At 54.4% G+C, this 69762-nt stretch overlaps 1 protein-coding gene across 4 annotated transcripts; it reads left to right on the top strand.

Moving 5' to 3' along the window:
• The first annotated feature begins 25224 nt into the window (after positions 1–25224).
• LOC141974693 (peptide methionine sulfoxide reductase MsrA-like) lies at positions 25225–68027 on the top strand. 4 transcript variants are annotated; one of them, XM_074934624.1, is made up of 6 exons: positions 25225–25383; positions 43091–43159; positions 43899–44018; positions 53671–53775; positions 58707–58813; positions 66165–68025. In XM_074934624.1, exons 1-6 carry the CDS (start codon positions 25311–25313, stop codon positions 66339–66341), a joined length of 651 nt encoding a protein of 216 aa, XP_074790725.1. In that variant the 5' UTR covers positions 25225–25310; the 3' UTR covers positions 66342–68025. The 4 variants fall into 4 exon arrangements, with proteins under 4 accessions (XP_074790725.1, XP_074790726.1, XP_074790724.1 ...); XM_074934625.1 differs by lacking the exon at positions 25225–25383 and adding an exon at positions 35872–35890; XM_074934623.1 differs by lacking the exon at positions 25225–25383 and adding an exon at positions 36107–36362 and having other exon boundaries at positions 66165–68027.
• The last annotated feature ends 1735 nt before the right edge of the window (positions 68028–69762 follow it).

Here is a 69762-nt window from a genome sequence, read left to right as displayed (position 1 = left end):
GAGCAAATGAGACCTGGGGCCAGATCCTCTGTTGTGTCATCCTTTATCCCAGTGCAAACTCGGCCTGCTCCTCTTCTGAATTGGCAGCATTGCACGCCCACTTGGCACTGGTGAAAGGGACTGGCCCAGGGGGCAAGGCAATGGGGAATCGGGGCCCTGCGTCTTACTCAGGTTGGTGTGAATCCCTTTGAACATGTACCCCTGGGCTAGTGGGGGGAGGTAGTCAGGCGGTTTCCTGGGCAGGAGAGAGACTGTGTGTGAGATGGCAGCTGTGACTGTCACGCCCGCCCGGGGGAAAAGGAGGGGGACGTCTGTGGCAGCTGGGATCAGCCAGACGTTCCGTGGCCACTTCTGTGGCTGCGGCGGAGCTGGGTGCACGGGGTGCCCGTCGCTGGGGCTGACTCTGCAGGGCAGTGCTTGGAAGGTGCTGCCCTTCAGAGGAGACCTTAAAGCCAAGGGCCCTTCCCCTTGCTTCTGCCACCAGGCCCTTAGATGAGCTCACAAAGCGTCAAGGATATTGCCTGGCATGCAGCGCTATGGGGTCCAACAGTGTCATTGTCCTAGCCAAGGTTCAACATCCCCTTGCTCAGCAAAAGTGATTCTAATGACCAAAGCTGCAGGGCCAGCTATTGGCCAGTGCCTTGGCTTTCCCAGTAACTCCCTCCCAGCCTCTGGCCCCTCCTGGCCTTCATATGGGGGAGGTTAGGCTCTCTCAAGCACTTACAGAGCCCAGGATCTTCCTCAGTCAATGGGGCGGGGAGTCTGAGCATGATGCGGTGAGATTGGTTTGCTGCCAGTGTCAGGGAGCCTCATTAAAATGGAAGGGGCTATAAATAAGAGATTAGTCATATTCGCTAGATTGCATCATTTAAAGGGCCAGCACCGGTTCTGACTCCACCATCCTGGCATTACACTCCACAGGCCTGATCCTGCCTGTGTAAATCAGGAATAACGCCCGTGGGGCTCCAGCCAGATTGGAACCGGGGCCCTGAGTCTCTCCCCCAGGTCATTTTTTTTCTCTCTCTCTCTCCTTGCCCCATCCCCCCATCAATGATTACCATTGTGTCTTTCTGCCCTTCAGCGATCTATTTCCAATCCCAGGAGGGGGCCGGGAAAGGGAAGGGACGCGGCTGTTTGTGTTGTGCCGATATTGTCTAATGTGTATTTTTAGCTGGAAGTGATGAGAGGCTGCAGGAGGTCGGCAAAGGCTACATCGCCACCCCCACCCCGCCTGGCAGAGCCTCCCCTTCTAGTCAATTCGCCTGTCCGTGGGCCCAGGCTCAGCAGGGCCCATGGCTATCGACGGGGAATCGCAGCGCCCTGACCTTGATTGATTGGGATCCAAATCCGCTTGGCAGCAATTCATTTTTTGAATTAACTGTCCCCCTCCTCCTGGTTCCCTCTCTCCCCCCCCCATGCCCGCCATCCCCCCTCCCAGCCTGTCCCCCACCCGGGCCTGGCCCAGACGGATGAGAATCTAATCAATATTTGTAATTCATTTCTTTTGGATGAGCCTTCTGAGAGCAGGCTGCATCACCAGCTCAGGACCCTGCCCTCCTTAAGCCTTGGGTCCACTGCATGTGAGCTGATGGGCTGGACCAGGGTGAATCCAGGTGTGTTTTTAGTGCTGGGTGGAGGTGGGACTTGGAACCAGAACCCAGCCAGCTGTGAAGGGCCCCAGGACATAACAGTAGGGATGGAGGATAGGATAGGCTGGATGTAGGAGTGGGGTGGGGGTGAAATCTATGGCCTGTCACTGTTAAACAGCAGATCAGACAAGATGATCTGCATCCCATCTGTCCATAAAGCCTACAAATCTCTATCTTGTACTGTACTGCAGGTTCTTGGGTTTGATACAGGGGGGAACAGGGTGAAACTTCCTGGCCTATGTTATACATATATATATGGTCCCTTCTGGCCCTAAAATCCATGGATCTAGGTTGTCCTCACTTACAGGCAAGGGAGCTGACAAATTAGCTCTGCAGGCCTGCCGTGATCCAGAGAGCCTGCAAGCAGGCCCAGCCTTGCCAGCGGATTTTTCCGCACGAGTCAATAGAGGGCATCCAGGCTTCTGCAGGGATGAGGCTGAGTGGATGGTTGACCTCCTCCTTGTAGCTCGGGTAAATACATTTGGCGTTCCCCGCTGAGTCTTTTACTCCTAGAAGTTGAATCCTGGCTACTTCTGCTTAAATATAGTTAAAGGGAAGGCAGTGCGTTTAAGTCGTGGTTACAGCAAGAGAGGCGTGGGAGTCAGGACGCCTGGGTTTTCTTCCCAGACCTGGGAGGGAAGGTAAAGAGCAATTTTTAGCAGGGGGCAGGGAGTCTGGATTTCTGTTCCCAGATTTGAGGGGGAAGGGGGATGGTTCTGGGACTGGGAATCGGGTCTCTTCATTTTATTCCTGTTTGTGGGTAGGAAGAATATCGAGTGGCTGGAGAACTATTCTTGAAGTCTTCCTTTGGCTCTGCCACTGACTTATTGGATGACCTTGAGCAAGTCACTTCCCCTCTCTGTCTGTCTGAGTTTCCCCAGCTGTAAAAGGGTCACGAGTCAGCGTTATTATCTATACCAGGCCAATTGGGAGGCTTACTGGGTGTTTTTTAAGCTCTTTGCAGTCCTTGGAGAAAAGGGTGCCAGAGATGAGCGACGTGCTGGGATTAAAACGATCATTTAAATGATATTGATGATTGTACCAGCAAGGAGAAAATGAGACCCAGTGAGAGGGACCGAACAGGGATATTAGCATCCTCCGCTAATGCTGCTCCATGCTGTGAGGGCCACTCATCTTTGGTTATCTCTGATCATTCGAAGCAACCCATATATTGCTTAGACCCTGGTGTGCAAAGAAATCTGTCGGGTTTGGCTCTGCTATGGAGCTCTCCTGGCTTGGGAACATCGTTCCGCTGGGCTCTGACACAGCCACCAGCCAGTGTATCTGCAACAGACCTGGCCGAATTTGGAGAGCCAGGACGGTGAGATGGGGAAGGAGCAGGAGTCACTTCATGCCACGCCACTGAGTTCAGTCGAGTGACAAAGAGGCAGAGCTGTCAGGGTGATTTGGAAGCTGATCCAAAACCCACTGACATCAATAGGAGCTCTGCCACTTGCAGGTCCCTTAGCAAACCCTGGAAGGGTAGTTTTCTGAGCCACCATTGAGGTAACAGCAGTGACCATCAGTGCCAAGGTCTTGGATAGGATTTTTCTGCCTTCCTTAGTGTTAGGATTCCTCCTGATGCTGTGGGATGAGTAGGGGGGCAAGCAGGGGACTCCCTTTTTTATTTTCACGGTTTTGGGGGTCATCCCATGACCCACAGGGAGGCTGGAGACCCAGATACCAATGTGATATGCTTAGTCATGCCTAATGAATAGAAATGAAAGCATGTTATCGGACAGCCTGCTGTCATGTGGCCCATTTGCACCCGACACCCCTCTGTTTTTGTGCCTTGTCTTTGGTCTGATTTTGGTAGGGTCTGCGTATGAGTCTTACTCATACAATAATGAGTCATTATTAGCTAGGTTCATTTCCCCTGAGTGGAATACAAAGTTGGTGCTGGACCGGGCCAGGGTGCTCAGCACCTGGCAGGATTGAACTCATCAGTTACAACCCTTGAAGACCTGTGAATACACACAGATGGTTTCATATGGCCCTGCACGTGGGGGGCCAGATTCTGATCTCCATTACACCACAGTAAATTCTGAGCGGCTCCAGTTCCACTGACTTCAATGGGGTTGCTATGGACTGACGTCTGCGTAGCCGAGAGTAGGTTTGTAGAAGCCCACGCCCCGTGGGCTTGATGCGGCAGCCATTAAACCAGCTAGCAATCCCGTCGACTCCAGTGCGTCTGCATTGTGAATATTGGAAGAGCCAGAGCCAGGAATGAGATTGGAATAATTTCTCTGTGAAATTCTCCTTCCTGTGAATCTCCGTCTTTCTATAGCAAGCGGGGGGAGTCACCATGCATGCACAGAAATCTCCAAACCAGCGGATTCCTCCTGTGAACTGGCCATCAACATATTCACATTCTAGTTGCAATAAAACCTCAGGAGATTTTTCTTTTTCATCAGTCGTACGCTAAACCCCTCCAAAATATTTTGCCTGGCTGCCTTCCAAACAATCACATGATGCTTTCATTAATATCTCTAACCAGACTGGTTTCCATTCTATTCTGATTTATCAGTTGTTACTGATGCTCTCTATTTTATCCCATCAGATCTACATTATATGCGGCCCAGATCTCATGATGATGAGCACTTTCGAAATACCTAGCAGAGCTAGATAATTATTTTGATTTTAGTTCAGATGAAGGGACCTGCAGCGTAAACAATTTTGGGCAGTGACACGTGCCTAGCAAAAACGGGCCCTGTTTTGATTAGCAGCTTGAAGCTAATGCGACCTAGATGTTCAATAATAATATGGGTGGTATTCAATTATTCGTAAAGATCCTTGTTCTGCAAAGCTCGACCTGTCTGAGCAGTGCTAACCTGCCTCAAATTACTCAGCTGAGGCCTGATTCAAAACCTATTTAAAGGCAATTGAAAGGCTCCGATTGACTTTGGTGGGTTTTGGATCAGGCCCTTCCCTTAAGGGTTTTCAGAACTGGGGCCTTTGATTGTTTGCTCTTTGAGGCTGGGACTGTGAGCTCATGTGTTTGGGAAACGCTTAGCACATTTTGGGTCTGGTAATTTAAATATAATAATGTTGATATGCATATGATATTAATGACAATCCCTCCCAGCAATTTGACTTTTATAACTACCTAAGATAGGGCCCAATCCTGCAAACATTGCTCTACAGAAGTGTCTGCAGGGCTGCGCTCACAGATGGGTAGTTTTGTTAAATGGCCATATGTATTTGCTGCAGGGATGCTTTGGTCTGCTGCTCTGTACTGACTTTTACTGGAGAGAGCAGTCCCACTGGATTGTGTGGTGGTTGTGAAATTCAGTTACGCTGGGGAACTCCAGAGCTCGGGATGGGCATCTTTTGTGAATAATAATTAGTAATACACCCCTGTTTTGCCATTGAAGGCTTGGAGGGTGCTGCAGAGACAAATCAAATGCCAGAATAATTGAAACATAAACTCCTAACATAGAAAACCCAAATAAGGGCAATTCTGGTGCCTCCCCGCTATCACAATATCAATATTTAATTTATTTAGTAATAATATAGCAAGGAAGGTCTTCCCCCCCCCCCTTTTTTTTTTTTTTTGCGTGACTGCTAAATCTACAGTCCCCTTTCATTTCTTTTGTGCTAATAGCCCAAAAGAAGCTCACTTCTCTCCCAAACCCTGACATGGTGGCAGTCTTGAAAACCAGCATTTTCCCCAGAGATCTGACCCAGGCAGTAAACCCGTGTCAGTACAAACAAGTCTCCATGGAAGAGAATGTTGCTTTGCTTCATTTTTCATAAGGGACGTTGAGTTTGGAGGTGTAAGAAATGAGCTTGCTCTAGGCAGACTGGGGGTTGTGCTGTGCATGAATAAAAGCGGTTCTTCTATCTAATAACCCTGGGAAGGCGATGGAGGGATCTCTTCTGTTGGGAGTGTCTCTGCTTTCTGGGGGATGTCCTTTTGCACTGGTGAGCTCTGTCGATGCTTCAGCATGACAGGAGAAAACGAGACGAGATTTTCAGAGCAGGCAAACGGAAATAAGCGAGCTGTGGCCCTTCTAAACAAAGGCTTCATGCAGGCCCAGTCTCTGTCACGGCTGCCTTGCTCGTTTCCCATCAATCTGCCTTCCCCGAGAGTTCGCAGCATTGCGGCGGGGCTACGGGTTATCGAGTATGGCACAAAACAAGCGTGAAGCTGAGCTGGCTTGGCAGGAGGGATGGGCTCCTTCTTCCAGTGCCTCATGCAAGAGATGGCATTAGATGGAAGCTGCCATTCTGCGGGACTAGAGCAGAAGGTGCTTCAATACCTAATAATGACCCCATCTGCATTGCACCATTTCTGAGAGTTCAACCTCCAGGCAGACGGAGACAGGGCTACCGGCCTGATCCTGCCAGGTGATGAGCATCCTCCATTCCTGTGGGATTTGTAGGTGCTCAGCCCCTGTGAGGATCCAGGCCCTAATATTTTCTGATGGAAAGGAAAATCCCCCCTCTCTGACTGAGATGTTGATCAATGATGAGTCTGAAATCTAATGAGTGCTGGCACTGAGTTTACACCCTTGCCTTTCGCCACAGGGGACCCAGAGTCCAAATCCCAGCTAATGGAACTGGCCAAATTAGTGCCTGGTGCAACTCCACTGACTTCAAGGGAGGATCCAGTGGTTTTATCCTAAGCTGTAGCAAAGGGTTACCCGTTACGTGACGCCACTACACCAGAGGGGCTGGAATCTGTTCTTAGTTGTGCTGGTGTGAAGCTGGAGTAACTCCACTGAAGTTGGAAATGACACTGATGTAACTGAGCTCAGAATCTGGCCCTTTGCCTCTGGTGGGGTGTGGGACTGGAACAAGAGGGGAATGGTATGGTAGGACTGTGCTGCCTTGGCTAAGCTGTGTGGGGAGCCCAGAACTGGAGGAGCAGAGGGGTGACTGAGGTGCTGGAGCTGTGTGGGGCACAGGACTGGTCTGTTGGCAGAGCTATGTAGGAGCCCAGAGCAGGACTATGAGTGGATGCTGAAGATCAGGAGTGAGGGGCATTGGCAGAGCTGGAATAGCCGGGGGGCTGCAGGTCATCAGTGTGGGGTGTTGGCAGAGGAAGAGGGGGCTGCAAGTCAGGGGAGAGGGGCCGTATTGTAATAACTGGCACGCTGGAGGCCAGGTTTGAGGTGCTTTGGCAGAGAATGTTGCCCGCCTTTCGTGAGCACTAAACACATCCACAATATTTCTTTTTAACTCCCTCAAAAGCAGGGTCAGGCTGGCTCTGTTTGTCCACCAGCTGCACTCAACACTCTGAACTGCAATTGTGAAAACCTTAGTGGGCCTTGCCTTAAAAATAATAACCCTGTTAACGGAAGGACTTGATTACAGTTTCAGTGACGTGCATTCACTCGGTGGCCCTCCAGTTCAGTGATTCATCTCAAAAGCTGGGGAAAGGGGCTGGAATTTATATTTTATCCCCATGATTCAGTCTATTTTTTAAATTATTCCTTTTAAAGAAAAGGGAAGGTAAAAGGGGCTGGTTTAGGGATCTGAGCAGCATGGAACCTATTTGCTTTGGGGAATGAAACATGTTTTTTCTTAAGTGGAGAAAATGTCCCTTTTGGCTTAATAAACGCTATCTCCAGTAAAACCACTTAGGAGCCTTCTAAGCAAAAGCCGTAGCGATTCTGCTCCTCTGAAGCAGGATGTTCTAAAGGATGTGGGGGTGCTGGCCTGGGGCTCAAGAGGTCTGGATTCTATTCCTGGCTTTGCTACCGGCCTGCCGGCTGACCTTGGGTGAGTCGCTGCCCTGCTCTCTGCCTCAGTTTCCCCTCTCACCATTGGCCTGTCTTGTGTATTTAGTGTGTTAGCTCTTTGGGGTGGGGGAGGCACACAACAGAGGGCCAGCGCATCACAGAACCTGCTTCAGCCCCAGGATTTCTGTCTCTCTTCTTCAGGGACTGAGTTTTATTGCTCCAAAATAAGACAGTTCAAGGTAGGGCCAGGCTCTAGACGGTGCCTTTCCCCTGCCTTTCTCCTGCAGGAGCCTATCCATGCGCTGCTGGTCTCACGCTTCAGGCCCTCTGCCTGGGAACCCAGGGCATACTCACTGCTCCCTTCTCCTTCCTAGCCCGCTCCTTGTAGGATCACACTCCATCTAGCCATGACTCACGTACAAACTGGGTTCTTACTCTGGCACCTCTACTCACCCGCCTCCCTGCCGGTCTCTCCCTGAAGGGAGCTGCTTTTTGGCTTTAATCACCCCAATCTGGGAGGCAGCTGATTAGACCTGGCTCCCTTAAAGGGACCCCCCCCCCGGACAGATTCTTCCTCTGGGAAAGAACAGCACTTAGCACTGTGGGGTCCTGATCTCAACTGGGGCCTCTGGATGCTGCAGTGATGCAGATTCTTCATCGTCATCCTCCTCCTACATTGGCTGACTGTACATGGCTGTGACGCCAGGGACGTGGGCAATGCTATTCCTGATTTACACCAGTGTAAGTGAGAGAAGAGGCAGGCCTGGGAGCTGTAAATTGCCTTTTCTGACTCAACGAGAAAACTGATGATAAAGGGATGTGCGCGTGTGGGAAGGAACCGGTGCTGAGCTGGTATAAACAAGCATGCCCAGAGGAGACTGTAGGACAGCTTGAGTGGAGGATTTCAAAGTTATTGTGACTAATCTCATGACGGCTCAATTGTTGTTGTTGTCTGTGGGCCCAATCCTCTCTCTGACACCGATAGGAAGAGGTGTTGGGACTCAAGCCATTATTTTACTTCCATAACTGACTTGGCCAGGTCTAGCGGGGCCGGGGCTACAAACTGCCAGGCCTAGTGGGGCCGGGGCTCAGCCTCAACATGGATTAAGCCCTGTTGGGCCCTGTGTTCCAAAGAATCATATAAATTAGAGGTGGAAAAAGACTTGGTGGGTCACCCGTCCCTTCCCCGGGGTCTAGGTGAAGGGTTGTTCCTTAGTCTGCTCTCCAGGGCTTTGCTAATGAGCCAGATACACTAGAGTAAGAGGAGAAAAGCCTTGATCCAAAGCTCACTGAAGTCAATGGGAGTCCATCCATGGCCTTTAGGCTGGGTGGGCCCTGACTCAGGAGTAACTGCAGTGAAGCCCAGGGAGTTACTCCGGTGGGAGGGGAGAACCAGGCCCCTTTTATCTGATGGTCCCCCACATGTTCCCTTGGAGAAAATCTTGTGATCAGCAGGGTGAAGGCTTGGGTAACAGGTCACCATATCAATGGTCAGGATAATGCAATGGATCAGGATGATTCAAAATGCTAAAACCCAAAACACAAGGCACCATGACCAGGCTGCTGTCACATTCACGTGGATCTAATGTAGATCAAAGGCTGAGGACCCAGTGATTAATGTAAATTCTGTGGGCAGGTAACCGGGGACCCAAGACTTTTCTGCTGAGCTGGCCGCAATTAAATTCTGCTGTCTGTGTGGTAGGTGCAGCTTGCTCTCTCCACCAGGCTGAGAGAGGTGGGCATGGCCCTCTGGTTGCGAGGAAACAGGGAAGAGACAGGGAGGGCCTGCAAGGAGCAGCTGGCTAGATCTCATACAGTGTGTGTAGACTAGATCTGGGGCAGGGTGGGGATGCAGAGAACAAATCATCCTCTCTCGGGTGCTCCAGCAAAACCCAGGAGTCAATGGGAGTCTTACTTTGCTCTCAAAGCCCCTTACAAAGGCAGATGAGTCTTGTTCTCCCCAAGGCAGAGCTGGGGGAATTGAGGCACAGAGTACTGGCTTCTCGAGATCACCCAGGGAATCGGTGGCAAAGCCAGAAACAGAAACTAGGTCCCTCAACTCCTGCTCTCTCCACGGAGCCCTGCTCCCTCCCCAGAGTTCAGGATTAAAGTGAACATAACTGAACGGGCCAGATGAGACATTTATGGTGACATGAATGAATTTGGGGCGGGGAGTGCTGTCCCCTGGGCTGCAGCAGCCAGGCAGCCCCGGTTATTTGTCTGCATGAGGGAGGATGGGTTTTGCAGAGACAGCGATGGGAAAAGGAGACATTCTGCACAGGGCAAATAAATAAATAAATAATATGCCCTTTTATTTTTTTTTAAAGGACGCTGTCTCCTTAAGCCCACCCCTGCTGCTCCCAGATTTAGGTCAGGTTCACAGATCTGATGGTGAGAGCAAATCCTACACTAAACCCTGTTCAATTAAAAACCCAGCTGAGCGGGGATAATTGTTTGCTGCCCCATCCCCTTGCATAGACCCCATCCATGTCGCTCTCTTTCCCCTGTCACCCCTCATCTGGGTCCAAGAGATGCTTCCCTGGGTACAAAGGAAGGGGATAAAGTAACTGAAGGGCTCTTGAAAACCTTTCCCAGAAAACCCTTGTCATACATCAGCCTTTGGGATGATGTCTATCTCATCTTCTCTGTCCACCCAGCTCCCATCCATCTCTGCTGGCAAGCTATTGATTTCAGTGGAGTTTACATTAGGAGATTAACTTGGCCCAGCCCCCACTAAAATTTTGGGCTAAATATGCTTGGGTTACTTTTATTCTGAAACAGCTTTTGGGACTCTGGGATGGAATGGAGCTTCCTGATTGGCTACTGGTGATGTCATAGCCCTGCCCATGCTCTCTAGGATGGGATGGCTTTTATTTTTTGTGTGTGCCCTTCATTTCCACATCTGTCTAATTCTCTCCTCAGGACAGTTCCTGGCATCGAAGCACTGGGCGATCTCTCCCCCTCTTGCGGGGCTGTCATGGCCACAGTGCCTTCGGCCGCGTTCCTTCTTCCTGCAATGACCCGTCTGCAACGCACCCTAGTCCTTGCCCAGCAGGGGGTGCTGTCAGCTGCCCCCTCCCGCTGCTCTGCCAAGGCGCTCACTGGTCATGCTTCCTCGCCCGTATTGCTGTGAAGATCCTCTGCCGGTGGTGGAGCTCTGTTGACTTCGGTGGAGCTATGCCCATTGCACCAGCGGAGAGTCTGGCCCAACGAATTTGCCCCAGGTGGCCCAAGCAGTGCCCAGACTGGCCGTCAGGTGCAGAGAGGCGTGATGCTCTCCTTTTCCTTTCTTAGTACAAAACCTGGGGGGATGGCGTGCCAGCCCACACCGGCTGCTACCCACACAGTCATATAGGGTGGGGGGCAGTTGGGCTAGTTTTCTATTCAACTCCTAGCTAAGCGCATAGCTCCCCTCTTCCACCTCCATCAGGGGATCTTGCAGGAATTAATAGTCTCACAATCCCCACCCCCAACAAACACCCTGACCTTTATTTTACAGAGGGGGAAACTGAGGCACAGAGTGGGGAAATGGACCCTCCCAAGGTCCTACCATGACAGCTGGGACAATCCTTGCTTATGTACGAGCAAAATCTCCAGCATGAGCTAAACGTGATCCTGCCTTTCTATGCATGCAGGCTCTGCTGCTCTGAGGGCCGGCCTGCCTGTCTGATCTGTCTGCACTTCTAACGCCTGTCCCCGTGAGCTCTAGGGAACTGATGGTTCCCTCAGCAGAGTGCTTGGGAGGCAGGGCAGTTTGGTGGTTGAGAGATCAGACTAAGGCTTATGCAATCTGGGTTATTATTTATTTGTATGGACCAGGATCCCACTGTGTCAGGAGCTGTCCAAACCCAGAACAAAAAGGCAGTCCCACAGTCTAAGGGTTCAGATCCTGGTTCTCCCACTGGCCCCCAGCATGATCTCAGCAGGGCACTCGATCTCTGTGCCTCGGTTCCCAGTCCATGAAAGGGGATCACGAGAGCTGCTTTCTGTCCCGCTGGGGCTGCCTTGTCTCTTTGCGGGAGGGGCTGTCTCTTGCTCTTTGCGGGAGGGGCTGTCTCTTGCTCTGTCTGTGCAGTGCCTGGTGCAATGGGGCTTGGGTGGGGTCTCTAGGCTCTACTGGAAAATAACAATAATAAAGGGTCAGGCCCAAAGCAGGGGACACAGGCAAAGAGCAGCTGGTCTCTGCTGGGGTTTCTCAACCAGGGATGGCTGAGCCAATTTGGATCAAGAAAGGAGAATCCCCTGATGCCCAACCTCCTCCATTGTGCCAAACTCAGTCCCACCCTGGACCACACCTTCCCCCAGGGCTGAGAAGGTTTCCTATTAGTGTCCATTTCTGGAGCTGGTCCTGGCTGGGGGCAGGCTGGGCCAGGCAGTTCTAGCAGGGCGCAGGGCTGAGCAGGAGGTTGGGAAAACCTCCCAGGACTCCATCCTGTGCGGTGCCCTCTGTTCCTATGGACTCCACTGCGCGCTGGGCTTTGCATTTGCTTGGCACTCGGTTTTAACCCTCGAGCCAGCCCTGCCATTGAAGGGTTGCCAGGTGACCTGTCACCCCAGCCCAGCCCCTGTGCCCCTCTGAACTGGAGTCAGGCTTTTCCCTCTGCGTCAGTTCAGGCTTTCGCTCCTCCCCTGCTCCAAAGGCATGAGGGAGGGCTGAAGGAGGAGGGTAGTCCCAGAGGCAGGGTGCATTATGGGGGTGGAGGGCAGTTCTGCTTGCTTGGATCTTGCTGGCTTGGTGAGGCCAGACCCGTTGGCTAAGGGCTTGTCTATGTGGGAGATTTTTTCCAGCTGGTCTCCCATATCACTGTCCACGTGGACACTCTCATTCCACTAGAAGAGTGGCTTTTTCTTCAGTTTAGTTGAAACCACTTCCAAAGCAACATACACTAAACCAGAGCATGGCCCTTTTGTTCCAGAAGGCGTGTCCACATGGGGAGTCATGCTGGTATAACAATTGCGGTGTAAATTCAGATCCTGCTTTCCTGTGTAGACAAACTCTTGGGGGCATGTGGCTTAGTGTTTGTTCGCATGGGCGTCTCTGCTCTCTGGATCATTCGCTAAACAGCAATAATGGCTCTGCAAAGACTAATCTGGCTCTCTCCAAGCCAGTACCGCCCAGCCTCATCTCTCTCAGCCATGCTGGCTTTAATTACACCTCACAGAAGGAGTAGGCGCACACGTCCCCCATGGCACGTTAATGTGCGGCAGTGGAATGGAAGCTGTGTCACAGGGAATGTTAGGGGGATGGATTCACCTACCAAGCAGTGAGGCTGCCCTTCCTCCTCCTGTCCTCTTCCCCTGATCCTCTCCCTCAGACCCACCTACTCCCCTTTTTCTCCCAGCACCGAATTCCCTATCCCCTGCCACACCATCTCCGGTTACCCTGTTTCCTTCTCTCTGGCTTTAGGGTTTTAGACATTGGAATTTCTGCAGCAAACAACTGGCCAAGTTAATTACATTTCACAGAGAAGTCAAAGCTGGGGCAGGAAATGGTAGAAAATCAGGGTGCAAGATTTTTTTCTGGGAAAAATAATTATTCCCCACATCAGCAAAACTCTAGGAACAAATAGATTTTTCTAAATTTGCCAACTCTTTTTTCATCGTTGGCCATCTAATTTGCCAGCCCTGTTTTCAGTGGGTTTTCAGTTAGTTGTGTGGTGGTGTTGGGTTGTTTGTTTGTTTGTTTAACTGTTCCCTGAGGACAGTGAATGTGACATGTGCTGACTGTGTGCAAATCAAACCCTCTTGGGTTGGAGAAGCCTCTAGGTGAATTTCAAGGTCAGAGCTAAGAATAGACTAAAATAAATGAAAATCCTCTTTGCTGTGAACAGAGGAAGGAATAAGGCTGAGGGCTGGCAGAGGGGGCTTTTCATCCATGGATCTCAAAGCTGGGGAGATGGCATTATTGCTGTTGTACAGAGGGGGACACAAAGAGTGGGGAAAAACTTGCTAATGGTCATGCAGAGCCAGGAATAGAACCCAGCTGTTCTCAGTCCCAGTTCGTGACCTGAGCTACTGGACCATGAAAGGAGCTTGGGAAAGGGGAGGTAGAGATGCTGGATCTGGGTTCGCTGTTGCTTGCACCAAATATGATGTGAGTTTGGTGGTCTCAGCCTAGTTCTTAGTGGGAGTTTGTCCACGTCCCTGAAACACCCCTGTAGAACTTGGGACAAGTTGGGGTGCGCAGCAGTCTCTGTTCTAGAGGGACCCAGGGTGGGAGCAGCAGGATTGCTGCAGGTCAGGACCGAGGGACATCAGTGAAGTGGATGTGAGAAGCCCAGGGGCTGGAGATCAGGAATGTTGATAGAGAAAGGGGTCTGGGGGCAGGGCTTTCACAAGGCCTCTGTCCACCTTGCTTGCCTCTACCCAGTGCTACTAGCAGGGGGCCTGAGGGGGAGGAGGTGGGGGTGGAGGGAGAGGGGCTGGAGAAAGGGTTGTTCCCAGGGTTCTGACTGCACAACAATGAATTGCTGCTTAAATGTAATCTCGGCGGTACCTGCCAGGCCAGGAGCTCTCCATGGTGCTGGCCTGGCTGGGCCCTTCCTGAAGCAGATGCGGTCACTAAAGAGCCAGCAGTGGTAATGAATGCTGGGCTCAGCAGATCAGGGTCCATAACCTCCATCTTTCTCTGATGGAGAGGGGTGAGGCTATGGGGCAACTGGGAGACCAGTGTAAAGGGGGGGAAAGGAGAGGGGGTGGGGGGCAGAGCCATAGGGTGCAGGAAAGTGCACAGGGCCGGTTAATAGGCAGGCAGCAAAGGGGGAAGCAGGAGGTTCCTGGCCAATTCTACTGGCATTTTGTTTTGTCCCTTTCAGTCTCATGGGCCCATTTTGCCGCGTGGGGATCCAGGCCCTCCCCCACCTCCCGCTCTCTGCAGCGAGGGAAGCTTCCTTTCTAGGCCCTGCTGCTCCCAGGGCCCGATGAAAGAATTTTGGGGCACTATGGAAATGGAGGCCCCCACCTTCCCTGGTCCCAGGGGGGTTGGGAGGCCCAAGGACGGGGTTGGGTGTGACATACAGCACCTAGCATAGTGGGGCCCCAATCTCAGCTGTGGCCTCTAGGTGCTACTGGATTATTATTAATAATAATAATCAGACCTAACCTAGGCACTCATGCCTCGGTCACAGAGTACCCTTCTGTTCTAGATTTGGTGCTTTCTTTGCACAGCTTTTCCTCTTCATTCACAGATCTGTTTCTTTATGTTGACCTGCCACTGCCTGAACAAAATATACCTAATGACATGGCAGAGGAGAGGAATTGATTCTCATCTGCAAAGCCAGATCTTCATGACTCGTTCCCTGCCACGGCCCCTTTCATGCATGTCTGAAGCAGGATAAAATCCCGCTGACACAAATTCACAACCAGCTTCACCTTAGAGGGAGCTTACGAGGCAGGGGCATTTTCTTAAGGGGGTCTTTGTCTCTCCTTCAAATTGCTGAAGAAGAAACCCTGAGAACGGGAGTATTTCCCCTGAGTTCCCAGCCCCTCCATGCCACTCCCAATGTCGCTGAAAGAATAGGATACAGTGGTGCTGGATGTACAGGTGTGGGTACATAGAACAAGAGCATTTCTAGTAATACCAGTGGATAGGCAGAATGGGATGTGTAGGATGCATCCAGAGAATTAGCGGTGTAGTATGAATATGGAGAGAGGGATGGGTATTGTTCAGCTGAACAATAGGATCAGCAAGCCATTGCGGGGGGGGGAGGTGGTTTCAATAGGTTTCTTCCTTCTCCTACGTGCAAGATCCTGGATGGATAGAAGGCTGGGGGTAGAGCATGCAGGTAGATTAGGCTGCACCGCATGGATAGGTCTCTGGAAGGGCTGTATAGCGGCAAGGCAGAGAAGAACAATGGAGGGGTAGGAGAAGAGGGGCAGAATGTCTAAGGGTGCAAAGAGGTTGGGGAGGCATCAGGGCAGAATGAACAAGGGGACATAAAGTGAATATATAGAAATAGGCTGTGAATAGCAGGGATATGGACAAGGCACCCATAAATTACAGAGCACAAGGTGGTATAACATCCAACGACAATAAGACGCACATATGGAGAGAACTGGTTCCCTTTGGCTACCAAACCCATTCCTGACGGGTCCGTGAGTACAGGTGGCTATAGGTATGTCTATAGGTATGCAGCTGCCCCTACCCGTATGAAGAGCTCCATAACCACCAGGTACCCATTTGCCACTTGAAGCCAGATGAGAGCCCCTCCTGCATCAGCCCCTTCCCAGAAAAATCCCATTAGATTTCCCCCTCCCTTCCCACCCTGCTTTCCAAATTTTCCATCTAGTCATTGAAACAATAGGGCATTGCAGGACAGTGTATAGCCATTTCCCAACCCCCCCCCCGCAACCTCCCCACCCACTCCCCCTCCCCAACGCCCACTGCATCATAATTACCTTAATGTTTGAACGGCAGAACTCGCCAAGCTGCTGCTTTCCGGCAGAGAGAGAGGGGGAGAGAGGGAGAGCAGGAGAGAGGGAGGAGGAGGCTGGCATGCAGACAAATGAAGCCCAAGTGAGACAGCGAGCTTAGCGGTGAGCTGATGGGTGACATACGGGGGTGTCAATGTTGCCTTTCTAGCCAGAATGAGGCCACCGCCGTTGCTGGGTCCCACCCCACCGCACACCCGCTTGATGTGTGTGTAAATTTAACCGGTTCGTGACAAGCAGCTGCCGGCAGTATCTTTTCCCTCACACCAAGCAAGACCAAGGCTGCAGTATTTGGGTCCTGAAGGGGAGGGGAGAAAGCAGAGGCTGCTGAAAGCTCTCTTGGCTCACATGCTACATGAGTTTCCCAGGTCTCAGTTCAAACACCATGGGATAGTGTATTCTCTCTGTCTGGATAGGCCTTTGGGGTATATCCCTGTTTATCAGGGGACTAAGTTTTTAATGAGCTTGCCCCTGTGAGAAATGGTGATGTTATTATCATCACCTACAGTCCACAGATCTGGGCCCCATTGCGCTAGGTGCTGTACAAACATGGAGTGAGACAGTACTTGCCTTGAAGAACGTACAGTCTAGATAGCCAAAGGGTGGGAGGAGAAACAGATGCAGAGCGGTGCAGTGACTCACCCAAGGTCACACTGGTGGTCAGGGGCACAGCTAGGACTAGAATATGGGTCTCCTGGTGCTCAGTGATGTGCTCTGGATCATGTCAACCCTCAAAAGGATGGGGGGTGGGGAGAGAGATCTCTGTCCTACCCAGTAGGGAACAATACCACACCGGCAGGGAGGTGGACTGGATCATCCTGAGCCTGATCTATAAAGTGTCTCAACATCTTTCCATTGATTTCAGTGGGTCTTCTTGGGTCGGGCACCTGTGAGAGTTTGTTTGTCTAGATTCAGTGGGCTGGTGTAAATCAGAGACACAGCAGATCCTTTCAACTCCATCCCACCAGGCAGTCCCGTATGCTTGGAAATTACCCAAGAGCCCCTACTCCTTGTGACCATGCTGGATGCAATAAGATCGGTGTCCCAGAATGCATTGCTGTGGCCCCTGAGTTCTGGACGTGCCCAGGTGGCTCCATCCATTGTCTGAAGTTAAACCAACACCAAGGACCTGTTGTGCTGTCCCTGCTTAGGCACTGACTCAGAGCCCACTGAAATCAACCAGAGTCTTTCCATGGACCTTAATGGGATCAGTCCCTTAGCACAGCTCCAGTCTCAGAGGCTCAGCCCTGGGCTAGCCCAGGGCGAGCTCCCTGTCTGCTGTTCGGGCCCCAGAGCTCTGAATGGAGGAGGAAGCCAGTTCTGCACCCACTTCCATGGCTCCCCAGTCCAGAGACTTGGAGAGGGGCTCTTATCACAAGGTTCAGTGGTTTGCTTGGGGGTGAATGCCTCAGAGTTGGGAGGCCTGTGTGAATTTTTGAGAATGCTCCTGCAGCTGGAGATGTGACCTCTGCACCTAGCTAGGCCAGGAATACAGGCTCACACCCCTCTCCTGATCGCTTCTGCTTCTGGCCTCAGCGGGAAGCAAACGAGCCAGCAGAAAAATTTTGATTTGATGGATCCCGAGCTGGGTTTGGTTCAGGTTTCCCAGGGAAGTTCCTGGTCTGTTCTTAGCTTTAGCGAAAGAGGGAGCTGAATCAAACTCCCCTCCTGTTTAGTTGTATCTGCAACCTGATCCCAGCTTGGGCACTGCACTCTCAAGAAGGCCAAAGGAAAGCCCTAGATCACAAAATCCTGCTTCTGGGGGAAATGTAGAACCAGATTGAAATGCATCCCACCTCAATCGGGATTTGCTCCTTCTCCTCACCCCCAACCCTCTGGAGACACTGGGAGTGGCTGGGTCTCAAGAGAAGGCAGAAGGGGAATGGAAAGGAAGAAAGAAAGGAGCGTGAAAAGGGAAGAAGGGAGAGGGAATGGAAGAGAGTCAGAGGTGCAAGATGGCAGCTTGATAAAGGTCCTAAATTGCTGTACAGTGCCCAGCCCAGGAATATATACGGTCCTCTGAGCCCAACACGCGTTTGCTCCTTCTGTGTTACTTTCTGAGCACATTGTTTGTGACCTAAATTGCTTGCACTGGGATTTTAATTCACTCTCAGCTGCAATAATCACTTGAATTTAAGATTCTTCCTCCCCCCCCCCCACCTAACACACACTTTTACCCTGCAATTTAATCCACAATGCAATTTCCCATTGATGGCTCCTTTAATGACACAGTTTCTCCCGCTACGCAGCTTTCCCCCAGATCCCCCCCCCCCCGCCGAGCGGCCTTTATGCTTTTCATGTCATTTCAATATTATTGGAGAATCTAATGAACTTGGAGCTGTCTGGCTTAGTTTCCATTGTGTGGGGCACTCCTCCGTTTCCTTCATCCCCTTCCCCCTCAACCACTTTGTCTTTCCTTCCTTTTATTTTAAATTGATTTCTCGGTACCTCTCTCCGCACCCCAATTTTATTTATCTGCTTCTTTTCCTCATTTCTTTCTTTGTCCTTGGTTATAACAACGTTGTGGGTGGGGTGGGAGTGAAGGAAGGAGGAAGCATTTGCAAAGGAAGATAGGAATCTCAGAGTCCTCTGAGATCAATCCTGCACCCAAAGTTTCTGCTGCAATGGGGGTTGAGCCGGGTTCTGCTCTCAGCCCTGGTCGAAATCCAGAGTAAACTCAATGCAGACGCTCTGGATTTACATCAGGATCAGCCTCCTCCGCTCTGCAACCATGTGTTTCTAATAAGAAAGGACTAGATCACTGTGGACTCCCTGCGCTGATTCCCACGATAGTGTATAGCGATGGCTCGTTCTGCTTCTGTTTTGCACCCTGGGTTTTGAGGTCCAGCCATAGTGTGGGCTAAAGCCCAGATGCTGGTATAAATAGCCCAGCCCTTTCAGCTGTCCAGCGAGATTCTCCTCCCTTCTCCTGCTCTTCTCCCCTGGGCATTGCAACCAAACCCTGCAGTCAGCAAATACATTTTTAATGCCCTCTGCATCCTCTTACACCCGGGCTGACGCTCCGCTAATGGCAGGCACGCTCCCTTTGGGGGCTGATCCAAAGCCTACTGGAGTCAGTGAAAACTCAGTGGCTTTGGGTCAGGCCCTAAGTCTAAAGCCGGCCCATTGGGTGTGCAGAGGGGAGGGTGTCCATCTTTGTAGCTGGGTTGGTGTGTGTAGCATTGCGTGTGTGTATGTCTTGGGGGGGGAGGAAATGGCTGGGGCTGGCTGTGTGGAGCTGTAGGGTGTGTGTGTGTGTGTGTGTGTGTGTTTCTCTGACCGCGTTGGAGGGTTTGTATGTGTCTGCGTGTGACTGGGAGCATGCACAGCACGAGAGTGTCTCTGTCTCCAACGGTGTGCATCGGTGTGTGTTAATAGCGAGTGTCCCAATTTCATTCCCTCGCCAGCCTCCAGCTCTCCGTGGGGCTGGCTGGGGTGTGGTGAGCGGAGATCCCAGCTCTCGGGGGGCTGGCTGGGTCTTAGAGCCCCCACCTCTCCGTGGGGCTGGCTGGGGTGTGGGGGTGGGGGCGTGCCCAGAGTCCAGAGAGATGGCTGGAGGGGAGCGCTGATGTCAGTTCTCCCCATTCTATGTTCTGCCACTGAATTGCTGAGCAGGAATGTTGGGCCGTCGCCCTGCAGCACCACCTGGGTAGCTCGTGGCAACCTAAGCGATTGCTCCCACTTACGCCAGGGCTGTGTTTGGCCCACTCTCCCCATGCACCAGCTGGGACTTGTCTTTTCAAGGCTTTGGGCTTCTTCTCCAAGATTTCATTTAATTTCTAAAAAAAGAATTAAATGGAAACAAAGGCGTTACACGTGCAATTAATAGAGCACATGGGGAAGAAAGAGAGAAGCTGCGCCGGGGTCTCTCTCTCCATCAGCAGAGTGTTATTAAGCACTCACAAAGAACCCTTATTAATCGCCTTTCGACATCAAGTAGGAAATTATAGGACACGGTTACAGCCATTCATTCAGGTGACAACCCAGCCCGGGCCACCAAGCGCAATTGTTGCGGGGAAATTCAACAAAGAGGAGAGAAAAAAAGAGGGCAGGTTTATACAACAGCCTGGGTTCAATGGCTGTTGTCTGAGCAACACTGTGCCCTGGAGTTGAAACACGGGAGGGGAAAGTGAGGCAGGGATGGCATGAGCACAGTCATGCTGGGAGGAAGCTCCCCCATCAGGGCACTGCTGGGAGGAAGTTCCCCACCGTAGGGCACTGCTGTGGCAAAGCTTGCATTGCTTAGGTCAGTCACTGGCATGGCACTGCTGGGAGGAAGTGTGCCATATGAGGGCACCGCTGGGAGGAAGCTCACGCTGCTGGAGCACTAGCTGGCATTGTCAGGATATGGTTGTTGGGGGAGCTGGTATTAGATTAAAATTGTTCTTGGTACCAGTGATGGCTAGTAGAAAATAAGTCGTGCGTGGTTGTGGGGGCAGAGGGGGAGCTCTGTAGGGCTTGAATGGTAAGATAAGGAAGCCAACAGCAAAGCCTGACTGGGGAGGCGACAGGGCAGGAGGCGAAGAGGGAGGGACAAGGATTAGAGGCTGAGAAGGAGTTTGAACCGGACTGGGAATTAATGGGTTATGAAATCCGGAGAAGGAAACAAAACCGCTGACACTAAAGTCCAAGCGTAACCTCTGTCTGGCTGAGCTGCTGGGTAAGAGCATTGGGGAGCTCAGCCCTACCCCTTCAGATCACGGCCTCGTTGATGATTGAAAAGTGACTGGGGATGGTTATTGAGTCTCCAGGGCTCTATGTTTTTGCTCACTGGAGAGTGAAGCTGAACAGCTGCTGGTGCCCTCCTGATAGTGATCACTGGTGGGAGGCCTAGGTGGGAATCAAACCTTCCCCCTATGGGATAAAGCACTAAATCCTCCCCAGAATACCCCTGCCTCCCCCCAGAATCCTGCTCCTGACCGGTCACGGGGTCAGTGAGATGCTGCTGCTTCCCCACAATGGGTCCTGGACAGAGCATTTCCAAGCTCAGCCCCCAGGGGGCAGCCAGTCCCTGGCACGAGGTCCTGAAGCAGCCACCAAGGGATGCCAGTTAGGACTTGATCACACAAGGTGCTGAGATCCCGTAGGCATGAAAGCGGCACTTTGGGCCAGGCCTGGTTCTCAGGTCAAAGCAGGCCCCACTGGGGACTAAAGGTGCGCAGCCTCCTACAGGATCAAGCCCTTAGAACCATTGTCACTTTGTGGTGTGGACACCTGGCTAGCAAAAACTCAACTGAGACCCACCCAACTTGTTTCACATCAGTCACCAACCAGGCATCAGATGGGTGTGATGGGTGTGATGGGTGCTCACTAGTTTTCTGGGCTAGATTGGTGCATCTGAGCCAGCCAGACCCACTGGGAATGAGTTGCCAGTGTTTGAGAGGGTATTGTTTTTTAGGGAAATTACACATTTAAATCATTTGATGTAGGGGGGGAATTTGAGCTGCAAAATTTACATTAAAAAATCCTCAGTGGCACCAAATGTATTTTTATTTTTATTTTATTTTATTTATCTGCTTCTAAAGAATCAAGGATCTAGGAATAATCCTGGTAGGTTTGCATTAGAGCAAACAGATGCTTTCAGTCTTAATGGCTTTTACTTAGATTAAAAGAACAATGGCACAAGAAAGAACAAATGTAAAGTCTCCATGAATGAGAAAGCACAGTGTGGGCTTCCCTCCTGTAACTGCTCTGAAATGAATGCAACACTGCTGTCGGACTCTGCAGCCAGCAGAGAGAGTTCTTAGTGGTTTAAAGGTGCAGGACACAGAAACAGAATCCTAACCATTACTTGGCTAAATACAGCATCATTAGAGTAAATTATTTTGGGATAATCCCGGTGCACTGAAATTCTCCAGGATCCACCAATTGTTGGTTTTTTGTAGCTCCAGAAGTCCCTGGTACCTTGCCTGTTGGGAATGGGTGTTAAAACAGAGCAGTTTCTTTTCCACCAAAACACGAACAAATCTCTGTTTATTTTGACTGGACCTCATCTGGTATTTGATACATGGGCTAGGAATTAAATTAATGCCACGTTTAGTCTGACATGCCAGAGGCTGATTTTAAAGAGAAGCTGATGCCTAATGAGGGGAAATTATTAATTTTAAGTGCCTTCCATGCAGAGGACCCAAAGTACTTCACAAACATGAATTAAACTCACACTACCCGGGGAGGTAGGTAGCTGATCTAATCCCTTGCAAAGAATCTAGATTAGTTCTAATCTACCCATAGATCACTGGACGTGGGTATGTTGTCCCCATTTTACGTGGGAGGAGCTGAGGCCCAGAGAGAAGTGACTTGCCCAATCCCAAGCAGAAAGACAGAGGAAGAGGAGGGGGACAGAACACAGGAGTCCGGGCTCCTTGCTCTAACCATTAGGTAACACCGCTTCTCTGTTCAGTTGCTAGAGCAGGTTTCATTAGTTAGACCAGCTCGCTAGTAAACTGCTTTCAAAAGTGCTAAGCACTGTGTCTGTCTTCGGCACCTTCCCTTCCCTGCACCTTCCCAGCAGGGATATGGGCATCTCAGGCAGGCTCTTTGTTCCTTCAGAGTCTATCTGCAGCTCCTTCTGCTGCTTCTTCCTCCACCTCACATCATAATCCTCTGCTGGTGACATCACTGTTGGTTGCCATGGAGATGATTATGTCACCAACACAGGCTTATGATTACTTCAGTAAGCCGCCGGAGCAGACAGGCTCATTTAAAAGTGGACATTTGAGCCATAAGCCCTTCTCCTGGGTTAGGACCAGCGTGTGGATTTATACCAATCAACCATTCTCCGAGCATGCATACAAATAACAGGAAGCAGGTTTATGTCATGCCTTCCTATACAATTTAACATTACTACATCCCGCCCCCAAGAAAGTGCTAAACTGCATGCAGAATATATGAGTAAATACCCTGATACGGTGCTATAGCATACAGATGTCAGGAAGAGGCACAGATTTTTGGTCAAGAGGCAAAAATGCTGGCTGAGTTCCCATCCTGGCTTGGACACTGACTAGCTGTGGGAGCTCAGGCAGATCACCTTCTTTCTCTGGTGCCTCAGTTGCACCATCTGTGATATGGGAACGGTGATCCTGCCTGTCTGCACTGTGAGGAATAATTATGTAATGCTCATTACCCTCCCACAAACACATGACGCTCTGCGTAGGCGCTATTGTAACTCTCTGGTGAGTGTGTGATATGAGACCCCCTCTGGGCCCATCCTCAGAGGATATAAGATTTTTTTCAGTCCCTAGCTACACAGCTTTGGCTCTTTAGTTCATGCTTTTAGTTTTGGAGGTCCCCAGTGAGTTGGCCAACAGGGCAGCCATCATCACACTATCATTCTTAGATGCTACTAATAATCCTCCAGCAATGTGCCTGAAATTGAAAAGCATAGCTCTGTGATGCATGGCTAGAAAGGGTTAAACATCCTGCAAAATAAACAACCCTCAAAAGACATGTGGGGAGAGAATGTTTGTGTTTTTGTGTATTTACATGTGTATGAGTAGGGTCGACAATGTAATCAACAGTCCCTGTCTATGCTGTATTCTGATAATTCAGAGGTCAAAAGAACATCCTATCATTTAAATGAATTGTAAACGCATGATATCTCAGGATTCGTCTCTCTTTGAAGTGTATAGCAAATAATCTGTGAATGGTGGAGGAACAAGCAAATTGCCTTATGTTAATTCTATAGCTAAGTACCGGTCATGGACCTCTTTCAAAGTCATGCTAATAACCTTTTGAACTCCAACTTGTCAAAAGACATGAAATTGTATAAAAGATCCTTGGGTCCTGATTCTGTCATCTCAGATCTGCTTAGGCTTCATCAGAGGAAGTTTGATCCCAGGTCCCAGTTATGCTGGTACGCCCTGAATATGATATTTGGACATTGGACTATAACCTATCAACTATTTCTGAAAGAACTCTTTGCAACTACAAAGCTCACCATCTCTGCTATGAATCTGAACCTCAATGAATTAAACTCATGTCTGTATGTATATTGATTTTGTAATCATATTCTCTTTTGTTTTTTAATAAATGTTAGTGTAGTTAATAAGAATTGTCTGTAGCATGTATTTGGGTAAGGTCTGGAATATTCAATAACCTGGGAGGTAATGTGTCTGATCCTTTGGGATTTCTTTTCTATGATGAAATAAGATTTTCAGAAATCATCAAATTTGACTCAGGTATCTGGATGGAGGCCTGAGGCTGGATCACTTTAAGGGAACTGTGTCGTTTGGACTTCTGAGTAACCGGTAAAGTAATAAAGAAGCTGTTTGATGCTGTCTGGGTAAATCTAAGTATTGGAATATCCACCAGCTTTTGGGGGATTGTCTACCCCATTCTTTGCAGTTCACCCTAATTGAGTGACCACAGCTGGCTCCCCACCCCAGTCACAAGCTCAATGAAAAACAGAATATATTCGAATCGAAGGCTCTTCAGACTGAGATGCTCATAAGTGACCCGTGATGTGGGGGGGGGGGGGCAACTTGAGACTCTTGAAAGGGATTGTCAAACAACACTGGACATCCACCTCTGAAAATCAGACCCCCCTAAGGTGTCTCAAGTTAGCCATCCAAACCATGAGGCTGCAAATATTACTAGTCATTTTTGAAAATCTCATCTGAGCCCATAGCCTCATGGGCCTGGAAATTCCTCACCCTTCTGAAGGTGGGAGTGTGACCAGAGCTGATCAGGTTTTTCCATCTGAAAATGCCGATGCATCGAAACCAAAACTGTTTGCAGGAAAGAGTTGGGTTCGGTGAAGGGTTTTTTTCTTGGCATTTTGGGGGGGGAATAAAAAAAGTTTTGACATTGCCGAAAGGTTTTGTTTCTAAATGAAAAAATGCCTACTTGTCCAGCTTGAAGCGACTTTTCAGTTCAAAATCAAAGTGAATTACAGTAAAAAATTTTTAAAAATTGGTCAACATCGAAACATTTCAAAAGGATCAAAACAAAACATTTTGATTGACCCAAACCAATGTATTTCTTCAGATTTTCCGTTGGTGAAGATTTCCCAGGATTTTTACTTTTTGTCTCAATTCAGGAGCATTTTTCTATATCATGAAAGTCTCTGCTTCTGACCCAGTTCTAGGGATGACTCAACAAATCGCCCCAAGTCAGGGTGATACCCTGCACCCCTAGACTCTGATCCTGCCATCAGATCCATGCCCAACCCCAAGGATCCACCCACCTATGCTACATGGGCCCCCTAGGATCTTTGTATGGACTTCATGAGCTTCCCTTCCTCCCCCACCCCCTCCCCCCCGCTAATTTCTGCAAATCTTAAGCAGCAGAGATCCTCGGTTGCATTGCATCTCCCCCAGTGACACACCTTACGGGGAGAAAACACAGTGCATCAGCTAGATTCATTGTGAAAATCCACGCTCCTTCCTCAGAGTTTTCCATGGGGCTCCCTAACCCCGCCCCCTGTGCTAGCTCCTCCCCCTGGCCACGCCCACCGCGTTAGGAAGTTGCTGGCTAGTTAGTTGCACGCGGAGGCTGGACAAGGGGCAGCCTGGTCACCTGCGCGCAGCTTTGCCTGGCTGCAGCCATGCCGGGCAAAACCGCGCTCCCCAGCCGGGAGGAAGCGCTTCCAGGCAGAGCGCAGAGACTCACCGTGTCAGGTACCTTCCACGTGGGCTGCTGTGCGGGGAGGGGTGTCAGTATTGGGGGCCAGTTGCATATGGGAGCAGGGAGAGGGAAAGGAAATTCTCCTCCTCCTGTCTTGCAAGGCTGGCTCCTCCAGGGAGTAATAAGGAGGTGGAAGCTGTGACCTGGGTGCCCAGGGGCGGATGTGGGCTCAGGGAGGCAGGCTGGGGGGTGCAAGGGGAGTGTAAAGTCCAAGGCATGGCTGGTGGGTGTGGCTATGTGTTAAGGACCTTGTTGTCTCAAGTTCACGCTCTGTGGCTGGGAAGTGGATCTTGGGGAGCAGGGGCTTCCTTCCATGCCCCCCTCCCTCCAGACTGATTCACTCAGCCCAGTCCTGTGTGGAAGGAGGGGTGTGTGTGTGGGGGGGGGTGCTTGTGATGTTCTTTTAAAGATACACTGCCCTTCTGCAACAAGTGCCCCCCCCAACACACCCACACACACACACAGTACCCCTTCCATTGATTGCAGGGTTGTGGTGCTTGAGTGCACACATTTATACTTACAGGAAGCTCCAGACTTCCCTTTGTCTTTGAGGAGTGGGCTCCAGGAGAGGAGGGGGTTAGGTATGACTTTGTGCAACTTGTTTCATCTTTGTAAGCAAATGGGTGCACCGAGTTGCAGGGCCTCAGCTGATAGGCCAGGTAATGTTTGTTGGGGTTGGGGGGAGACATCCCTGCTCTCCTGCTAAGAGGTGGGGTTTCAGAGCCCTCTCCGCTTCCAAAGATATGGGCCAGACAGTGTCTTAGCACTGTGTCTCCTATTCTCTGGTCTGGTTTAAAGGTGACTTGAAAATTACTAGGGCCCTGTTGTATTGGACCCCTGAACTCAGGCAGAGCCCACTGGCTTTGCAGTCTCCGCCCGCACAGACCAGATTCCAGGCCTAGCCTTGCGCTAGGTCCCTTCACTGTTTAGGGGTAGCCTTAAACAGTGAAACCCAAGGCAAACCTGCGGGAGCCTCAGAGCCCAGCTCAACTGACTCAGGCTCCTGCAGCCGGGCCAAAAATAGTAGGGTTGGCATTTGGGCTCAGGCTGGAGCCTGGCCTCACAAACCCAGTGACGGGAGAGGGTCTTGGAGCCCAGGTGCTACGCTGCAGCTTTTAGCTCTGGGTCAGTTGATTCCGGCTCGGAGATTCACTGCCATGGTTTGGGGTTGGTTTGGGTTTTTTGCTGTGTAGACGCACTCTAGGTGTCCCTCCCTTTTTTTATGATGATGGTTTATTATTGATATTCCTGTAATGTAGGGGTGGCCCAACTGTGGCTCCCGCTGTGGGAGGGAGCTTGGGACCTCTGCCTTGCAGCAGGGTGGTGGGGTAGGGGCTTCTGCCCAGTAGGGATGTGGGAGTCTCAGGGCTTCAGCCCCACAAGACGTGCCTGTCAGGGCTGAAACCCTGAGCCCCAGCAGGCATATCCCGAGGGGCTGAAGGCCCGACTCCCGGCAGGTGCGCCCCGGCTCTCAAACTTCTGAAGGTTGTCATATGCGACTCGGTGGGTCAGTAAGTTTGGCCACCCCGCTGTGTACATATGTAGATGTTGGGAAGTTGTTGACTGCATGTCATGTGCTCGTCCCACAATTCTGTTCACCCACGTCAGGTATCCCACTACACTTTGCAAAGCTGAAGTCAGCTTTGGCATTAAAAATAGGAAATGTGTCAAAAGACAAGAGGCATGAATGGTGTGTCCTTGCCCTGGCTGGCAAGTACCTCTGCACCCAGCTGCTTTGGAATGTGGTAAACAAGAGAGAAGGAATTGGTAGGAACCGGTGGGTTGGATCTTGGGGGCAGTATAAAGTGCTTTTAGCTTGTAAGCAACCCGGTTATAAAGGGTGGATCTTCAAAGCAAACCTACTGTGTGAGGTGAACATGCTGCAAGGTTAGAATTGCTTCTGGAACATGCTGCATGTCCCCTTTTCTGTATCGTGCTGGTTTGTCGGTGGGCAGTAAATTGGCTACGCTGGTTATTTGGTCTCATGAACATTTTAATTATTGAACCGTGAGTGCAGTCAGCCAGTCAGCTACGTCAGTAGCGTTGTACAAACAGAAGAAAAAGACGATCCCTGCCCCCAAGGAGCCTGCAATCCAGCATGTAACCCTGAATGGGGGAGTCTCTACTGCAGGAGGGTTGTACAGTAATCATCAATGTTCCTGTTGTGACCTAACTCTGGATCAGCTGTGTGCCAGCTCAGACAGTCTGGCCACGCACACCCCTGCTCCCCACCGCTCTTCTCCTGATGCTGTACAAAGAAGGTCTGCAGAGGAGGTTTTGTTTTGTTTTTTGTGGGTGGTTTTTTTTAAACACTAAAAATTCAGGTCTTATCTACTCCTGGAAGACTCTGTGGATGACTGGACATCTGGTGTGTCATGCAAGAGAAGGGATGTGAGGCTTTTCTTTTGATTCTTGTAAAAATATTTTGTTTAACTCCAATGCCTTAGAAAAAGTGTGAGAAATTCATCATCCCTATCTTTGCAGAGAGAGCTCACCAATTCTAGCTCTATGCCATTAAATGAGTCCTCCAGAGAAGACCAGATTTGCCATTCCTGATATTTCTAGGGTAGAAAGCCAGCAGGAAAGAAAAAAAAAAACCCAGTTGTTTTTTAAAAGAACAATTCGGACTGCTTCCAACATAAAGAAGCAAAACAGGTGCACAAGATGATGTAACTTTCTCTGCAGGGCCCCTTTAAGAAATGCCCCAGGGGACTGGGCTTTGTGAGCTGCTGGCCTATAAGATTGCCATGCAAAGAATTGTCGGGGGGAAGGGGTTCCCAGTTACCTTCGAGTGGCGGATTAGCCACTGGGCCAACAGGACCCGTGTCCAGGGGCCCTGGCCAATTGTGGGGCTCCTGGAAAAATGGGTGGCTCCGCACACCGACCTGCTCGGCGCTCCTGCCGGGGAGTGGGTTCAGGGTTTGGGGGCTTGCCCCACTCTGCCCACCTGGCGCTCCTGCCAGGGACGGGGACGCACCAGGTGGGGCAGGGCAAGCCCCGGCAGGAACCCGGGGGACGACGACATGACTGCAGGCAGAAGGAATGGGGCAGGGGCCCCCAATTGCTCTGGCTCAGGGCCTCACAACCCCTAACGCTCCTCTGATTCCTTCATTCACTCCGGCGCCCCATGACCCAGCTGCTAGCCATTTTTCTCCTGATCCACACTGGGAACTCAAACAGATCCTAGGGCTGAAAGGATCAAGCAGTGGAGCTCTGATTTAGCGGCTGGGGCAGGGAGAGACGTCAAGATTTGAAACGTGCCCGGCTTACGTAAAATGAGGCGGTTGCATTTGGCGTGGACTCGATAGAGTCATCTCACTGACGCCTCCCCCACAGAAGCCTTGGGGTGGCCCTGTGATCCTGGCAGGTTCAGTTCGGTGTGTGCCAGTAGCAGCTAGAGGTCCCAGCTGAGGAGGGCCCCATTGCGCTAGGTACTGTACATACAGATTGAGAGAGCGTCTCTGCCCCCCAAAGAGACGACGGTTGAAATAGACAAGGCAGACAAAGGGTGGGAGGAAGAAAGGGGGAATTGACCCAGCACGATTCAGTGACTTACTCACAGTCACGCAATGAGACTGGCAGAGCTGGGAGTTAAACCCAGATCTCTTGACTGCCAGTCCAGTGCCCACCTTCCATATACATTGCCGGGGAGACTCGTGAGCACTTACTGTCAGTGGGCTGGCTCGGCATCCTGGCTCCCAAAATGCCCTCCTGTCGTCGTGTGGCTTGGCTGCGCCATTCTTCACTTCCCGTCCTAAACTGCTGTGTGCAGTCAGACTGCTGCCACCACGGTGATGGGGGCGGGAGGGGATGCCTGGGGCTGTTTCTATACCAGAGCCGTAGGGGAAAGACGCAGTGTGAGCTCCTCATCCCTGGGCCGGAGTGGGCGAGCCACAGGGCCCTGCTGAGGCTTTTGACAACAACGGGAGAGCGATGAGTCTTGTTCATATCGTGTGCCTGGTAGGATGAATGCTGCCCCCACTCTCCTTTTATTGCCCTTTCCCGGCTCTCTCGTAGGCTAGGCAAGAAAGCTGGCAGGCAGGCCAGGAGTCCAGGCCCTGCTGAGTCACTCGGCTCTGGCTTCGTCCCAGAGCAAAGAGCTCCCTTTTTCTAGCGTTAGGATCTGCTTGGAAAACCGATGCTTCTGGCACTCGGGTGCCCCCCAGAACAGCCCTCCTCTCCAGGGCAGGGCCGTAGCTAGGAGTCTACCCAGGAGTCTACCCTTGCACCCATTCCAGTGCCTGCAGCCTTCCCTGCATCAGACCTGCCAGGGCCCAGGGCAGCCAGGAATCTAACAATGAAAGGCCTGATTGGAGAGGAAAAGCCCCAACGCTGGCTACCCCCCCCCCCCAGGAAATTACAGATCAGCCTTTGCTAGTGTAATTAGCAAAGGCTGATCTGGGTGACATGGGCCAGGGTCCCATGTGGCCAGTGCCAGTGTTCATTCCTGTGCCGCTGGGCCCCCGGCCGGAGCTGGAGATGAGAGAGCCGTGCTGAATCTGGTTGTTTCCCTGGCGCCTTCCCAGGGGTGCCCCATGAGGGAAGAGGGTTCTGCGTGGTGAGTGGTTGGCTGCTGGGCCCTGGCTGAGACCCACCAAAACTCATTTCACGTATCAGCCCTAATGGCTGGTAACCGCCCTGGGCTGCTAATGAGCTGGGGATTGGGAGCCGGGTGTGGTGTGGGGGAGCCCAGCGGGAGGGGAGGGCAAAGGTGGCTGTGTGCCCAGCTGCTGCCTGTGCAGGGGGGCGCTGGTGGGACCCTGGTGGGAGTGAGAGCATCCCGGGGCCTCCTTTGACTTCCAGTAGCTTCCCTGGGGACAGCTGTGCAGCCTGAAGTGCTACTGATATGCCCTGCTCCCCTCTCCCCCCACAAGTGCAGGCCCTCTTACGGCAGCCTTACATTCCTCCTGTGCCAGGGACTTCTCTGCCTTGGACTCTGTCCACAGCTGGTGATCTGTCTGGGGCCAGCACCACAATCCATCTGACCAGCTCCCTATCCCGTTCGCAGCCCCACCGGGCCATCTGCTGCCCCCCTCCCTCGCTGTGAGGGAAGGATCCTGAGTTCCCACCCACAAGTGGCCTGTGGCTTATCCATGGGGGAGACCTGTGGGGGGCAAGCGCTGGCTGCGTGGGGGCAGGAGCAGAGCCAGTCAGCCCCATGGGGAGGCACAGCTGGGGCAGAGCGGGGCGGGGGACGGAGAAAGCAAGGCCATGGCCAGAAGTGGTTCTTTGGCCCTATATGCAATCCCCTCCCTAGTAGGTTAGGGAGAGGGGGCTCTCCCCCATGTTTGTACCCTCCCAAAGGCTCTGGGGGTCTGGGAACCCAGTGACCAGCTCCGCAGTGGATTGTCAAGACAGCATGTCTGGGGGGGAAGGAACCAGCAGGATGCCCCCGGCTGCACTGATCCCTGGGGTGTGTGTCCCACTGAAGCCCCCCTACGCAGCGGGGCCTGTCCGATGTGCCTCGTACTGTTAGCTCACCCTGAGCATCCATGCAAGAGAGGCTGCTTCCTGTGTCCTCCCCCCGCCCCCACCCCTTCGCGCTCAGTCACCCCCTGTTTGTATTCTGGGCTTGTGCCGGGGGCTGTGCTGCGGAATGAGGCCCCGCTGCCAACAGGGCTCCCATCACGCTGATGGGGGGAGAGGAGGGTGGGCTGTGCTCTCCATGGCAACAGATGGTGTTGCTAGGATACAGCAGAGGAATGAAAGGATGAGAGGGATGCCCAGAAGCCTTCCTCCCTGCCCCCTCCGCCATCTCCTCCCCAGTGCTCCCCAAGTGTCTGTGGAACAAGACCATTCAGGAGACTTGGCAAGCCCAGCCGATGGGCTGCCCCCTGCCAGGCTGAGGGATGGTGGGAGCACAAGGGGGGGGGAGGGTGTACGAGAGAGCCACCAGGGGGTGCTGCCCACCGGTGCCCGTGGAGCGCTATTGTTGTGGTTTTCTGGGGGAACGGGCCCCTGTGCCAATGTGGCATCTGGCTCCGTGCGGTGCATGAAATGGGTGCTACACGTGGGGGACAATAGGACACTGGAGCTTGGCCGCGCCCCCGAGGGGCAGGGTGGGGGGTTGCAGGTTAACGATTCCCAGAGGCCATTCCTAAAGCGTCAGGGGGCGGTTCTAAAACTGTGCCCCTCCCCCACGTGTCCGGGCGCGTCTCCCAGGCCCCGGGTGATCTCTGTCCCCTTGCAAGCGAGGCGGCTTTGATTTCTTCACTTGAGATGTTGGCAGCGTGCCCTGGGACCGTGTCTCCGTCCCAGGTGTGAGAGTGCTTGGCCTCCTACCCCAGTAGGCTATTCAGATTATTACTATCCGTTTATATTGCAGTAGCGCTAGAAAGGCCAGTTGTGGACCCGGGCCTCAGTGTGCTGGGCGCTGCATGCTGTTTATTAGATGTCTCACCCATGTGCCTTGCAGCTCCAGTCCTGGACCAGGAACCTGTTGTACTAGGGCCGCACAAATGCAGAACCAAAAGAACTTACGATATACGCGTGAGATGAGATGGCAGGTGCAGACAGGCAGGGGGCACAAGGAAAGAAACCCGTAGGAACTGGTGTCAGGGCCTGGCACGACTAGGGCACAAAGGGGCATTGGCCCGTGCTGGCAAACAGGGAACCAGCATTGACGCTGATGCGTGCAGAGCTGGTCACGGTGAAGCTTCACATCAGGGCTGCTACACTAGGCATTAAGATGCAGGGTACTCGCTAACATGTCCCGTTGACACCCTCCCTCCAATCCTGGTCAAGACAGACTGTTTTGCTGGGAGGCTTTGGCTATGTTGCCCTGTTGCTTTCTGTGCCCGAGGAGTTTGCCCATCTGCAAATGCTGACTGTGAACTTCCTCCCCCCCCCCATCCCCCCACATCCCAGGAGGTAGGCAAGGCTTAACCTGGCTTGTGTATAATGTGATCTTAGGTCGCTGATGAGCTTATTAATAATACATACGTTATAATTAGAGGGGCAGTGTGGCCTGGTGAAAGGAGCACTGGATTGGGTCTCAGGAGACGTGGGTTCTGATCCCGGCTCTGCCACTGGCCTGCTGGATGACCGTGGGCAAGTCACATCCCCGCCTTGGTGCCTCAGTTTCCCCACCAGTAAAATGCAGATAATGACTTAACTATGCTGAAGATCCCCAGCCTGGCATGTGTCAAAGCCCTTCCCACCCAGCTGTGTGTAGATGCAAAAGGCCCCACCTGGGCATGCCCGGACTGGGCAGGGTCAGGCAGGTATGTCATGAAGCGAAGCAGCAGGTTTTGAGTGGACCTCTTCCTGTGTGGTCTCTAGTGGGGTATTAAGAGGGTTTACTTCTCCAAGCTGGCAGCAGGGGCTAACATGGGGCAGACAGACGTGCGGGTGGTATAGTACCAGAGATGGCAGCTGGTAGATCCTCGCCCAAGCTTTGCCCTCGGTCTCTGGCAGTGGCTGGGGGAACATTGTGGCATCTGCAGCCCTGCTCCCTGGAGTGGGAGGAACTCTACCCGGCTGGAGCCACTGGTTCTGGGGTGGGGTCCTTACCCAGTCCCCTCCCCTCTCCCTAGCAAATGAGGAGAGGGCAGCAGGGTAGGGGCTGGGCTAGCACCAGCCTGGCTCCCTCTTCGAGGGAGCCATCAGCAGTTTCTCCAATCCACGTATAAACTGGTCCCCGCAGCGAGTCCCCCACCATCACCCTCTTCCCCGTGATGCTCTTTCTACTCTCCCCCTCTTTTGTTAAATCAGAAGAAAGGGGAGCAGACTGATCCCCCTGTGCCTGCCATCAGAGTAGGGCACCCCACGGGGAGTCAGATTAACTCTAGTGTGTATGGCCAGCACCTAACATAAAGGAACCTTGGTTTCTCTTGCTGGGGCTACTGTAATAGGATAATAGGTACCGTTGGGATTTGGGAAGGGCTCAACTTAGGCAGGAGAGTAAATGATCTGTACCTCCCAGCGCAGGGGGCCTGCTAGGCTCTGGAGCCTCCTAGTTGATGCTTCTGGCCGGGAACTGATGATGCGAGTGGGGAATGGGGGTGAGGAAGGGATGGCCTCTCAGCAGAGAGCTGTGGGCCAGGTGTCTGGGCCGGGGGAGGGGAGTTGAGTCGACCCAACCCTCCAGTCAGATGAGTTAGGGCTGCTGCCGTGGGCTGGAAGTGAATGGAGGGTGAGGGCAGGATAAGGCGAACCCAGGAAGTGTCTCCACCCCGCTGCTCCCTTCCATGAGTGATGAGACCCGAGAGCGGCCCGGAGTCCTTTGCAGCGGGTTCCCTGTTCGGTGTGGGATGGTCCTTGTGGCCTGCTGCCCCAGTGGCTAATCACGTCCCAGTGGTGGGCTGGCAGGCCCATTCAGTGCCTCGCGGCTGGGGACTGACCCAGAGCAGCTGGCTCGCCCCTCGATCACACTCGCGTGAATGGAGCTGGGGGTGTGGAGGAAGGGGCAGGCTGGGTGCTGGCCTTCCATCCCTGGAGACCTCTGTTTGCATTTCCCCTTGTGATCCCAAGGGGAAATGCGGTTGGTGGCCCCCCACCCCCTCCCTGGGGCTGGCTCCTGCTCCGACGCTGATGCAAGGCTGGAGGGGCTTCGCGTGGGACTCACGTTGGAACAGAGCCCCTCTGCCTCGCCCATGTCGGAGAACCACCAGGCCAAGGCCACTCCCCTATTCCTGCTGCCTGGTGTGCCAGGGAATCTCCTCAGCCAGGGAGAAGGTAGATGAGGGTGGGCGTGGCGGTGCCTGGCTGAGGGGCCTCCAGCCCTGCGGGCGCCCTTCAGGCTGGTGCCCTAACCCCGCCATTGCTGGCCAGAAGGGGCAGTGACGGTGTTACGCTTCTGGCTGTCTCTCTCCGAGGCTGAATCTGCCGTGGTCTGTATCTGCCTCTTGTCTTGTGTGGGCTCTGGACTGGTTGCCGGGGAATGTTCCAGTGATGCTCTGTGCCCTGATTACTGTATCCCTGGCAATGGGGGGTTGCTTTTCCCCCTTCCCCCAACTCAGGCTGTTTGTCGCTGTCGCTCTGTCCTGCAACCCCGTGCGTTTCCAGGAACATAGGAACGGCCAGGCTGGGTCAAAGCTGAGGTCTGGCTAGCCCAGGGTCCTGTCTGCAATGGTGGCCAGCACCAGATGCCTCGGAAGAAGGTATAAGCACCCCACAACAGGCAGGTATGGGACAATCTACCCCCTACATTAGGTCTCATCCTAATCCCTAGTAATTGGAGAGCAGCTTGAGCCCTGAGGTTTAATATCCCTTCCCCAAATTTTATCCTCATAAAAATATCCAGAGCGATCATTATTCGTAATCCACGTAAATGTCCATTTCTGCCCCTTTTTCGTCAGTTGACTTTTCAAGTCTTCACTCCTGCCCTCTGCCAACTCCATCTTGCACACAGTCGCAGCATTACCAACTCAAAGCATTGAAGAACGATGCACCAGACCCCTCCAGAATCATGAGCTAGGCTTTAAAAATCGTCGATATTAAAAACCTAATAAATGGAGGAGGTCTCTTTATTTGCATTCCAGCACTGGAGTGTGGGAGTGGGGGCGGTTTGTGTCATAGTTTTAATCTTTTCTCCACACCTATGAGGGCTAGAAACCGCTTTTTTAGCAAGAGCAGAGTCTCGCATCATCCCAGGACTGCAGGAGCTGTGGGTTTAAGAAGAAACACGTGATAAAATCATGAGAGTTGTCAACACTGCAACCAAAAGCCGGTGAGAGATGGGAAGGTAAAAGGGGCTGGATAACGTGGCCAACAGGTGAGAATACAGGAAGGCTGGGGATGAAAGGACTCTGCCAAGTTCTGCAAGGTCAAAGTATTAGCCCTGAACTCGCAGCCCCGCAATGAATGCAAAAGCTTTCATGGCTTTTCACTTTTGGGGGAAAATGGGCTTCTAGAACTGCCTTGTGCTGGGGCAAGTGAAACTAAGTAGCCACCAGGGTAAAACTGACCAGGCTAGTTCTAAACTCCCTGAAATACAAGCAGATGGCAGAGCTGGAAAAGCAGGCCCTGTTTGTTTGGGTTTTTGGCTACAATCCTTTTTTATTTAATAACAGACAATGCTGTTAATAAGGCCAGCAGGATAGTAACTAGATAGCAGTACAGATGCTTTCACAAACAGTGTCCCTCCTAAGATGAATCGCAGGTGAGTTAGACTGGCTGCTGTTTTCCTCTTCCAAAAAGTTTGTACCTTCCCCTCAAGGTGTGTGTGTGTGTGTGTGTGTGTGTCAAATGGGGCCTTTTGTTCCTGCCTGTGGAGTGGGCTACAGTCGTTCAGAGGTGCGTGGCTTGATGCTCTGCAGGGAGAGCGAAGGGTTCGGTGTCTGGGACCTATGGTTTCCATCTCTGCAGTCGTCTTCATGGGAGACCGCGGAATCTGTCAGCACCAGTTCCAAATTGGGAGGCGAGTGGGGCTGCGGCAGGACGAGGCTGCTGGGAAGTGAGCTCTGGTGTCCTGTGGCGAGCACGGGCTCCTGCCTTGGTCTCCTTTCACCCAGGAAGGGCTGGCAACACCTTGGCTTCTCCTCTCTTTAAATCCCATGGGTGAGTCTGAGCCCTGTTCTCAAAGTCAGCAAGTGGCCTTCCTCAGAGGTGAAACTTGCATGTCATTTTTCATTCCTTGTCTGTCTGTCTGTCTGTCTGTCTCTCTCTCTCTCTCTCTCGCTTTCCCTCTCCCCCCACCCCCTCTTTTTTCCCCCTCTCCCTGTCCCATGATGCTCTGCACCTCAGCAGGCTGGTGCCATATAAAAGAGTGGCTGCTTTTGCTGCCCGCGGATGTTCTCACGATGGCAGGAGGGGGGAAGAGCCTGGCACCGTTCAGATGCGAGATCTCCAGCTCCTGTCAGCCTCCTCCTTGCCTGGTCTTCTGTCGCCTTCTTTCTTCCTGCCCCACCCCCTCTCTTTGCCCCCATCCCGACATTCGGAAGCTCCCGGAGGTGGTGGGCACAAGGCGGGCATCTCGGAGGGGTCAGACTGGCACCAGCCCGCGCGGTAGGGGGGAGGCACACGCTGAGAGGTTGGTAAACTGCTGCTTTTCTTTCTCTCTCTCTTTTTTTTTTTTTTTTTTTTTTTTTTTTAAAGTAAACTAGTTGCTGTGAATTTTTGATTCTTCCTACTTTGTTGGCTCACTCCCTGGATCTGCAAAGCAGGGGAAACAGACGGGGGAGGGGGGAAGGGGGGGTTGTGGGACAGAGAGACACTAGGAGTTGGGATGGAGGTTGGCAAGGAAGGCGTGAGACAGAGGGAGAGAGAATAAAGCTGGCACAGGCTGGAGGGCTGCCAAGGCTGCTTGGCAGCAATGCCAGGGAAGGCTGGGGTGGCTCGGGGCTGATGGTGCGGTGTGCAGGGAGTGGGGGAATACAACGGGAGGAGAGGTCGAGGGTAGGACGTGGGGGGATGTGGGGTGGGGGGGGCTCAAAGCATTTGCGCTTTTTTTTTTTCTTTTTTTTTTTTTGGAAGATGATACAAACAAATCTCGCCTTCCCACATATTGTTGGTAGCCGTCAATGGCTGTGTGTGATTTTTTTTTTTTTTTCTGCGGAGCCGGGAGTGGTGTTTGGGGAGTGCAGCCCGCTCCTGCGCTGATTGAATTGAATCCGGGCCAAGGAAATTGTGTAGCCTGCCTGTCCTCCTCGGAAGAGGGGAGAGAGCCAGGGAAGGAATCGTCTGCGAGCTGCCAAGCTGCCCGGCTGCGCTGCCAGCGAAACGTCTTGCAGACCCGAGCCCAACTCGGGGCTTTTGTGTCTATTCCCCTCCCCAGCCCCCAACTCTCTCCAGTCTATTCACATTTGGCTACTAAACCTTTGGAGTCCTTAGCAGGTAGCCAAGGGCAGCTAGGAAAATCAGGACAAGACATCCCCACCTCCGTTGCAGCTATGTGTTTTGGAAGCAGAATAAAATGGCTCCAGTCCGGGTATGTGATTGGGGGAGCTGGGGCTCAGGGTGGGGAACGGGGCTTGGGCCTCCTTGTAAGGGGCTGGGTTGCGTGAAGTCAGGATCTTCCTTACATTTGGAGGGTGCTCCCTCATGCAATGGGTGGTGATCACTCGGCCTGATCTTAAGGCCCCTGGAGTTGCCGGCGTGGCCCTTGCCCTGGGATCGACTGGGCTCCGAGGTCTAGGAGCCGCCCTGGCTGTGTCCTGGCAGTGTTGCTGTGGTGGGGGGGCACGGCGTGGGAGGCTGGGGCTAGAGCTGGGAAGCATTATGTCTGCTAAGGTTGGGATGAGGACCATGGAGAGTCATTGTTCCACCTGACTGGACAGCTGGGGGAATATGCAGACACTGGGCTCATCAGATTAGCCTTGCGGGGTGCAGGAGGGCAGGAGGAGGCTCCATGATTAGCAGGGACAGGATGGAAGAATCTGATAAACCCATCTTGGAGCGGTCGGCATAGGGGATCTTTCAGGTCAATTGAGAGCTCAGCCTCTGAGCCTGCCGGCCTTCTGTAAGGCCCCCTCCATGTAGAGATGGCCCTGTATGGCCCACCGAGCCGTTCCTCTCTCGCTGCTGCACCCGGCTGGCCATTTGGGGTCGCTCTTGAGGGCTGCAGAGCGAGCTGGTGAGCACGGCCCCGGGAGGGCAGTGGCGGTGGAGGGATGGGGCTGTGATTGGGTTATTCCCTTGGGGTGGGACTGTGTGCCGGTGCTGGCTCTTATGACCCTGCAGCGCCACCGCACAGAAGCGGGGAGCTGATGGGAGGGGGGTGGGCAGCAGGCCTCCCTTAGTGATGATTCCCTAGTGGGGAGGGTCCCTAGACCGCCCCACTCGGCTCCCAGGTTCTGGCAGAAGGTCTGTTAGGAGAGCGTGTGAGGCTGAGGCGGATACAGTATAAGCCGGGATCTGGTGCTAAGTGAATGCTGGCAGCAGTCCCCCCGCCGTGCAGAATTGCTTGCGTAGCTGCTAGGTTGCTTGGAGCTCTGCGTGTGGGTGTGTAAATGCGAGAACGATGAGCTCTGGCGAGGAGGAGACATTTAAGGCAAAGGTCTTTTCTTCCAGCCCTTTACTGGATGGAAGGAAGGAAGGCCGGTCCTGAGGGGAACGCGCTGCATCGGGAGGCAGGGATCTCCGGGTTGTGCTCCCAGCTCTGACACTGACTCACTGTCTGTCTGGGGGCAAGTCGCTTAAGCCACTTTCTATCCAAAAGGCTCTCATAATTTTGGGTGCCCAACATGAGAACCCTTGGGCCTGATTTCTGAGCACATGCTGCTTCCATCAGCTGTTCAGCACATGATGAAAAATCCGGCCCATTTATCTTATGGCAGGCACCCAAAACTAGTGGGACACCTTTGAAAGTGTTGGTCTGAAACACTCTGTGCCTCAGTTTCCCCATCTAATTTGTCCCTACCATGGGCCCTACATGCTGTGTGAATGCTACATGAGCAATCTGCGTCTTACATATTATCCCTCTGTGAAATCAAACGTGGACTCGCATAGTAAAAGGGGCCCCTTTCATATAGGGAGGTCCGGACACATCATCTCCAGAAATATGGCCCTCCTGTGCCATGCTAACATGCATGCCCTTTTCACTGGTGTGGCAGGATTCCAGTCATCCATCTTCACCTGCCTGCAGTTGACGGATCGCCGATTGCTTGGCTGTGTATTGAACATCTCTTCACCTGGTAGTTTTCACGGTCTGCCCTCTTGTGCACACCAGCTCTCTGTAGGACTTGGGGGGCAGATCCTCAGCTGGTATAAAGCTAGCAGCCCCCAGGCTCCAATCTTTCCCTACGTATTGTGGCAGGCACTTTGCAGATCAATAAGACTGTCTGTCTGCTTCCTAGAGCTTATCCACCGCCGAGACAAAGCAGGGACGGTGGGGCGGGATGAGGAAGGCCCATGTCATTGAGTGGGGAGGTCAAAATGCCTCTTGTGTTGCCCTGACCTAGGCATGGTGTTAAGCCCTGATGGGGTGGGAGAAGTCTGTTGCCTTGGAGCAGAAGGTGGAGGCGTATTGGAGTGGGGTCAGGGAGGGGGTTGTAAGCAGAGTGGGATCGGGGAGACAAGGACTGGGCAAGTTGCTCTGGACTGAGTGGGATTGGGGCGGGGCTGGTGTTGACTGCAGTGACCAAACCAAGGCAGGCACCAGGCCAGGCTCCCTGTTCCCGGTGGAGATCCCTTTCTTCCATTCCTCGAAAGAGTCCCACCTCAGCTGGTCCCCACGCGGCTCTAACCTCAGGTGGGCTGGCAGGGACCACGCCTGTACCATGCATGCTGCTGCCTGGAGATCTGGCTCCAAGAGGCACACGTCTCTGGCGGGAGACGGGCCGTCCCTTAATGAAGGCGCGATGCCTTCCGTGGGTTTGGATGTGGAGCAGGCAATTGCTTGTGGCTCCCTGTGAGCGACATGCCGGAGAAAAAGAAAACCTAGGTCTAGGAGAAGGATGCTCTGCCTTGTGACCGCAGCAGCTCAGTGGCTGATCCTTTGCCTGGGGTGGGGGGAAGGAGACTCCACCCAGCAAGCCCTGTTGGGCTTCATGCTCGCCAGTCGTTAGCCTCTGCAGACCTGGCTTCTGATCACTAGGACACAAGTGAAACCGCTTTGACGGTGCTCAGTGTTTTGCCGCGTCACCCACTCAGGGGCATCCATGCTGCGAGAATAGCAGTGTGCTATTCGTAGCTTCCAGGGCCAGAAGAGACCACTGTGATCATCTCATCTGACCTCCCCGTATAACACAGGCCAGAGAACTGCCCCCAGATCATTCCTATGGAATTCGAGCAGCTCTGAAAACCCTCTATGGAGAAAGAAAAGGAGGACTTGTGGCACCTTAGAGACTAACCAATTTATTTGAGCATAAGCTTTCGTGAGCTACAGATGAAGTGAGCTGTAGCTCACGAAAGCTTATGCTCAAATAAATTGGTTAGTCTCTAAGGTGCCACAAGTCCTCCTTTTCGTTTTGCGAATACAGACTAACGTGGCTGCTCCTCTGAAACCTCTGTGGAGACGCGCTGCTGGGAAAGTGGGAAGGCCTGGGGGAAAAAGATCGCTGCAGAGCTGCCTGTGTGAGGAGCCTGGGCCTGGACTAGCATGGTGATGGGGGGCTGTGGGTTGGGCTTGAGGGGCGGGGGGACAGGACTGGAATAACCAGGTGTTGCAGGCTGGGAACAGGGGCACTGGCAGAACTCTGTATGTGGGGAGGGTGGGGCAGGGGGCCAGGACTGGTATAGCAGAGTGGGCTGCGGGTCGGGATCGAGGCGCATCACAGATTTGTGTGTGGGAAGGCAGTATGGTGTCTGCCCACACGAGCACCATCTAGTGCCAGGCAGCTGTATCCTCTGCCTTGTACAGGCACCTCCATAAATCATCTGAGCATCCTTCAGTCGGCTCCCGAGAAGCGACCTGCCCCAGCAGCCAGGGGAGAGAAGCCGGTTCTGCCTCCCCGGGCAGCCCCATCGACAGACACCCTTCTCCCCGCTACCCCGTGGAACACCTGCCGCTCTCCTGCCTCTGGGAGCAGCCCCTCTGTTAAAACCGAAGCAGCAGGCTTGAGGCCATTAAGCATGGTGGTCTCCTGCGTGCTAGGAGGAGCTTTTGGCTTATGTGCCATCCTCATCCCATTTACAGTGCATGAGCTGAGCTGCATTCATCTGCCAGGGCTGTCCGGGCTCCTCCCTCACCCCGGGCTGTGATGCTCAGCTGATCTCTCCCAGGCTGTCGGGGAACATAGATTCTCCCATCTGTTGGGGGCGGGGGAGTGCTCTCTGCACAAGCTGTCCCAGCTTCTCGCTTCTCGAGTGAACACGAGGCCCTGGGAAGATACAAAGGCTTAAAATAGAGACCTGGGGAAGAGACAAAGGAGCAGATCGGGGCCATGCAGGCCTAATCCCCAGCTTGCATTGGATAACCCTATTACACGTCAGCTCCTGGACTGGGGATTAGCAAGCAGTTGGGGCTGTGGGGCTGATGCGCTGTGCGGCGGCATCCGGGCAAGCAACCTAACTAGTTTTAAGATAGATGGAGCTTGATTTGTGGATGGGGTGACCTGCCACACCAGGGCACTGGAGTCTATGACCCAGGAGGTCCCTTCTGGTCCTGTGGTTCCAGCGATCTTCTCCGACCGCCGGTGCCCGTGAACTCGGACCCTTTCACGGCAGATCATGTTTCTGATGGGGATGCCTCTGTAGCCAGGGCTCTGCTGTAATGAATGGAAAGAGGATTCCTTTTGGAAGCTGCTGGACCCAGACAGACCCTGTGATTCTCTCTGGCTCTTGGCTAACACAGCCTGTGCTATCCCCATGCAGGCTCTCCGGAAGTCTTGGCCAGGGATCCAGCAGTTGTGGAATGGATGGCGGGCTGCACTACACCCTCTCCAAACACTCTGTTCAATGGGGCATCTAGATAGAAGGGACTAAAGGCTCGGACCCCTGAGTCCTTGATGGAATTAACTAGCGTTAGGAGCCTCCAACCTCTGATTCCCCTTCCCATGGTTCTGCCTGCTTTTTAGGCCCTGGGATTCGGGGCTTTAGATGACTCTGAAGGGCTCCATTTTTTCTGTGCTCTCTTGGGATCGTTCCAGGGCACTGACCTTCTAGGAATGGCTGAGTTATGAAGGTGAAATTGGCTGAGTTATGAAGGTGAAATTCACCCCTATGCAGCAAAGGGCCAGCATGGGGGGTGCCCAGATCTTGAGTCCCACTTACACCTTCCCCACAGGGCTTGAGGGGTGAGTTTCACGCCGCCTGAGGGCTGATCATGTGTGCAATGGAGCCTGGGCGACAGGCAAAGAGAAGCTGCTGCAGGGCCCCGTGCTGCATTTCCTGGGTTTCCATTGTGTACCTACGGCCCGGCGTGTGTGGTCCAGTCGCTGTCACAAAGGCAGCTCCTGGGCTCTCAGGCCAGCTGAGCTGCTGCTGCTCTGCCTGTGACCCCTGGAGGAGGGAGAGTTCCTTGACCTTGTGGAGACTGGGGAAAGTGGGGAGGAGGCAGGGAAGGGGGGGGGGCCCTCCCTGAACACCAGGTGCAAGAAATGAGCTGAGATTTCCTGGTGGAGCAAATCTGAGTGCAGACAGTGTACTGCTCAGATCCACCCCACCAGCAAGCTGGGCAGGGGCAGATGATAGAGCCGTGGCCCCTGCCCCGAAGAGCTGGCAACCACCCCAGACACGCCCAGCACAAGGGCACCAGAAGCTGTATGGAAACAGCTAAGGAATGGGGCTGTTTAGTCGGTGGGCTCATCACGATGGGCCAGGCCCCAAACATCTCTTTGACCTGGCTGAGCATGCGCTTTGTGCCTAATAACTAAGAGCTCTGTGGGGACCTGTGGGGGGCGGATCAAGGTGCAGGGAGTCCGCAAGGCCGTCTCTGGGAGAAGCTGGAGAACCCTGATGCAGCACAATGAATGGTGCTGACATGTCTGGGATCAGCCACTGCTGGTCTTGGCGTCCCAGATTAACATGACTCTTGGGTCTAGCTGGGGATGGGGATTCCAGGTGCCCCTCTCTGGCAGGCAGCTAAAGCTTGGTGGCAAGCTTTCAGTAATTTGATGTGGCTAGGGCACTGGACTAGGACTCGGGGAAACCTGGGTTCTATTCCTGGCTCTGCCCCTGGCCTGCAGATTGACTTTGGGCAAGTCACTTCACCTCCCTGTGCCTCAGTTTCTCCATCCTTAAAATGTGGACAAAGATACTGACCTCCTTTGGTAAAGCGCTTTGAGATCTTCTGATGGAGCGCACTGTATAAGGACTAGGGATTATGGCTATTAAAGACTTGGCAAAGGGGCTTATCCATGTCTGTCTCTCCTCCTGCAGCCAAACATGCCGTCAGCGGGAACGCGATGCTCCCGCCGTTCCCAGAGGGAATGCAGATGGCCATTTTCGGTATGTGGATTGTTCCCTCTTCCTTCTCGAACTTGGCGGTGGGGCATTGGTTGGGTGAGAGTGCGGGCTGCCCCTCCTCCTTCCCTTTAGAAGTTGGACCAGAATGGGCCGTATGGAGGATGAACCATTGAGGTGGGGGAGGGGGAGAGGGAGAGCTATCGGGCCCCATAATCAATACCCTGCTCAGAATCTGGCTGTCCCCTGGCTGCCCTCTCTGTCCTGGGGATGCTGTTCCACAGCCTAGATCTCACTGCTGATAAGCTATTGCTGGCAACTGTCCTTTGCTCAGTTTCATTCATCACCTCTGGTCAGCCCCTCCACCCACTGTCAACAGCCCCTTACCCGTGGGCTCCACCGTTCACAGTCCTGAAGGCTATTAAGGGCCAAGTGGGTCCCCCATCTTCAGATCAGTGGGAGAATTTGATCTGATCAGAGACTCTATAGCACCCTGCTGGTCGCATGCAGCATCCACTCACTTCCTCTCCAGACCCCGTAGGTGTCTGCGGTGTTAAAAGCCACATGCTGAACTAGGGACCAATCCCGGCCCTGAGCCTTGGGCATGGAGTGCTCATTGAAGTCAATGGCAGTTGTGCATGAGTGAGCTGGAGAGCAGGAAAGGGACCTGCCACAAAGCAGGTTGTGTCCTGGCAGGGTTGGGCTGAGGGCAAACTGATGCTTCCTGGGTTCAGATTAAGCTCTTTGCATTAAATTCACCTTCTCGATCTCCTGTTCTTTCCAGGCATGGGGTGCTTTTGGGGAGCCGAGAGGATGTTCTGGAAGTTGCCGGGCGTCTTCTCCACCCAGGTGGGCTATGCAGGAGGCTTCACCCCAAACCCCACCTACAAAGAAATCTGTACAGGTAACACCTCGCTTCTCTTCTTCTTGGGGAACTGTAGCTTCACTTTGCCATGAGAGTTCCTATTGCCCGGACTCTCATTGCCTGGAGATTCGTAGCTTAGAAGGGACCTCTGTGACCATCTAGTCTGGCTTCCTCCATAACATGGGCCGCAGGACTTCCCTGTTCAACGAGAGCAGATCTTTTACAAAAACATCCCATCTTGATTTTAAAATGGCTAGGAATGGAGAATCCCCCATGACCCTTGGGAAATTGTTCCAGCAGTTAATTACTCTCACCATTAAAAATTTACACCTTATTTCCAGTCTGAATTTGTCTAGCTTCAACCTCCAGCCACTGGATCGTGTTAGACCTTTCTCTGCTAGATTGAGAAGCCCATTAGCAAATATTTGTTCCCCATGTAGGTTCTTATAGACTGTGATCAAATCACCCCTTTAACGTCTCTTTGTTACGTAAATAGATTGAGCTCCTTGAGTCTATCGCTGTATGGCATATTTTCTAATCCTTCTCGTGGCTCTTCTCTGACCCCTCTCCAATTTCTCAACATTCTTCTTGAATTGTGGGCACCAGAACAGGACACAGGATTTCTGCAGCAGTCACACCAGTGCCAAATACAAGTGTAAAATAACCCCTCTACTCTTTATGCATCCACAGATTGCATTAGCCCTTTGGACCACAGCGTCACACTGGTAGCTCATGTTCAGCTGATTATCTACCCCCTTCCCCAAATCTTTTTCAGCGATACTGCTTTCCAGGATAGAGTCCTCCATCATGTTAGACGGTCTACAATCTGTGTTCCTCGATGTATGTCTACATTTAGACTTATTCAAATACATATTGTTCGCTTGCGCCCAACTTACCAAGCGATCCGTATCGCTCTGTATTAGTGACCTGTCCTCTTTGTTATTTATCACTCCCCAATTTTTGTGTCATCTGCAAACTTTATCAGTGAGGATTTTATGTTTTCTTCCAGGTCATTGGTAAAAATGTTAAGTAGCATAGGGCCAAGAACCAATCCCTGTGGGACCCCAGTAGAAATACACCCACTTGATGGTGATTAACCATTTACAGGTACATTTTGAGATCTATCAGTTAGCCAGCTTTTAAACCATTTAATGTGTGCCAGGTTAATTTTATACCATTCTAATTTTTTAATCAAATCGTCGTGTGGTACCAAGTCACATGCCTTACAGAGGTCTGAAGTATATTACATCAACGCTATTACTTGCATCAACCAAATTCGTAATCCCAATAAAAAGATATCAAGTTAGTTTGACAGGACCTATTTTCCATAAACTGACATTGATTGGCATTAATTATTTTAATTTAATTTTAGTTCTGTGTTAATCGAGTCCCATATCAGCTGCTCCATCATGTGGCCCGGGATCAATGTCTGACTGACCGGCCTGTAATTCCTGGGTCATCCCATTTAACTTTTTAAAATATTGGCACCACATTAACTTTCTTGCAGTCTTCTGGAACTTCCCTCGTGTTCCAAGACTTACTGATGATCCTACGCGTGTCTATGCAATGCCATCTGTCTCAGTGCTTTACCAATTGTTCAGTAACTGCTTCAGCTATGGCTGAACTGCAGCTGTTTCTGGGGTAGAACATGGCTGCTGTTAACGGTGTGCAGCAACGGGATGGCTCAGGATAGGCAGTGTAAAGTGCTGTATTCAGTTGAAATTGCCGTGAGAACTTAAGAGAGTTAGAATGGAATTCACCCATTCGGTTTGGTTGGAACATAGGGGTTTATACCCTGTTGTAGGATTTTGAATGATCATTGCGTGAGTAGTGGAAGGTGCATGTTGGGATTTCTGCCTTAAAGATGGCAGCGCAGTGCCACCTAGAGTGAGGGCATAGACTCGGAAGGGGAAGTGCCATCTAGTGAATTGCCAGCCCTGCTTCCTGCAGCACCTGGCTTTCCCTTGGAGATCTGTTGTCCGTGTTCAGATCGGCTCCAAGCTGGCTGACCATATGAGAACTGATGGGGGAAGGAGGCTCCGGAGTAGTAGAAATACAAGGGTAGCGTTTTAAGTGGTGACGCCAGGCTGTCAGAGCCCATGCTGCAGGGATGGCGTGTAGGTGGCAGGAGAAGCAGCCATCCCTTCTGGGCTCCCAGTGCGTGAGTCTCCTCTGAGCCGGTGGGATACCGTCTCGCTGACCGTCCAAACGCCCATTTTCCCCAAGTGTGACTTCGGTTCAGTGAAGTCCAACGGGGCCAGTTTGTGGCTTTTTGCTCCCCTCCCCAGCAGCTTATCCAACCCTAATGTGAAATGCAGCCTCTCAGGGCCCAGCTATCTCATCACTTTGGGACAATGCTGGCCTTCATGTGCTGTGCAGAGGGATAATAGCCTTGCTCACCCTTAGTGTCCCGTCTTTTTAAGAGGCGGAGGGATACCTCTTGCGAGAGATGTATCCTTTTAGGAAGCCATGAAATGTTTATCAGGGGCAGCTGGGAGAGCAGGCCGTTGTCCTGTCCTCTGGAAACAGGAGCTGGGAAGTGGTAAAGCAATACACAAACACAAAGCCAGGCTGGGCCTGATGCCCAGCTAAGCTAGCCATGCAGACCAGCCAGGTGAGGAGGGGAGTGTGTGTGTGTGTCCAAGATGATCTGATGGAGTGACCCAAAATAGAAAGGCCTGGGACACAGGAGGTACTTGGGTCTGGAGCTGCTGGGGCTTGCTCCGAAGTTTGGGGGTTGGGTCAGAGGATGCTTGGGTCACAGCCTGAGCTGGCTTCTCCTGGGGAGAGGCAGCCACTCAAGCACCCCCAGCTTGTGTTAATAAGGGCTTGATTATCCAGTTGATGAGACCATCAGCTGAGGGCTAATGTTAACCCACTCTAACCATGGAGCCAGGCTCTCCCTGGGCCCAGTCCAGATGGGGCTGAGCCATAGGGGTGGGTCCAGATATGACGTTTCCTAAATTCCCCAGGGTGATCGGATCCAGGGCGTGGCTCGAAGGAGCTGCACAATAGACATCCCTACCCCCACGCCGAATCCCGTGTTGCCTGCCAGATTCTGAGCCACGGGCCCCGTTCCCAGACAGCACCCTCTGAAGCTCATCAAGCAGTCAGCGTCCATGGGCCGGACCGTGCGATTGGGAAGCCGAGTGTAGGACCTATGCCCCAGACTCGGAGCTGCTCCCTTTGGGATTAGCATGTCCCCTTGGTGACTGTGTGCCCCCAGTGTTTAAGTGAGTTGGAGGCTCGGGAAATGCCGTAGCGCTCTTGTTCTGAGGTCCAGAGATCGCTGTGTACAATACCCTGGAAGTAGGTACCCAACACTGGGCTTTGGAATCAGGCTGACTGGATGGAATCTAAACTCCTTGCACAGGGGGAGAGAGGGTGGAGGTGTCTTTCTGGTGGTCTCCTTTGCAAAATGACTGGAATCTGACCATTCAACTCACTGACTTCTCTCCTCTTCCCTCCCCTGAGCGTCCCCCACTCAGCAGCAGGGCTAAGAAGTTAACGAAACCCGGGTGCTACTCCTGGCTCTGCCATGACTCTCCGTGTGACCTTTCTCCATGCCTCAGTTTCCGCATATGTAAAGTGGGAATGATATTGACCCAGTCTCTGATTTGCTTATGGCTTTCCCCAGCCATAGGTTGCCTAGCCCTGTGTTACCCAGAACCTCCACTAGATTCTAGAGCCACTGTCCAGAGCAGCTGTTAGCATGACATTGAGGGGGATTTTGTTAATGAACAGCAAGAGGTACTGCAGTGTGGCCTGGCACGGCTTCCATCAGTGTGCTAATGTATTTATTAGGAAGGCTAATCCGCTCCACCCTCCACACACACTTCCCCTTCTCTCTCCAGCTCCGCCCCCCCCCAACTCATCAGAAATCTGAACAGACTGTTTCATGTCTTATCTGCAAAACCATTCCGCACACTGGTGCGGAGGATTACTTGTCTGCAAGAAATATTATCCGCGTCTGTTGTCTCGGTTCTGGGTATTAACATAATGCAGTGGGGGAGAGAGCGTCTTATCCCCCCCCGCACGTAAGGAGCGACCGAAACGACTGCACAGAGTGGAGGCAGCATCCCCAGGTGCATGTGACTGCACGGGGGCGCTGGCGGGAGTTTGGTGGGGCTGGTGTGAGTGAATGTGCAGGCTACTGCTGCCAATCCAGGCCAGGTTGGTGATGGTCAGCAAATCTTTGTTGCCCGGTGTACTTTGGTAGCATGTGTGAAATGAGTTTGCTGGATCTCAGTCCAGTTCCTAGCGGGGTGAATGCTGAGATTGCAAAACCCGCCACTGCAATGGGTGCCATTGGCTCCCTGAACACCTTGTTGGCAGGTTGAAGGTTCGATAGGTCGAATGATCCAGGCCAGCATTAAAGCGTGGTGGCAGGGCAGGCTGGTTTGGTGGCAGTGCTGGAGCTTGGGGGACAGCGGGGTGGGGTGGGGTGCTGCAAGGGAAGCTGGAACAACCCCCTGTCCCTGCTCTGTCTGCTTTGTGGGGGAAGAGAACCTCTGTCTGCAAGGCTGTCAATCCAGCACCTTTTCCCAGCCCTGCAACTCACCCGCTTGTTAATTTCAGCTGAGGGAATATTCCCTTCGGGAAAAGTCCCCCATCGAAGTGAATAGAACGTTAGAATTCTACAGGATGGATTAAAAAAAGAAACAGCCTATGGGAAAGATCTCATCTTCCATTAAACTCTGTAGGTTTTAGAGTAATTTCTGCAGCATCCTAATGACTTCACCCCTGTTAAATCCGTTAGGACTTTCCCCATAAGGGTTTATGTAAGCCAGTGTCTCCGATCTTGTAAAATCTGGTGGGGGCATTCATGCTCTGCCATCTCTACCCTAGCCCCTGTCTACGATGAGCTGGCCACAAGGAAATGGACTGTAGTTTCCAGGCAGCTTCCAAGCTCAGGCTTTGTCTGTACTGGTAGCTGTGGAAGGGGAAGACAAATCCCCTAATTTGTTCCCCTTCTCGAACACTTTCTAGCCAAAGATCTCCAGGCCTCCCAGCTGCTAAAGGCAGTGAACTTGTGCAACTGGTCCGGGCCAGATGCATTGTTTACCTGCAAACTGCGCTGCTGGATGTTGGGACTCCCATCCAGGAAACCCCAGCCTCGCTGGGCCCACTTAGCCTGAGGGCCAGTTGTGCTGTCACAGTCGGCAGAGAGAGCTGACGCTCCTGCGAGCGCATCGTGACCCTCTGGTAGGCGGTGGAGTGATGTGCAGCGCTCCTGCCCATGGGGCATTTGCCTTGTGCTGTGTCCCCCCCACTTCTGCCGCTCTCCGGCAGCACGTCTCTGTGACCCTGTAAGAGCAGCAGGAGGCTCACAGGGACCTGCCTGTGGGACAACCACTAGAGTCATTCGGGGTCATCTTGATGCTCTCCTTAGCTGCAGCTGTGTGATTCGATTGCCCTCTTTCTCCCCCCCCCACCCCCCAACACCATCCTTGGAGCAGGGAGCGGAATCCGAATGTTGCCAAAGAACGGGAACGTGGCTGGCTCTGCTGCTGGCTTGGAGGAGCAGAGCAGTGCAACAGACAGTCTCTCCTGCCCAGTGGGTGGGGATCCTGGGCCCTGGCCCAGGGAGGAAGGAAGTAGGGGAGAGATGAGGGAAGATTATTTTGGTGGGGTAGAGTGGGCAGGAGTCCAGCCCACAGGGTCATCAGATAGATAGCTAAGTGGGGTGGGTTAGAATGGTCTTCTTGGGTGGAGAGGCATCCGCCCTGCCCCTGTAGGGAGAGCCAGTGGCTGATCCCGAAGCAGTGGTTTGGAGATTTCCTGAGGAAGGTACGGTCAGATGCAAGGCTCAGAATGACCTTTGCGGAGCAGAACAGCCCTTGCTGGCCCGGCAGGAGGAGGGGAGGGAAGTACTGATGTTCCTCCCCTCCCCCCCGGCCCAAACACCTCCCTGGCTTTGCAACACTTGGAAACCTCTGCTGCTCAGTGGCCTTTGGCAGGTCCCTAGCTCACCGGCATGGCTCTGCTGTGCATCTCTCCCTGGAGATGCTTTTCCTCTCGCCAGCTGGTTGGCTGAGGCTACCAGACGGCGCTGGCCTCCCTCTGTACATCTCTGTGCTGGGCAAAAACGGCATCTCAGCATAGCCTGACTCCTGGGCTTCCCCCTTTCTTCCAGTGCTGCTTGAGCTGGGTCGGGGGCTCAGCCTTGTGAAGTGGGGCTGGGTGGAATGTATCTGCCAGGAAGCCTAGGGGCTGCATTGGTTTTAAAAGCCATTTGCAGGGGTGGGGGTCATTGCCTGGCTTCTGCAGCTGGCACTAAGGACACGGCTGTGGCTCACCAGGCTTCAGGAGCTCCATGGAGTGCTAGCATCACTGTCCACTGCACCACGGACCGGGCAAGTCATGCAGCTGGGAGCTATGGAACTAAAAAGCCGTAGTGAAATGTAGGGCACCTTGGAGTCAGGGGGCCTGGCTTCTGCTTCTGACTCTGCCACCGCGGTATTGGCCGAGTCACTTTAGCGAAGTCACGCCACCTTTCTGTGCCTCAGTTTCCCCATTTGCAGTGCGGGAGTACAAGTTAGTCAGCTTCATGATGCCTACTCAGATCCCGGGATTCAAAGAGCTGTAAACACTGCCTGTTGTTTATTACTGAAGGTGGACTTCTGGCTGGCGGGGGAAAGCGAGCGCCAGTGGGAATGGGGAGATCCTGTTAATAGACAACTTGAGAGATGGATGAGAGCTCCTTGCGGCTTTAACTGCCAAAGCTAGCACCAGCCCGGCTGCGTCAGAAACACCGGAAAAGGCCATCGCGTGCTGGCCGCAACATCTCGGCTGCTGCCTTAGCCTGGGTTTTCCCCCTCTGGTGTAGCAAAACGGGGGAGTTGTTGCCTGGAGAGCAAAGCTATCCACTTCAGCCACTTCGGTAATTGTCGGTAGATCACAGAATGGGTTGACGGCAGCCATTAACACCATCCGGCATAACCATGTCCGTACCTGGGGCTGTGCAGGGGCCGGAAGTTCCATTTCACAGAGATTTTGAGACATTGGCTTAGTTCTGAATCAGAGCAAAAACTAGAAAAGTTGAAGAAAAAAGTGTTTGGACAAAATCAGAGCATTTTGTTTCCATTTTAAGGGGTTTAGTTTTGTATTGTGTATATTATACAACAAAATATGTGACCCTCTGGTTTGTATTGTACTAGCCTCATTGTGCAAGGTGCTGTACAATCTAAATAGGCAAGACAGACAAAGGGCAGAAGGGGAATCAGTGGTACACACAGAGGTGGTTTGCCAGTGGTCACACAGTGGGTCAGTGGTGGAGAACCCAGGGCTTCTGAGACCCAATTCAGTGCCCCACCCTGTAGACCAGCGGTTCTCAACTGGGGGCCATGAGTAGTTTCAGGGGGACCACCAAAATAAATCAGAGAGCAGGGCTAGCATTAGACTCACTGGGCCCCAGGGCAGAAAGCTGAAGCCCGAGCCCTGCCACCAGGGGCTGAAGCCAAAGCCCAAGAATTGTGGGCCCCCTGTGGCATGGGGTTTGGGGCAACTGCCCTGCTTGCTACCCCCTAATGCCAGCCCTGGCTTTTATATGCAGAAAAACAGCTGCTGTGGCCCAGGCGGACTGTGGAGTTTTTCTAGCATGTTGGGGAGGCCTCAGAAAGACAGAGGTTGAGAACCCCTGCTGTAGCCCCACACTGCCTGCCCTTTGGATCTGGACCCTATGAGTTGATCTAAAGCAGACTCTCCGTCTTGTGGAGCCTATGACACACACCTGGACAGGGCTGCCTCCATGCCACGTGGGGCAGACTCGCTAGCCGCAACAGAAGCGAAAAAGGGAAGCCCTTTTTCTGCGTGCAGCAGACGGTCGGTCTCTCTGCTGCAGGAGGGTGGGGTTTGCACAGCCCGGGCTGTGGCCCTTGGTGGGGGCTTGCGCCGGATAACAGGTTATGGCAGCCAGCGGGAGCTCTGCCTCTGGCTGCTGCCTCTTTGCCCGGCCCTGCAGCAGCTGCCAAAGCAGGGACGTCCGGGAGAGCTGCAATCTGCTGATGCTGCCACTGCGCATGCAGACCCCATCCCGGGCAAGCACTTGTGCCCTTCCCATGGAGCTGCTGCAAAACCAGCCCTTGGCCATGGCTGCTGCCTGTCCCCACATGGCTCACTGGGTTATTTGCGTAGCAGTCATTGCCTCACTGGGCTCCCCGTGCACCCATTCCTTCCCCAATTGCTATGCTGCCCCCCCCCCCCCCAGGTGGCTGATAGTAAAGAGACCAGTGTCCTCTCCCAGCCCCTCAGGGATCGGGAAGCATATGCAGCATTAGCAATCTTTAACTATTACCACCCTTAACTGCTGAGTGTCCCGAGCACAGTCCACACAAAGGAGAGGGTGCGGTCTAGTGGTTGAAGGAGGAGAGACCAAGATTCAGGCCTCTTGGTAGTTCTGCGAAGGGAGCATGGCCCAGTGGTTGGAGGAGAGGAAGCTTCTATTCTTATCTGGCGGGGGGGGGCGTTCTTTCTGGTAGAGCAGGGGGATTGGGAGTCAGGACTCCTGGGTTCCGTCACTGCTCAGGAGGACAGTGTGGTTTAGTGGCTAGAGTAGGAGACTGGGTGTTGGGACGCTGTGATCTGCGACGATTCTGGCTCCGCCACTGACTTGGGGTGCGACCTTGGGTGAGTCACTCCCCTGCTCGGGGCCTCAATTTCTCCGTCTGTGAAATGGGACAAATGCCTCCCTGCCTCAGGTGCTGGGAGGCAGGTCCTGTGCCTGGGAGGAAAGGTGCTATAGCAGGGTGACATGGAATCACTGGATGGCGGCAGCACAGGTGCTAGCGTAGGAGGGCTGCTGTTATCTAGCTGGTGGTGGTGCCGTTAATTGGGGGGGGGAGGGCGGGGGTTCCTCTCATGTGCTGTTGTCTGCAGACTTGAGGGTGTGTCCCCTCCCTCACACCCTACCGCCATCCTAACATCTCCTCTGGCCGTGTGCTCCCCTCCCTTTAGCCCTGTCTTGCGATTGCTGGGTGCCAGGGCCTGACAGGCCTGCGAGGTGCAGTCTCCCACCCACACAGCTCCCTCTGCCCCCCCACCATTCTAGGCCACCTTTTGCTCCAGCATTAGCCCCCTCCTGAGCGGTGAGCATGGACGACACCATGTTGTGTGATGGGCTGTAGGCCTAGAATGGCCGGACTCCTTGTCACCTGAACCAGAGTTTGTGTGGGGTGTGAAAGGCACACCTTACCGCTGCCGAGCAGCGTCCCCTTTTGAGTGGGGGGCAGGGGGAGGCTTGAGCGCTGGGTTGGAGCTGAAGCCAGATGGACACAGACCTGAAAGAAGGTGCCCGTGTCCAGCTGTGACGGCAATTAACCACTGGTTTCGCAAGGGTTGTGGTGGATTTGGATTCTCTGTCACCGGCAATTTTAGACTCAAGATGGGATGTTTGTCTAAAAGATCTGTTCTGGGGGTTATTTTAGGGGCGTTCTCTGGCGTGCGTTGTACAGGAGCTCCGACTAGCTGATCCCAGTGGTCCCCCCGTTGGCCATGGAGCCTATGAATTGCAGTTCAAATGAACCTAGGTTACTTTGAAACCCAAAGCTGGGGACCACAGAACAGGCTGTCGTTCAGCATCTCGGGCTAATTGATCAGGGGCGAGCATCCTCCTGCAGACGGATTCCTATGGAAGGGGGCAGAGCTGCTGCTGAGCAGAGAGGGCTGTTTAACCTCCCTCGTCTCCCCCCAGGTCTGACCGGACACGCGGAAGTGGTCAGGGTTGTGTACGACCCACAGAAGACCAGCTATGAGGCCCTTCTCAAAGCCTTCTGGGAGAACCATGACCCCACCCAAGGTAAGGCTAGGGGACTCTGTGTCCATAGGGTCAGCGAGTGGTGCCAGATGCAGCCGCTGTAACCACCTGTGTAGACTCAGGTTTTTGGCTGCAGCTCCCTGGCCTCCCCCGTTGTCAGCAGAGATGGAAAGTGAGCCATCTTCATCCCCCAAACCACCGGCCTGGATCTCTGCCATGGTCTTGGGGCTTCGATCCTGCCCCAGAGGGCGACGGGAGCTCAAAGCCGTGAATGAAGGGCTGTGGTGCCCATCCGCACCGAATGATGTAGCTCACTGCCCCTGTGACTCTTGTCCACATTGAGGACAAGCGACTCTCTCTGCTCATGGTGGGTGTCACCTGCTTCCATGGGCAGGGAAGACAGAGGCATGTGTAATCACAATCAGGGCAGCCCTACACCAGGCCTGGCCGGTGACATGCTGCCGGGAGAAATAGCCCCGTTGTGCCCAGTGCTGCGCACATGCCTAGTGAGAGAGTATCTTTATCCCCATTTTGCAGATAGGGGAAACTGAGGTGCAGAAGGATTCAATGCCTTTCCCAAGATCTCATATGGGGAGTCTGGGACAGTGCTGGGAACTGAACCCAGATCTCCTGAGTCCTAGTCCAGTATTTTACCCACAAGCCCTGACTGGTGCGAGCTGGCTCTCCGTCCATGGGCTTCGTCGGAAGTGAAGGATCCTCTGGGACCCACAGCCATTGCTTGGGGCTGGGTGGGTCTGTCTGTGGGGCCCCAGGCAATGCTGCGTGGTCCCCTCCCCCTTTTGAGATCCAGAGCTACTCATCAATATTAAGGCCAGAAGGGATCATCATAACCGTCTAATCTGACCGCTAGAAGTCACCATGTCTTGGGGGGCAGGGGGCAGACAGAGGAGGGATGCTGCATGGACCAGGTGCTGCTATCCAGCTCCCCGCTGCCCCCCCCACCCCCCCAAAGGGTTCTGTCTCTTTAAATGCCTCCAGCCCCAGGATAGCTCTGCGGCACTGATGGGGATGCTACAGCTGACGGGGGGCCTCAGGAAGCTGGCGGGGGAGGGGCTCAGCTGCGCAGAGGTGGGGGTATTAAATAAAGAGGGGGCAGGGAGGAACGCCTGTTTGAAACCTGCATCACGTCGGCGGCGGGGAGGGGGAGAGGCCGGGCTGGGGCCCTGTTGTACCGAAGCATAATTTTAATGAGGAGATTAGCAGTCTCTGCGCGTCGCTGGCCGGCTTCTAATTGCGTGTTTGTGTTTTAACGGGCAATGTGTGCCCGCACCGCGGATGGGCAGTAGTGGGGAGGGGACACGGCCAGTGCCACCTACAGGCCCTGCAGCACTGGAGGGACCCTCCCTGCTTTCCGCCCCCCACCCCCCCGCGCCAAAAAAGCAGGGTTTACACTGGGCGAGGTGGCTGCAGTCTCCTGGAGGGAGGCTGGTTGGGTGTGTTCTGAGAGGGCCTGGTCCAGAGCTTGCAGTCGACAGGGTGGGAGGGGAAATGGAGGCCTGGGGGTACGGGACTTGCCCGCAGGGTCGCAGCAGGTCAGTGGCAGAGCTGGAAATAGATCCCAGGGCTCCGGAGTCCCAGTCCACTGCCCTACGCTCTGGACCAAGCTGTCTCCCTGGAGGTCCCTGATCTATGTCCATGGGCGGGAGGGGGGGTTGTGCCTTTTACCCCTTGCCTCCCCCCACAAGACCCTCTAACACCTCATGTAAATGGCCCAGTCTTGGCTGGCTCCTGACCATAGGGCCCCCAGCCCACCGAGCTCTTATCAGGCCTGTCCCATGCCCTCTCGTGCCTTTCCCCCACAGTCTGGGTGCCTCCAGGGGCTGAGGCCGTGGGGGGGAGGTTGCTTTCCCCCTGTCGAGCCAGCTGTGGGCTGAGCCATCCCCCCTGGGCGCCCAAGTTACCCAAACAGGGCCCCGTGTTCCCCCAGAGTTGGGAGGCGCCAAACAGTTGTTCCCATGGGGTCCCCAGGGCCTCTGGCCCCGAACAGCTGCCTTGGCCTCTGCACTCCCTTGGCCTGGCTCCTTGGTTAGCTCAGGGTGTTTCCCATATGGTTTTGTATGAGCACCCCTCCCTGCTGGCTGCAGGCCCAGTGCCCTCTGGCTGGACTGCTGCCCCTGGGACAGCACCTCGCAGCTCAGCGCTTGGCCCCCGGACCAGCTCCCGTATTCAGCCACTGACTCTGTGGGGTCGGGCCCTGAAACCGTTGGGGTGGAGGGGGAGAGGAGACTGGTTAACCCTCTGAAGGAACACTCGGGCCCCGGGCTGGATTTACAAGCCCTTGGACAAGATGCAGTTGGCCTCAAAGGGCTGCAGGGGAAGGGGTGTGTGTGGGGTGACACGTCTAGCCTGACCCAGCCTGTCCTAGCCGGCGTCCCCACTTGCTATAGCACCACTCATCCGTGGCGCTAAGTGCACATGCCTCAGTTTCATAGATGGGGAAACTGAGGCATAGAGGGGTGCAGTTCCTTGCCCAAGGACATGCGTGGTAGAGTTGGGAATTGTACCATCCCAAGGATTGGACCTGTGGTGCTTCTAGACTTGCCCAGCAACACCTGGGTCTGAGGTGCTCCCTGTGCCATGACCCCTGGCTCTTGCCTCCGCTGCCCCCTGCCTGCAGCCTCTGCAGGGAGCACCCACCGTGGGACCAAAGGAAGCTGAGACCTCCCAGAAGGAGAGAGGTGAAGATGGACGGGCAGCCCTGGGCAGGTTCCTCCTAAACACCCCCCTTTCCGTGTCCTTTGGGGACCAATTGGATACACACAGACACACACACACAGACACACACCTCTGCAGAGCAGGGAAGGTTCCCCCTTCCCCTAGATGAACTGGGCTTTCCTTGTTTAACCAGATCGCCCCCAGCCACGCCATGGAGACAGGATATTGACACGCCAGCACTGGGAGAGTTTAATGCCCACACGTGGCTCAGAACATCCTCTCTTAGCGTGTGATGCCAGGAGCCTTCCAGCTACCACCAGCCTGACTGTCGGCCCCTCCTGCTCACCCTCTGCTCTGATTCCCTTCCCCATGCAACTCGGGGGCTCTGGTCTCTCTCTGGGGCAGCTGGACTAGCAGGGGCAGTGAACAGCTGCACTATCCTATCTCCCTCCACCCCATGCTGCCTGGTAACAGAGCCTGAGCACGGCCTGGTGCTGCCTTCCCTAGGCCCCTGCTGGCAGCTTGAGGGCCCCTACAGCCAGTCCGACCCCTCCTCTCTGGAGCATCTGGCTGAGAGGATGCCCATGGGGCCTCCAATCCCTCCTCTGCCCCAATAACTCCCAGCCCCCCTCCAGGGCGTCCCATTACTGCACTGAGCACCATCCCCAGTGAGTGGCAAACCTGAGCACCGTAATTTATGCAGATTAATAACCGGCAGCAGCCACTGGGCTGACAAGGAGCTCAGAGGGTGCCTTAGATTTGTGTACAGCTGTGATTAACAGCCCATCCCGTGACAGGAATAGTAATTGGAACGGCTGTGCTGGGGGCGTGGGCAGCCAGGCCACTGAATTGACTTCCTGGCCTGGCCTGAGCTCTCCCTGGAAGGATTGGGTGGGGGCCGCCTTGAGTCCAGGGGAGCTCTGCCGGTTCCCGCTGGCTGGGTGTCTGTCTGGACCGACTCTGGTGGGGCTCTGCCGGTTCCCGCCAGCTGGGCGTCTGGCCCCACCGACTCCGGTGGAGCTCTGCTCCAGGATAACGCTATTTCCCCTCCCCTGAAGTGGGTTATGGCAGGATCCTCCAAGCACCTGGGGTCCCTCCCAGTACTGGAGGTTGGGGGCAGCGGAGCTGATGGCTGATACTCTGCTGGGACCTGGGAGGAAGAAGAGGGTGAGGACGGCTGAGATGGAGAATCCATCTCGGGGAGAGAGGGGCTGGGTTGGGAGGAAAAGCTCCTGGTGGCCCTGGGTCCTGTTTAGCCTGACTCCATTCCCCTTTCGCTAGCATTGTGAGGGGTGCAGCCCATTTGGGGTGGGGGGTGAGGGAAAGGGAGGTTCAGAGCATGGCAAGACTGGCTTGGGTGTCCCCTCCCCCTGCAGAGAGACAGGCCATAGTGGGACTGAGCACTGGGAACTCCCTGCTTCCAATCCTGCCTCATCTATTGACACCTTCAGGGAAGCCGCTTCCCCTCCCTGTGCCTCAGTCTCCCCCATCTCACGAGGACCATGCTGACCTACCCAGTGGTCAGTTAAGCACTCGAGCGGTGCCCCGCCCACCTCTCCATTCTGTCTCCTGACTGGCTCTTCAGTTGATGAGATGGGACAGGCTATGAGGGTAGACCAATGGCTGGTCTATTTGGCCAGGCCCTCCAAGTTAAGGATGCGGGGGTAGGGGGGCTCATGGGGGCTCTGCCCATGTCCCTTTTCTGTGGATAGGAGGCAGCTGGCAGGGGTGCCAGCCTAGCACCACTCAACAGTGCTCTAGTCATGCTAACCTCTGCTGCTGTATCTCTGGAGCAGCGTTCACGCAAGGCGCAGTGGTTAAGGTACTAGACTGGGACTCAGGGGATCTGGGTTTAATTCCCAGTTCTGCCACAGACTTCCCGTGGGCAAGTCAAATCTCTCTGGACCTCAGTTGCCCATCTGTAAAACGGAGATAATGATCCTTCTTTTGTCTTGTCTAGTTGCAAGCTCTTTGGGGCAGGGACTGTCTCGTTATGTATCTGTACAGCGCCTAGCGCAGCTGGGTCCCTGATCTCGGTGCTGCCATAATAATGGAAGCTCCCACCGGCTGCTGAGACAGGGTCATGGGTTGTTTGAATGGTGGAGCAGAAGGCAGCCTGCCCTGAGCCAAATGAATCCGACAGGTTGTGCCAGCAGGGATGAGGTTAGCCCTTGAGTTCAGTGTGAATGCTCTTTTGGGGGGTGAAGGTTAAGCTCGGGCGCCTCTCTTTGGCGATCCCGGTGTGCCTGGACACGGGGCACCCTCTGTCCCCTAACGTGTGGCTTGTTGTCTTTCAGGCATGCGGCAAGAGGAGGATGTCGGCACACAGTATCGCTCAGTCATCCACACGTTCGGAGCCCAGCAGAGGGATGCTGCCCTGAAGTCGAAGGCAATGTATCAACAGGCAGGTTTGGAGCAGAGCCTGTTCCTGTGGGGCGAACCAGGCTGCGTAGCATCTCTTATGCGTTATCTTGTCCCTCAGTGAGCAACGGCTGGTAGCTGTTCCCTGCATTCCACTCACCTGCAGGTGTAAGGGGATGCTCTTCTCGCAGACTTACTGTCCCCAAAGATCTACAGCTCACAGTAAGGCAGGGGGCCGGCGTGGGAAATCAGTGTGGGGGGGTGTTTCATCCAAACTCTGACCTTGATCCCAAACTCTGCTCAGCATCCCAGAGTATCCAGATGTTTCTGCTAAAATGGGCGGTGAAATAGTGAACCATGTTGCCATGTGTATCGTCATCAGTAGGCTCCAGAGTTAATACCCCGTGTCTAGGGAGCTGTTTGTACTTCTCAGAGCGGCTGCTTCAGGCTGCCTGCCAAAGGGCTGGAAAAGCTTTGTTTGCAGCTGTTGGGCCTAGAAATGTCATTGGTTAAAGCCCTGGGAGCTCCCATTCTGCAGAACCCAGCTGGAGCGGCATTGCTGGCTGTATTGACCACCTGCCCTGGGTCTGCCCTGGGTCTGGGGCCGTTGCTGTAGTGCCGAAGGAGGCTTCTTTCGCCAAGGCTGCCTTGGACCTGGCTCTGTGAGTGCACCAAATGCTGGGGAGTCTCCCCTGGTGGAGGGGGTGGGGAGCTGTTACCCTGGCTTCTGCTGTGTCAGCGCATTCCCAGCTGCTCCCCCTCCCTGCTGCGGCTAGGCTCTGCCCTCTGAGCTGTGTCCTGTGGTGGGGAGGGAGGGGAGACAAAAGGGAGGCAAGGCCTAGTTAGTTAATTACCCCGGTAAGGCCCTTCATGCCTTTCTGATGAGGAAGGGGGCTGGGGGATATACCAGTTTCCTTGGCAACCTGCCGCCACGGCAACTGGCAGCTGGGGCTGGGGGTGGGATGTGGGGGGTGAAGGCCATTGACTGAGACAGGTGCAGCATCCCCCGAAAATGATTCACGGCCTTAAGCGGTTTGCCCCCAGCCGCCGTTGCTGGGACAATGAAAGGCGACCTGTTTAAATCCTGCACGTGCCGGGCAGATGCGGCGCGTGTGTGTGTCTCGGTGGGGTGCGGGGGATCATGATGGGTTGCGGGCAAGGCCGGTGGAGCGAGTCTCTGGTGGGCTGCACAGCCTTGGGCTAGTCCGTTGCAAGATCAAGGGGCTGTGTTTGCAACAGCGGCCCCTGTGATAGCTGCTGAGCGCAGAGCTGTGCGCAGACTCTTGTGGGTTGAGAAAATCCTGCGGCGGCAGGGCACCAGGCTGGGAGCCAGGGGAGCCAAGTTCTAGACCTGGAGGTGCCATGGACCTCCTGGGGGACCATGGGCCAGGCCTTGTCTGAACCAGTATTTTAGCCACTGGCACAAAGTTACAGGCACGATTGCCACGGCTGCAGCTCACCTTGGACTGATGCTGGGGAAAGCCACACTGGTATAGATAGTGCTGTACCTATGTGAATCCTGTCCACACTAGGGGCCTGCACTGGTGCAGCTACACGAGGGCCTAAAACCTAAGCATAGACAAGGCCGAAGTCACTGCTTCTCTGTGCCTCAGTTTCCCCATCTCTAAAATGGGTCAGGATCCACTGATGGAAAGAGCAAGGCGAGGGATTTTACCCCCTCCCCAGACAGAGTGAGCCTTAGCACTGCTCTAGCACATGACATCTCCCGGGGGGGGGGGGGGGGGGGCTCATCCTTCCAAGCAAAGGTGATCTGGTGTTTCCCATTCGCACGCAGCAGTACAGGTGCTTCCAAACATGGGTGCCAATCTCCCTGCACCTCGGGGAGCGAGTGTACTCTGCATGTGCTGCCCCCATCAGCCGTCTGACTGCTTCATCCAGGCCAGGACTTGGGCTGACTCCGGCTAGTGTTAGTCAGGGAATCGCAGGTTGTACCAGCCCCCCCCGCCACGAAAGAATCCCCTGTTCTATTGTACAGCCTAGTCCTGGCTCTTCTCTATAGCAGGGACACACCGGGGAATCTCCTTGGAGAATTGTCCATCGGTCCCTTAATGGCTAAGCCACATAGACACTTGCCATAAAATAGATCCATGTAGGACCTGATTCTCAGAGGTGCGGAGCGCCAGGATCTCAGGGTGGCTGCTCAGCGTAGCATCAGTGCTCGTGAAAATCCAACCCATACGGTTACGGACTTCCTGAGTGGTGATGGGCTGAATCCTGCCGTTTCCACGGTGACAGTGGGCCCAGCTCTGAGCTGCCGCGCTGGCACGGATCCAGAGTCACTCCATCTCCAGGGGGTTACGGTGGATTTCCAGAAGCGTGACGGAGATCAGAATCCATCCATGTCTCGGGAATCCCCGGTGACATGTAACGAGGCTCAGTGCCAACAGCTCGGCTTCCCGCAGCCTATTAGCCATGCAAAGATATTCCCGGGCAGGGGGGAAAATATTCCATCGCCCTATTCCCGAGGCTCAGCCTGGGCCTGGACTCAGTGACAGCAACAACTTTGCATTTATTAATGGGACTGAGGGAGCCGAGCAGCGTGGTTGGCAAGTGCCTCCTGGGATCCTGTCTCCATAGCTCTCTCTCCTCTCCCCACCCAGATTCCACCTCCACTGGAATGAGAATAGCACCCAGCGCAGCGCTGTCCGTCTCTCCCGGGACAGCCGTGTGGCATCTTCCTCAGCTGCCGTGGGGACAGGTGTGCTGCCAACGGCCTTCCCCAGTCTTGGGTTCTGTTCCTGGCTCTCTGACCTGGGGCAAGTCACGGCCCTGCTCTGTGCCTCAGTTTCCTCATCTGTAAAATGGGGATAATGCCCCTGACCACCTCTGTCATTGTCCTCTGAGCTTTGTGGATGAAAAGTGCTAGATAAGAGCTTACCTGGCCCCTTAGCCAGCCACTAAACTCAGCCCTCTTCCCTGACCTGCATTTCCTCTGCAAGAATCCCCAAAGCCCCCACCTAGGCAGAGAGGCGCTGGCCTCTGCCCTTGGGCAGGGGGAAGCTTAACCAGTCAGGGAGGAGCAGGGGTCTGATGTGATCTGGGCAGGAAAGGGACACTGATCCCATGGCCATGTGCTGCTCTAGAGGGCAGGGCTGAGGCATGGGGGTGAGGTACCCTGCTCTTGGGGTAAAGTCTGTGGCTCTCCAGGGCCCCATCTCATCTCTGCGTGGGCTGTCACCAGCAGGGGGTTCGAATCCCCCTCCCTTCATTTGCAGTGGCCTGTAGCTTGGGGCTGCTACTCGCTCGATTGCCACCACGGCTCCTCCCCCAACTTCAGGCCCTGCTGGGTTCCAGTTAATTAACTGGGCCTCCTTATCGGCTCCCGCACCCGGCGTCTCTCCCCCCCCCCCCCCCAACATGTGAATTAACTCTGCCTGCCGATAAGCTGCATTGTTCTGGGCCCCAGAGAAACGCAAGTCTCCCCCCTCCATCTCCTCCATCCGCTGGAAAGTCTCCAGAGCCACCGACTCCTTTAATGCAATTAACGATGCGCCCCACATCAAAGAGCTGGCTGACAGCTGATGGGAGCCACAAGGGGCTTTTCCCCAACTGGAGACAAACCCCACTTGCCTCTAAATCAGCCCCTCCCCTTCCCCAGTATCCTCCTCCTAGTAGATACCTGCGCCCTGACATAAAACCCCCTTCTCAGCACCTCCGCCCATCACGGCTTGGCTCAGTGAGTGACTGAGAGCGGCCCTGACAAGTGGCATTTCTCCTTTTCTTGGAACAGCCAGTTCAGCCCTTTCAGAGGTAGCTGTGTCCAGGGGCTAGAACACAGGGCTCCAGGGTGGCTGGAGATCTGGGTTCTATTCTGTCTCTGCCATAAACTGACTCTGGGGCATCTCTGCCTCAGTTTCCCCTCATCTGCCAAATGGGGATAATGGTACCAGGGAGCCTTCGCAAATAGCCAATAGGACTGGGTGCCCTATTGTACCAGGTCCGGTATGGACATAGTATGGACCTGGTACATGGTATATGGACCTTGCCCCAAAGGGCTTGCAATCTGAGACTATGTCTATATGCGCAGTAAGCCCGGGCTTGTAAACTCGGTGTTTCCAGGCCCACACTAGAGTGTCCACACTGCATTGGAAACCTGGGTTTACAATGGCCGACCTCAGTGCTCTGTCATGCTAACACGTCCGCACTGCGCTGTGCAGACCTTGTGACTTGGGTCTGTGGCTTGCCATGTGTCCACACTGCAAAATGACAGGGCTGAGGCCTGAGTCAAGAGTGGGATTTGGGCTCTTCTCCACCCCCTAGCAGGGTCCTACGACCTGGGTCCCGAGTGCTTGCTGAGCCAAGTCAGACACATCTGTGTGTGGATGGAAGTGGGGCTTGGGCTCAAAGTGGGTGAGAACCCAGGCTTCGTGTGTAGTGTAGACATATCCTATGGAGACAAGCAACAGGAAAGTTCAGAGGGAGCAGAGCTGCCCCTGGATGTATCCACGCTCTATAAGAGGATTTGGTAAAAATTAACAGAGGTCCCCAGGTTAGACTCCTGGCCCCTCTTGCCTCCTTAATGATGCTGCTTTGATTTGTCTAATTCTCTTCTGTTTTTGTACGTTGTATGTTTTTGCTGCAGTAGAACAGACTCCCCAGCACTCTGGCAGGAAGGCACTGTGATCTAGTGGTTACGGCAACAGACTACAAAGCTAAGACCTCTGAGCGCTAGCGAGGGAGTTTGACCAGAGCGTAGGTGCTGAGGATTGGGACTCCTGGGTCCTATTCCTGACTCTGTCGCTGCCTGACCTTGGGCAAGTCAGTTTCCCTCTCTGTAAAATGAAACTAACAATCCTTAGCTCCCACCCAGGGATGGCTCAGATGCTGCCCTGATGTGGCCTAGAGAGAGAGAGAGAATGCTTGGAAGACCTTTTAGTAAAGGCCTATGAAGTCCTTGGATGAAAGGGGTGCTCAAAGAGCAAATCGTTCATGATGAAGAGCTGCACAGCCAGGACAGTGGCCCTTGCAGGGTTACTGGTTCCAGGGAAGCCAGCTGGAATACTGGGGATCTAATGTGGAAACACTCCCCTATGGATCTAGGACATGCTTCTCTCTTAAGGGAAGAATAGTGGTTCTCGTGATCTTTTTTTTCCCCTCCATCCCTTTCCCCACATAAGCCTTTGTTGGAGAACTGAGCTCTTCCCAGTGAGTGTGGGGGGCACTCAGGTTCTTAGAGCAGGGCTTGAACCAAAGGCCTCTGGATTTAAAAACATGAGTCGTTCTTGCCTTCGCTAAAGGCTAGGCCCCTTGTGTCAGAAGGGCAGCTGCAATCGTAGACTCATAAACATCTGATGTGGGTCAGCCACTAGAGGGAGACAGAGCCCAACATTAGTGTACGGTGGATTACTAGAGGCTGGTGGTATTGCATGTAAACTGTGAAATCCCCAGTCACCCACCATCACGCATGGAAAGCGGAGGAGCAGAAATTGTTAAGCATAGCAAGGGTCCAGTCACAGCCTTGGGAGCCCCTGCCCATGGTCACCGAAGGGCAGGCTCTGGAGGAGAAGCCAGGTCCCCAGGCAGTGACGTGGAGGGACAGTTCTGATGTGCGCATTCACCCCTGCAATCGCGGTAAGGGACCTGCCTCCATGAGCCTATCTAACTCTGAGGCTATACCCCTCTCCTGGCTCTCACACAGAGCCGAATGTACAGAGTCGCGCCTACGGCTTACCCAGCGGACCGTGCTGAGTGCTAGGATTTCAGGGGGCATATCCCAGGGGCCTTAGCGCCTCGGCACCGGGAGCCACTGTAAGAATTAGTTTGTGGTGTGCGAGAACTAGTCGTTCCCCGGGCAGGTGCAGATTCATTTTTAACCTCCCCCTTTTCAGCAGCGGCATTTCCGCCCTGGCGCGCTCCTTGCTTCTGTCCATTCCAAGCCACGTGTCTGCTGGCTGAGCCACTCCTGCTGGCAGGGGCCTGGCTCGTGTGGCGGAGCAGGTGTTCGGCGTGGCGATGTCTGAGATGCAGAGGGGTTAGTTCCCGGCAGGCTGGAGGGGGTGCCCCAGTGATCCCCTCTCTCGCCGTGTCTAGGTGGCTTTCTCTGCTCAGTGCACCTTGTGTTTTGCAGAGCGTGCATGGAGGGGCCTGGCTTGGTCTGAGCTCAGACCCTGCAGAGGGGGTTGGTGGTGGGGGTGAACTGCTCCCTTCTCACCCCACATCCTGCCCTGCCCTTCCCCCTCTCTTTCCTTCCCTGCTGGGATCCCATGAGCCCAGCCTCCCCCCTCACACACACACATTGGAGCGACGGATCTGCACCAGGGGCTTTGCTCACATAATGCCTCTGTTTGGGGGTGTTAGCCGGGTAGCCGCCAAGCCAGGCTTGGAACCCGTTAGGGAAATGGGTATCTTACAGCCCCCTTGTGGCCAGTCTGGTGTACTGCAACCCCTGCACAGTTCCTATTGGTATCCAGGGTGGTGCTAGCAGGGGCTGGAGGATCCCCTCGAAAACCCGGTTCTTGTCTGTTAGCTCGGCGATGACAGTGGCTGTCTAAGGAAAGAGGGTGCGGGGTGCAGCCCTAGTCCCAAGTTTCTTCTCTGGCAGCCTGGATGGTGCTCATCCGCTCTGGTTCTATTGTTCTGACACATGTTCAGGGTGGGCCCATTGCTGAGGTGTCCGGGCTGGGCCGGCGCTGGGAAGGGTCTGTGTGAGCTCTAGATGGGTAGGGTTTGTGTTGGCTAAAGAGCTAGTTTGACACAAACACCTCTGGTCTCCCAGTGAGGCTAGCAGTTGCTGGCAGGTCTCTTCCTCACCAACTCCTTCAAGTTCCTGCTCCTATTTTTAAGGTGGCTTCCTTTTGGGGGACTTGCCTAGCAGTCAGAGCAGGGGACTGGGAGTCAGGACTTCTGGATTCTATTCCCAGCCCTTCAACTGACTTGTCCAAGGCCGTATACCAATGTGAACCAGGGTTCACACCTGCTGCCTGCCTCTCAGGGGTGCTGCAGGGTTTAACTGCTGCCCGGGGCTGGAGCTCTTGGGTCTTGTTGGCCAAGAGTGTCCCTGAATGGAAGTGAATAGAAAATGCTTACCGCCCCTCCCCCCCAGTCAGATTCCCGGCCTACTGCTGTGTATGCCCAGCACCAGTCCCCACGCCCCCTGCCCCTGCTCTGGGAAGTGGTCCTGGTGAGCTGCTTTAATTTCTCTCTCCCGCTAGCTGCCCCTGGGTTTTTGGCGGTGGTGTCCCTGCTGTGGTTCCTCTCCCCAGATCACATCACAGCCTCTGCCCCGAGGTCCCATACTGGACCAGTGGGGAAGCGTGTAAGCTTCCCCCCCAACGCCTGTCAACCTGGAGGCTTGGCTCCAGCTGGTGATGCCTCTTGCTCCCTTTCCAGGTGCACTAAGCTTGACATCCTTTCCTCCTGTCTCCTCTCCTTAGGAGCTGGCTAAACGGCAGCTGGGGCCCATCACCACTGAAATCCAGGCGGCCGGGGAGTTCTATCACGCAGAGGATTACCACCAGCAGTACCTGCACAAGACCCCCAAGGGATACTGCGGCCAAAAGGGGACCGGCGTGGCCTGTCCCATCTGCCCCGCAGCTGAACAAGAGTCATGAAGGGAGTATGTCTGGCAGCCATGGCGATCAACACCTGCCAGCAGTTGCCATGGGAACGGAAGCAGCCTCACACCTCATTTTATGCGACCATTGGGAGTTCAGGTGGCTTTTCTTTTCCCAGCCACCTCTGGACCCAGCTGGACAGCCTGATTCACAGATGTGACGGGTTCTGCACCGGGCCAACTGCCCCTTGATTCCCTTCCTGCCCTGCGTTAATGGGCGGTTGCCATACCGCTGGGGATGTCCAAGGGTTTGCTCTGGGTCTGATCCCCGGCAAGGCACCAGGGTTCAGAGATCACCCCTCGGTCCTGGTCGCTTTGCCGTTGCCTCCAGGCTTGGGGGGGGAGGGGTCTAGCCCTGGTCTCGTTGGCCCTGATTGAAGAGGAAGCCTCCCGGAGCTGATCCCGCACAATCACCAGCTACTGCTGGCTCCTCGTCCTGATCTGCTCGCACCTATGCCCCCCTTCCCTCCGGAGCATCCTCTGGGGTCACCTCGATTCACTGGGAGGCTGGAGCATAGGAGAGGGGGTAACTTGCTTGCTAACCGCCTGGAGAATTTCCTCACTCCGTTGCCACGGCCACCGCAGCATCTGTCAGACATGGGCCAGCGGGACTGGCCAGGGGATGGGGCAACCTCGGTGCCACAATGCAAGGCAAGGCCAAGAGTTTTCAGCCTCCTTTGCTGCTGGATTTGGGAGGGTCTGGACAGAGGTGCCCAGCAAACGCGCTGCTCTCTCCACCTGGCTTTGCTAGACAACCCTGGGAAGGCTGCAGCCCTCCCCTGCTGCCAGCTGGAGCCTCATCCCTCACGTCTGGGGAGGAGACACCTCTCGTAGGCTGCTGTTTGCTTGGCTGCAGAGGGCACCCTGTCCTTTACTCTCTGCTCTCCCACTGCCTGGTGAGGGCAGGGGCACTGAGGAGTCACTTGCTCCAAGCCCCCGCTGGCCAAAGGGGAGTGATGCTAGCTCAGGGCTGTTCCCGCACTCCCTGCTGGGGCTGCACTAACTCATATGGTCCTGGGGCTCCCACCCCTGCTTTGGGATTCCCAGCCAATGGCAGCAACCCCAGCCATTTATTTCACCGACGGTTCCCCAGGAACCTGCCGTCTATTGCTTCCTCAGGGCCTGCTGGTGCCCTCTGAAGAGTTTGCTCCTGCCCCTCACTGCAGTGATCTCCAGCACGGCCTTGCCCTCTTGCTGAGCAGGAGATCATCTTCTTCCCTATTTCTACTTGGCCCTGTGTCCTCCCTGGTCTTTCTAACCCAGCCAGTCCCTCTGACAGGCTCCCCTGAGCTCCCATCACATGCTGCCCTGCCCACTGCACGTGCCCAAACCCACCACCCGGAAGGCAGATAACTAGGCACAGGTGGGGCTGAGCCCAGCTCCCCTTAAAGGGTCAGCCCCCCAACCCGCCCCCCGTGACAGCAGCAGCCGCCACCCAGTCTGGTCAGTTCTTGGGCACAGAGTCTGGCACTGCACCAGCAGGGAGACCCTGTGCTCAGTGCCAGCGTCGCCTACTGCTGGCGGGTGAGCGGGCATTTAACTCCACGGGGCAGAGAGGTGGCGTTTAAATTGATGCTCACACGGGTGGGGCTGGCCTTGTTCTTAATTGGCCCGTGCCATTTTGATCCTCTGAAATAATCCAGCGTCTCCTGGGCTGCGCTGAATAAATGAAAGGATTGATTTATTGACGGCAGGGGCTCGTGTTGTGTCTGGGCTGATGAATGTGGTCGTGTCTCTGTGCTGATGCAGCTTCTAGCCTGTGTCGGGGCATGATGTGGGGAGGGGGGACGTGATGTAAGAGGGGCTCAAGGTAAAAGGGGTAGTGCATAGCAACCTCCAGAAGCCAAAGGCGCTGGCTTGCTCACAGCTCCTGTACCTGGTGTTGCAGTTACAAGCCGTTGCCCGTTCGGCACATGAGTGTAAAGTGCCCATGGCTTTCGTGCTTGGGTAGAGAAATGGGGAGTTAACTGGGCTTCAGATGTAACAAATCCTTGATAGCTCTTGATATCTGCACCCCTTAGCCCCTAGCAATTTCCCAGTAGGGTTCCTCCTGCCCTGAGAGCACAGACTCCTGCCACTAGAGTCAGAGGTGAATCCCCATTAGCAGTATAGTGGTGAGCTGGAGCTGGTTCGCGCTGGTTCGCACGAACCGGTGGTTAAATTTTGAAGCAGTTTTAGAACCGGTTGTTAACTCGCTTCCCTGCAGGGGGCGCTGAGGCTTTGCTGGGCTCTGGCCAGGAAGTGATGTAATTCCTCCTCCGGCCACTGGGGGCGCTGCGCTGCAGGAGCCATGTGGGCTACTGCCTGGCCCTGGGCAAGAGCCTTGGTGCTGCTGCTGCTCGCCGGCCATGGGGCTCCCGCTGCTGCCGGGTGGGTCCCCGGCTGCTCTGCTGGGCCTGGGCTGCGTCCTGCTGCTCGGGCTGCTCCCCGTGAGCACCCACCCCCCTGCCTGCAGCCAGCCTCTGCCTCCAGCCACCCCCTGCACCCGCACCCAGCCCCTGCCGCACCCCCTGCCCTGCCTCCAGCCCCCACCGCACCCCCTGCCTGCAAGCACCTCCTGCACCCCCTGCCCGCAGCCAGCCCCTGCACCCGCAGCCAGCCCCGCCGCACCCCCTGCCTGCAGCCAGCCCCTGCCTCCAGCCACCCCTGAACCCGCAGCCAGCCCCTGCCGTACCCCCTGCCGCACCCCCTGCCTGCAGCCAGCCTCTGCCTCCAGCCACCCCTGCACCCTCAGCCAGCCCCTGCCGCACCCTCTGCCCGCAGCCAGCCCCTGCCTCCAGCCATCCCTGAACCCCCTGCCTGCAGCCAGCCCCTGCCTCCAGCCACCCCTGCACCCGCAGCCAGCCCCTGCCGCACCCCCTGCATGCAGCCAGCCCCTATCTCCAGCCACCCCCGCAACCCCTGCCCGCAGCCAGCCCCTGCCGCACCCCCTGCCTCCAGCCAGCCCCTGCCTCCAGCCACCCCCTGCACCCCCTGCCCGCAGCCACCCCCGCACCCTCTGCCCTGTCTCCAGCCACCCCCGCACCCCCTGCCTGCAGCCAGCCACCCCCGCAGCCACCCCCTTCCCTGCCCGCAGCCAGCCCCTGCCGCACCCCTTGCCCTGCCTCCAGCCACCCCCGCACCCCCTGCCCGCAGTCAGCCCCGCCGCACCCCCTGCCTCCAGCCAGCCCCTGCCTCCAGCCACCCCCTGCACCCCCTGCCCGCAGCCACCCCCGCACCCTCTGCCCTGTCTCCAGCCACCCCCGCACCCCCTGCCTGCAGCCAGCCACCCCCGCAGCCACCCCCTGCCCTGCCCGCAGCCAGCCCCTGCCGCACCCCTTGCCCTGCCTCCAGCCACCCCCGCACCCCCTGCCCGCAGTCAGCCCCGCCGCACCCCCTGCCTCCAGCCAGCCCCTGCCTCCAGCCACCCCCTGCACCCC

The sequence above is a fragment of the Natator depressus genome, chromosome 19 (assembly GCF_965152275.1).
Source record: "Natator depressus isolate rNatDep1 chromosome 19, rNatDep2.hap1, whole genome shotgun sequence".
Lineage (NCBI taxonomy): Eukaryota > Metazoa > Chordata > Testudines > Cheloniidae > Natator > Natator depressus.
Note: the sequence above shows the minus strand (reverse complement) of the source record. Positions and strands in the feature narration are given on the sequence as shown.

Bases quoted from the DNA above. Each gene is read 5' to 3' on its own strand.
- LOC141974693 (XM_074934623.1), top strand. From the start codon at position 36,122: ATGTTCTCACGATGGCAGGAGGGGGGAAGAGCCTGGCACCGTTCAGAT. The intron at 53,776-58,706 runs GTAAGGCTAGGG...GTTGTCTTTCAG, and splicing joins GAACCATGACCCCACCCAAG to GCATGCGGCAAGAGGAGGAT. The intron at 58,814-66,164 runs GCAGGTTTGGAG...TCCTCTCCTTAG, and splicing joins CGAAGGCAATGTATCAACAG to GAGCTGGCTAAACGGCAGCT.